A 72,089-nucleotide genomic window follows, 5' to 3' on the forward strand; every position below is an offset into this window, starting at 1 on the left:
ACAGGGTGCCGTTGAGCCTATAGCGAGGCATCTGACTGATGCAGAGATGCGCGGTAGCTTTGACAGGCTTTATGCTTTCCTCATTTTTGTCTATAATGGCACTCCAGCGCATCATTATGTGTATAATACTGGAGTCACGACAGACGTGTCATGCAAATGCTCCTTTTTACTCCCGACGGTAGATTTGTTACAAAGAGTTTTCCACATGTTTCCTGCTGTAATCGAATTTTCTATTCAGAGTCAAATTTCTACTTCATGCCCTTTTTCCTGCAGCGCGTAGATAAAAAAAATTGGGGAAAAAATAAAACATTTTGCATCTTAATCTTTCCCGAAAACTCACGAAGACCGAACAACATATTTTGTGTTAGTTCGTGTTTTATAAAGCATGAAAAACGGCTCAATACCACACTCAGGACACTGAAAGCGAAGACAGCTCCGGTGTACCGTCCTCTTTTTCTGTACACTGTTTGGTTTTGCGGCGAATTCTATCCAAGAACACTCCTTTTTCAGCTATCTTTTCTCCTAAAATTCCTCGGAAAAGGTTAACTTTCCCGAATGAAACGTCACTACATCTACACCTGTCCATGGAATGCTATAAGTGCGCCGTTGAACAACTATGCTTGTTGGGAGGAATCGCAGACAGTAAGGGTTTGCTCATACTTAATTTGTTTTTGTACGCGGCCCATGAAGATTATTTCCTTCCATTAGTTATGCAGGTTGTACGGAAACCTCTCCGTTTAGGAGCGCAGTTGACAGTTTGTTTTAACAAGGATTCAGTATACTACTTTTCCTCGTTATACGTTCGCTCTCGGTTCATGAAGACACGTGCTGCGATTCGGCGCAGAGGCCGAATCACAGCTGAAGCCGCGTATGAATTCAGCACATCCGTCAATCAGCCCCACCCCGCCCGCCATGGCGCCTGGTTTTCTTTGTTTGTTTATTGGCAAAATCCTGTAGTTCGGCGTTTTATGGCTTTGTTGTCGCTTGTCCGCCGGCAAAGATACGAAGGGATTTGGATTCGAAGTTGAAAGGCATTTCCCCGCCGCACTGATAAAAACTTGGGACTCTCTGATGAGGAAATTCCCGACAAGTGATGTAAACTGCTGGCCGCGAGCGGTGTAGCCTAGCGGCACCCGGCCGGACGTTGATGGCCTCCATCAGCCGTCGCTAGATTCTTCAGCGTCACTTAATTAACGTATGCATCAGAGTTACAAAGGACCCCGTTCCCGTTCCCGACAACAAGGCTCTCGCAAAGAACTGCGGCCTGCGCTTTAGAGACTTCGACTTCACACAGAGGGCAGTGCTCTTAAGGGCTGAGGCAGAACAGTCCGAGTGTTGAGGAGTCGGCAGGAAGCCAAGGTACTGTGCGTCAGTTTACACTGCCGAACCACCGTCACGACTGGTGAGTTCAGCCTGGTGCGTACGGACATATTTAAAGTCTGCAATATTAGTCCTCGTAGTTCTGCAATATTAGTCCTCGTAGAGTATTGGTACGCTGACGAAGCGAATATGCCGAGCGGTGCGTTTGCCAACGTGGAGGTCCATGCAACATTACCTAGCTACAGTTTTCCTCGTCGTAGGTGCGTGCTGCGGCGTGAACTTTGTCCGAGGAGCCCTTAAAGCGGCACTGGGAGCTCCTCTAGTTCTCCGCACTTGTAAATCGACGCGCTTCAACAAAGAAACCACGCAGGCACGCATAGCGCATCCACGGAGCACCAAAACATACCGAAACTCAGCTGGCCGCCTGTAGGGCCGACAATTCTAGGTTTTCTTTTCCTTCAGACGTTCAGGCTGTTTCTCTTCCCTCTTTCTCCTGTGATAAAAGTGCACTAGCGGTTTCAAAACAAAATTTAACTTCGGCATCCAAACGCGTATCCCATATCCACGTTGGTCAACCTCAGAGATCCCTTGCTTTTCAGCTATTCCGTCATCGCGCTTGTAGTACCTGCGTGATTAGCCTGTGGCGGCGATACCTGTATTTTAGTTCTTGCTCCTTTCTACCTTACAAGACATTTATTTGCAGTAAGGTTGGTGTTTTTGTGATCAGGAGCTGGTATTCTATCGGTACAGCTTAAATTTCTCCTGCGTTCCTTTAAAGATATCCAGTTTAATTTTTAGTTCACGGGATGTGATAAGATAAAACAGCTTTTGGCATTAAATTTAAAATATAATTAGCAATCTGAAAACACAATGTCTCACAGCTTCACGGTAAACAATGCAAGTGAATGCTCGTTACTTTGTGAATAAAACCTGCTGTACGAAATTGAGTAAAATTTTACCCAATAAATGTCCTATATATGCTGTACAGTGTACTTACATTATAAATGCGCAACAAAACACGAAACCCAAACACCTAAACCGATACAAGCAATTTGAGATGCCTCTTCGAAAGTGCACTAAAAAATCAGAATGCCCAGTGAACGCAATGAACGGTGCCCGCAAGGATCTTTTCAGAATGTTGTGCACACTACTGTGGTGTCCGCATTCTTCGTAATCCACGGGTGAGCCAGTACTTCATACAGGGAAATGCGGTCTACCGGACGTTTCTGGACCAGCTGCGACAATAAGAGAACATGTTGCAGCCCTTGGCATATTTAAAACTAAACATGTCCATCTCCCTACTCTATACACCTATTTTTTCTTAGCAATCCTTAGGCATCGCACCCTAGCCTAAATACCTTTTCGTGTATTATCCACCTTTACTTCCCCTTAACTTACTTAACGTACTTACCCTAATTAACCTGCCTACACTACCGCGCCCTGAACTATCCAACCCTATTTGTCCTAGGTACCTTAGCAAGCCTAACGTATCCTATACTGCCTACCTACCTTATCTTAACCTAACCTACCTACCTGCCAGTTTATCTAACATTGACTATCAAAAACTGAATATATTTATATAAAATAAGCGCATTTAATACAAAGAACGCTGCTTCTGAAGAAGAAAACCATATAAGCACAGGCCTCTCTAAGTGCAATATGCAAACTTTGCTATACAAAAAGTGAGGTACAAATATGAACAGAAAAGAACTGGGCTGTGGTGGCAGTGTATATCTGCAGTGCGGGCAGGCATATCAAATGCAACACGTACGCTTCACTGACAGGCATGGATGCAACCTCCAGCCACCAGCGGTACACTATTTCACGAAATGCGTGCTGCTAACCTTTCCGATGATGTCACGAGCATCGGCACCGACATGGTACGGGAACTCAATCTCGGCCACCCATATGCGCTCTCTGAATCCGACTCAAAGGGTAGAGTGCCCACCACCATCTCGTAGATAACGACGCCCAGACACCACTGGTCCACCTTCTCGTTGTATTCGGCGCCCGTGATCATTTCCGGCGCCATGTACTCCAATGTGCCGCAAACTGTGCGTCGCCTGCAGGCAACATTGCAAGATTAAACATGCGTATATTTCCAGCTTGCACTAAGAAGCAATCAACCGCTCGCTATTACTAGTCATGTGCGTACCACTTATCAACAAACATTTAGCTAGCTGCTGCTCTGAAGCGGTTTTGCAGCTGTTTTTGCAGTCACTGACTATCGCGCGACAGTAGTTCGAGTCACTTTTGTTCTCTTGTTTCAGCATGGTAAGTCGTGACGCGATAGCAGGTGTGTGTAAGGCCTGAATTAGTTGCACTGAGGCTAACCGAGGGCGAAGGGCGAAGCTGCACTTACTAGAAGCGGATTATTTATGATGATATGCCTATAATGAAAACATCCCCTATTCTCTTTGGTTTCACTGACTGTCGGCTTCGTCATTTATGTGATAACAAGCCCTTTTTTGCCTTCCCTCGTCTGCTCAATCGCTAACGACGGCCTCGACTTCCCTTACGCCCTCACCGTTCGATCACGTTCCTCCATGGCACTCGCGGGAATGCAGCACGTTCTACGTCCGCCGCTATGGACGAGGATGACACTGATGAGCACCCTGAAGGTTCGGTTACACTGCAAATTAATACCCACGAAAAAAGATGATTGGACAGCCGTCGCCTTCGTTTAGTCGATAGAGCAGCGGACGCGAAATTCAAAGGTCGTGGGTTTGGATAGCACTGGCTCTAAGTAGTTGTTTCTTCTGCTTTGTAGTCAACTTTATGTGAAATATACCATTTTAATCTCAAAATGAAGGATGCCACAAGTTAAAAAAAAAATACCTTATGCTTCCTGGTTTGAGTGGCTGTTTCCCGGCATGCATGTCATAACGGGCCCCTCTCTCCCCTTTCCTTTCCTGCACAGCTCCTATAATAGGACAATTTACAATTGCCGAACCCTTTGTTCACAAAACTTTCATACACTAAAAAAAGCAAACAGTATAGTTTTTGAATTTGGCCCTACACCTCAGTTTAATTCGTTCGTACAGAACAGCTGTATGCAGGGTGTTCTGCATTTATCTGTCCGGGTTGCAAAAATTTGTCCTGCGGAAACTACTGGCTTTTTTTCTCTTAGGCACATACCACAGGGCAGCTTATGACAGTCTGCGTTTTCCGATAAATGATTTAACATGGGAACTGACAGGAGTTGGCGAAGAACTGCAGTCCTCTGCGCATAGAATTTTCGTCGAGGCGAGCGGAATAGCCGATATGAGAGGCTGCGCCATCTGGCGAACTTCGAGAAAACCAATGACCTTGCTTTGAGGAGGGGCAGGTCTCACAGTACCCCAGATGGTGCCGCTGCTCAAACTTGCTATTCCACTCGCCTCGACGAAAATTCTCTGCAAAATACTGCAGTTTTTCGCCGATTCCAGTAAATCCAGGTAAGTTCTGATGTGACGTTGTTTATCGGAAAACGCAGACTATCGTAAGCTACCCTGTGGTCTGGTGCTGAGCCCAAATGGTCCACTAGTTTGTGCAGGATAATTTTTTACAACGCGGCCAGATAAATACGGCGCACCCTGTACAAGCATACAAGGCCGATATAAGGGAAAAAAGCACCACAGCACTCTAAACGTGTTCACCGTCTGCAGACAATCGAGCATGCCAAGTGGATGCCAGCCAGTGTGCCTACCTGAGAGAGGGTTAGTGCACGGACCAGCCGAAGTCGGCGATCTTGATCTCCCCATTGAAGCCAAGGAGCAAGTTCTCCGGCTTGATGTTCCGGTGTACCACCCTTTGGCTGTGGCAGGCCTTGAGGGCCTGGCACAGCTGGTAGGCGTGCTGTAGGGGAGAATGTGTGCGCGCTTTGTAACAAAAGCAACGACACCGACCAATCGTACAAGGGGTCGACAACATGCGACTGATGGACCAGTTAGGGAGTATATATGGTAGTCATGTAGAGCGATATTCTCATGAGTTGTATAAGTTGAGTACGAAGTAAGAGTGTATTCTAGTCAATTACAAGCTCACTTTCTCGGAGCTTCTATTAAGAAGTACATTATGATTGAATAAAGCTCCGTATTTAATTCTTAGCTTTTTCTTTTATCACGTAACTTTTAGACGGTGATGGCGCCCATCTTTTCAGGCAACTGATTCCTGCTTGAAATACAAGCGTAGCGAGTAGCACATGGAAAATTCCAGCCCTTTCGCCTTCACTAATCTCTACTGAAACAGAAATGATTAATGAAAAAATCAACAACGCAGGAAAAAATGCAGCAGATATCCAAATTACTCCAAGCTATAAGAGCCGAATATACGAATTCTTTGGTCCAAACCGGCTAATTTTATTTGCTACACAAAGCTAAAGCCCTCCGCCCCACAGTATGCTGCCGAGATCGGACAGCCCGATACTGAGGCTTGAGTGCAGCGATCCGGTCCATTCATGTGGCGGCGTTCATATTGCTCATTATCATCATCATCACCACCACCACCAACCTGACTGCACCCACTCAAAGGCCTGCCCTATGTCTCTACAACTAACTCTTCCTTTGCCTGTCGCGGCCCCCGTATCCCCGAAATCATGTCAGTCTTATCCACCCACCTAACTTTTTTCCGCCCCCCCCCCCCCCGCCACGGTTGCGTTTTCATGGACTGCACTCCGCTACCTTCAAGGACAAGCGGTTGTCTTGTTTTCGAATTACATGCCCTTGCCAAGCCCATTTCTGCCCTTTGATTCAGGCTATCATATCATAAAGTAGCGTTTTTTACTCACGCACTCTGGTCTCTTCGTGTATTTTAACGTTACACGTGTCATTTTTCTTTCCATAGCTCACTCCGTTGTCTTCACCTTACGCTGAACCGTCTTCGTTAGCTTCCACGGTTTTGCCCTATAGGTGACTACTGGCACGGCCGCTCAATGGAGGCGCACTTGGTGCGGCCCGTCGCGTCGCGCCTCAATGGCTGGGGGAGCGCGTATTGGGAGAAGTTCAAGTTTCCGCCGTCATTCGCCGTTGGGGCGCCACCACTCCGGGACAAGCCGCCGCCGACACGAACGGCCTGACGACGCGGAAAGAGCGCGCTGGCTGTGTTGGCACGTGCACGGCACGTTTTTCCGCTCTAACTGCTCTGCATGACCACGTGGTTCTGCTAGTTCCGCGTGCTTGTCATCGGTGCCTGTGTCGACAGCGTCCTAAGCGCATGCGACACCATGCCACGCAACTGCTGCGTGCCGCTGTGCACCACAAACGTAAGAAAAGATCCGAAGATCGGTTACCACGAGTTCCCGTGCGATCCACATCGTCGAGCAGCGTGGCTCAAAAACATATCTCGGGAAGGCTCGGGCGGAAAAGGAAGTAGGTGGGAGCCGAGTGACAAGTCACTGGTATGCTCCCTGCACTTTACAGATGACGACTACAGGAAGAACACAAAACTGAAGATTCTGCTTCCGTCAGCCATCCCCTCCGTGTTCCCGAACTACCCACGTTATATGCTACCAACAAGTTCGCAACGAAAGAAGAGACCTCAAGTTGACCGCTCTGCTGATGGCACAGTTAGAACAACTCCAGCTGAGTGCCACGGCTCGAGGGAAGACCCAAATGCGAGTGGATCTCGCGTTTCTGATGGCGACCATGATGTTGCTCCTGAAGTAAGCACGCAAATGAGCACCGAAAGTACCCTGTTGACGGAGGATGGAGGCCAGCCTTGGTTGGAAACCTGTAGCAAAAATGTTTTGCTGGTTGATGAGGCTTGTCAGACTGCGTTTGATCTCGCGAGCGTGATGGACGATGCAAAGAAGACCGAGAACAGGCTGAAATCGAAAATCGCTCGTCAAGGAAAAGCGCTGCAAAAACTGCAAGCCGAGCACGACAAAATGAAAGAGCGCTTGCAAGGTTATCAAGAAAACAAGGCGGTTCAGGATTTCATGAGGTTACTAAAATCAGCTGAAGCAGGTGACAAAACGGCTCTCTTCATCGAAAATCAAGTTGCCAACTGTTGCAAGCAAAAAACTGTGTACAGTGAACCTGTTCTGAGAGAGTGCGTACTTTGGAAAGCGTGCTCAAACAAAGGCTACGAGCACGTCCGATCAAGGGGTCTATTTAAGCTGCCGTGCCGAACCACCCTGCAGAAGTATGTAGGTCGGTCAACAGGAGAGATTGGAGTGACATCCCTCATCAAGGAACGTCTTCGTGTGGAGTATGAAAACCTGAGTGTGCCACAAGAGGCTTACTGTTCATTAATAATTGATGAAATGGCTATAGCGCAAAAAGTTATATATGACCGGCAAGTCGACAAAGTTTTCGGCCTCGTAGACATGGGCTCTGCAGAGCTCTCAACAACAATCCCTCAGGTGGCAAACCGTCTGTTGTGTTTTGTTTTGAGAGGCTTGTCAACGCCTTACATCATACCAGTAGGTTATTTTTTCACCCGCTGTCTCAAGAATGACAAGCTTCATTCAATGACCATGGAAGTCATGCAGTCAGTTGAAGAGGTTGGCTTTCGCGTCTCAAGAATTGTTACGGACAACCACCAAACCAATGTTGCCCTGTTCAAGAGCCTTTCAGAGGAAGGTGCACTTGTACACGCGGTGCCTCACCCTTTCAGGGAAAGTGACCCCCTTTTTTGGCGTTTGACCCAAACCACCTGATTAAAAATCTCCGCACGAACTTCCTCGAAAGAGAATTGGTAGATGAGGGGCAGGCCATTCGAGGTGGATTTTACTTGAAGAAGGTTTTTGAAATTCAATCCCAACTTCTAGTTAAACCTGTTAAATTCCTCACACGGGCTCATGTTGAGCCAAACAACCTGGAAAAAATGAAGGTGCGCAGGGCAACAGATATATTCTCCCCGCCTACGATAGCTACCCTTCAGTTCCTCCAGGACAACCCGCAGTGCCATCCTGAAGCTTGTGCATTTCAAGATAGTTCCGCCACGATCACTTTTATGAGAATGATATCAAAATGGTATGCCTTGCACAACATCGCATCAGTGAAGCCGTGGAGACACCAAGAGGAGCCATTCTATCTGTCAGACGACGAGCGACTTTCTTGGTTAGAGCTGGACTTTCTTTGCTATGTCGAAGACATTCAGGCCCAAGGAGACACGTCGAAGCAAAGGCTAACCAAGGAAACGTACGAAGCAACAATCTTGACAACCAGATCAACAGTGGCACTAATTGAGTACCTCCTTGATCACATCAAGTAAGTATCTTTACAGCGATGTCTTCTGTGTGTCTTACACTAGTGCATTGTATTTAATCGAATCTTTTGTTTTCAGCTTCCGATACGTCCTAACGCAGGCCCTCAACAGCGATCCTGTGGAATCGCTTTTCAGCACCCTAAGGCAATTCAATGGCGGGAACGACAGAGTTGACGCAAGGGCTGCAGTTTTCACATCAGAGAAAATATTGAAGGTACCATTTCCGAAAAAAATAAAATAAACGGAGACGATTCACATTTCCGCATGCTTTGTGCAGGTTGGCATCTTGCAAGCATCAAAGTCCGCAAATGCACCTATCAACTCTGAGGCAAAGGCAGCTGTAAAACTTGGCACTCATGGTTGCGAAAGTCGTACCTTGCCGGCTGTCATCACGTCTGCTGCGAGGGAGCTTTCTAATGAGCTAGGTTTCATTCATGTGTGGTGTGAACCAGCAGCTGACATAGAGTTAGCACCGATTGCATACTTGGCTGGTTACCTTGCACGTGCATGTGAAGAGAAGGTATGAATATTTTTACGAAATTGCATGAAATATTTTTTATTTTGGCTGTTGTTTTCAGTGCCTACGCTTATTTTCATTATTTTATATATAACCACAGTTTAAGTATATTCGAGTGCTTAATTTGCAGTGTCATTAATTTTATTTTGTGTCAGTCCCCGTCCCTTTCCTAACCGTTTGTTCTCGTTTTCAGGTGCCTTGTGATTCTTGCGAAACCCTGCTGCAGGAAACAAAGCCAACTGAAGCAATTTATGGATTTATCAAGAATCTTGACGATGGACGCCTGAAGTATCCGAAAATGGAAATAGTTGCCTTGTGCAAGCTAACATGCACCTTTGTTAGCAAAGTGATGAAGTGCGCAGAGGTCAGAAGAAGCAGCAAGCTATGCAACATGTTGGTTTCAGCCCTTCTTCCCTATTTTGAGCGATGCCCGCTGTTGATTTGCGAGAGGGAAGACCGCAGTCACACCAAGGACCTCTGCAAAGTATTTCTAAACAAGCTAATGCGACCACTGCTGACCAATTGGGCAGGAAACATTAATCTTACGGTGGAAAAAATCATACTAGCCCATAAACCTCTCTCGAGGAAAGTTCTTCGCTTTTAAAGTAGGCCTGAATTCCTTAGGTGCATCACGTGACTTCAAAATAAAACAAAAAGCATTGGCTAAGCCTGCTGGCGTCTAGTTAAACTGGCTTTCTTGTGTTCTTTCTTTTGCGACAGTTTGTGTCAGCATTATATTTACGTGGTGGTGCCCACTTGAAACTATTTCCAGCGAAAACGCAGCAACAGGCTGAACTATAATACTGAACGTTGCGACCACAAATGTAAGTTTACAAAAAGTGCACGTTGAATAAGTGGCCGAAACCTTGTCCCGAGTTGAAGATTGTAATATGCAATAAGTTATTACAGTGCTTGAAACGCCCGTAACCGAATGGATGACCGCTCGGCGAAGCGCACTTCTGCCTCGATTCTCGGTGTAAACGCACGTGCGATTTGAAAAGCGCAGTGATGGCAACATGCCGCTATCACGCTATCAATAGCAAACTGGCACGTGTCATCACCATAATGTGTGAAACGCAGCTCAGAAAGGCTAAAATTATAAAGCGCCTACCGCGCGGACGCCTAAACGAAAGCACTGCCTCGGCCGCTGCGCACAGCTCTCCGCCCGGACCCGTCCCGGAGCGGTGGCGCCGCAGCGGTGGCGGTGAGAACTAGGCGCAATACGGCTCTTTCGGGCGACGCGACGGGCCGCACCCAGTGCGCTCTCTCTATTGAGCGGCCGTGCTACTGGTGAGACACATCTGTTGTATTTGCCGATATTCCCCAATAGGAAAGTACCCAACAGATGTATTATATTGCTCATACCTGGCCAAGAAGACTGGAAAACGCGGCAGGGCACAGGCAGTTTTAGCAGACCGTGACTCGCTGCCCGATCTCGGAGGTTGTGGCTCATACAGCTTTCACCCCTCTCCTCGACTGAGATTCGGCGATAATTCAATCGCTTTCATCATCAACAGAGCACTAACTTTCTTATACCTATAACACGACCGCCACAGATGCAACAATTCTCTTTTACGTATAACATGGCGGTCATAGAGTTATTACACTGATTTCGTGCTGCGTCCTCCTTTTTGAGATCAACCTTGTGTCTCTTGGCAGCTGCAGCTGAAACTCCATAGTGTGTAGCGCTGTTTCGCAGCACCGCCGCTATAGCTGTTAGCTGTTTCACACTGTTATTGGTTTTGTAAGGATGTTGACATCAGCCTAGAGAATATTAGTAATAATTATCTTTCGATTCGAATTTGGTTCGGGCGTGAGAAAACACCAGCCGCACACCCCTATAATCATTACTTTCTCTGAAGATCAGCTTCACTCTAGAACATGGGTGTCGAAGAATTAGCTGCATAAACCGGAAGCTATATGTTGTCAGCTTTGCTCCTCAGCCTCATCGTTTAATTCAGCCCATTACATCTCCGCCTTAATATGCCTTTAAACCTTTTATACGCGTTAACATTGATGCTCCCCAACAACCACACTGTTCAATACCCCTTCCTTCACCTGTTCCTCAACGTAAAACTAATTTCTTCAGAAGAACCACCCGTCATAAGTTACCAGCCCTGGAGATCAGACTACTGGCTTGTGCGCAGAGGCACAGCACTTTTGTCACAGCATCAGAGGATGACCTCTGGCATCACTGAAAGCTGTGGTGACGGAAGTCAGGGGAGTGAAGCATGGGTGAGAAGAGGAGGGAGCACTCACGGTGGCTGCTCGTTGGTCGGTGAATCGCCCAGCGGCACGAAGGCGGGGGTACAGGGCCCCCGAAGGTGCATACTCCAGAATAAGGTAGACACGGGTACTGTCATGGAACCAGTTGTAGAGGCACAGGATGTTCGGGTGCCTGCAAGGGAAGGACCAAAGTGGCCGTTGGGCAAGTGAACTAGTCTGGCACCGGTGGTCACTCGCAAAGCAAACGCTGTGTTAACGTCCATTGAAAGATAAAGTAACGCAAGGCAAGGGAAGAAAATCGAGGTGTTCTGAACATAATCTTCAGCAACCCCGTAGGCATTCTACACTGCTATCAAGCTATTCGACAATTCCGAGAAATGTTGAAGTGCGTCGGGAGTTAAATATCATTCACACAAGCACTGATAACAGAGCAGACAGACAAAACGACAGAACAGATGGACGCTTAAAAATCATTACACAGTGTAAAAGCCTTGAGAAATTTCAACACTGTTTTACGCGTGCATTTCCTGTACTTTCACGCGAAAAACACTGGCACTGGTTTAGCTCTCGTTACGCCTGGAGGATTGCGAAAGCAACGAGAAGAGAGAGGCGATGGAGAGCGCGCGGGAGCGGCGGCGGCTCCGGCACGCTAGCTATGCGCCGCTACTGCGCATGCGCAACTGGCGAGCGCGGTGGCAGCACCTCTGAGTCACACGCGCAGCGACGGCGGCGGCGCGCCAGCAGTGCGCCGTGTGATGTCACGGCTCCTCGCGCATGCGCAGTATGGCCATTCGTCAGCTCCGAGAAATGGCTCGGACACTCGCGTAGTGTTGCTTTCGGAACATAAGAACACTAATTCACTTATTTTGCCCGCCTAATATCCTCACCACAAGAGCACACTTCACAGCATTTAAGGTAACCACCTTTTTTTTTAATTGTGGGTACCTTAACCGAGGTTAACAATTAGCCTTATTCTTCCGTGCGCAAAACAGCACCATGCTTAGCGAAAAACGTGGTTACTTTAACCGAGGTTACGCACGCCGGTGCGTCACCGTGGCTGCTTTGAATGATGAGTCAGAATACAAAAATAAGCAAAGAATTGAAGTTGACAAGAATGACGGCATTGTATTCTGGAACAACAGCTTTTCCACGAAAACTGCTGTACTTTGTGTAGAGAAATGCGCTTCATTATGAAATACCTCAAGCCATGGAAGTTATGTGTGAAATTTACATAAGCAAGGTTTCTGGTACCCTACTTATTCTAATCATGTACCACTGCAATTTTTTTTAAATTGTTGGCGGAGCGTATCTGGTGTAAAATTTCAAGCATTTCGTCAGACTTTTCGCTTTTCCACGTCGAAAATAACAAAGTAACCGCGGCAATCACCTGTACAAAATCACGTGTGATATCTTCTGAGAGCCACCATGCTACATCCAGAGCGCATCAATTTTTGTTCCATAAGGAGGTTTGGAAGGGATCGGAAGTGTACGTGGGGTCATTGGAACGCGGCTAGGGGCGCTCAAAGCGGAGCGTCTCCTTTATTGGAACGCGACCGCTCGCGAACGCGCCAAGAAGTACGGGTGTCCACCCCGCCCCGCGGTACCGATTCGCGCACGTGCTGGCACGAATGTCTATTTGTGTTTGTTTTTATTTTGTGTTGGAGAGAGTGCTCTACCTTACGGAAGCTGGAGGGCTGGCCATGCCCTGGATGAACCAATGATGTTAAGACCGCAACATGATTGGAAGCTACGGAATGTGGACCGGACCTTTAGTGCTTTAAAACTGGGCCCCGGAGCCGGAAGCGAGGTTCTGCGCTAAGGTGAGATGCTACGCATCTTCGGCAACGCCGAGTAAGGGCCTCCGATAGTGTTAGCCAGTTCCACCTTTTTGTAGTTTTGTATCTTTGCGCCGTTTAATTTGTCTCGAGTACCTTCAACTTGTTTATGCTGTAAATATTTGTACATAAACTTCAAGTGCTCGCATTAAGCCTGCATCTCTACTCATTGAGAGACCGTCTCTGACGGGGCACCCCTGGTGCGAAGAAATAAGCTTCAGTCTTCGAGTTATACCAACCGTCTCTGGCGGGCCACCTCTGGTGCAGAGAAGAAGAAGAAGAACCTGTGAAACTTTACTGGCGCAGTCGACAGGATCCTGCGGCCATCGGAAGACGGCGCAGGAAGAAGGTTGAACGCAGGGAGAAAGGCGACGGTCAGGCAACAGCAGCGTTCGAGAAAGGACCTGCGGAGAGACGGCGGCAAGGACGTAAGGACCACGGCAGTAGTCCAGCGACGCGGGGCTGCATCCGGTCAAGGAAAGCAGCGCGTCGAGAACTCGACGGTCACCGGCGGGTCGCAGCAAGTCGCGACAGCGGGCACAGGACCAGCGGCGTGCGACGGCTCATCGCAGCGTCCAGTGAAAGTGGCGGCGGACTGCGAAACCAAGGAGCTGGCAATGCGGATCGAAGCATCGAAACTGTGAGTTTCCTTCGTCGCATTGTTAGCGTCCCTGTGCATGTGTTCGAGCCGGTAGGACAGTTGAGGGATACAGACGGCGGTATGGAGAGTTATCCATGCCGGCCCTCACTCGATGTGAGGTACCGAGTAGAATTGGCAAAGGCGCGCTTAGCCTATTATCAGGCAGAGCTTGCAAAAGTGAATGGAGGAAAGGCGCCGCTATGCGAGGAAAAACCTCCGGATTTGCAGGCGTTAGAAGCAAGGCGCCAGCAGCTAGAGCTCGAGCTGGCTAAGCTCAAAGAGTCCAGGAGAGCTAGTCAACTAGCCAGGGAGAAATGCTCCGAGTCCCGAGCGGAGAGGCTGCCAGTGCTGGAAGGCAAAGGAAGGCAATACCTGTCAAGCGCAGGTCATGAAAACAGCCAGGCAGCAGTAAAAATTGAGCCAGATTTCTGCGAAGCTGGAAGCGCAGTTGAAGGAAGTATCGTGACGGCACGCAGCGTCGCGGTATTAGAGGCGGTGAACGCGCACTCCGACGATCCAGCTGCACAGGTTAGCTCTACCCCAAATGACGCCAGGGACGCGGACGCGAGTTCGGGATTGTTGGAAGTCACTCTGACAATTCCGAAAACGCAGTCCCAAGCAAGCTGTGAAAAAGAGCATTTCGTGCAGCAGGAAACGGTCATTGAAGACAGACGCCAGATCGGCGAGCGAGTGAAAGGAGGAAGTCTAGCGTTGCCGCAGCGTCACACCGTGTCGGGCATAGGGCATAAAGTGTCCCGTAGCGCTATTGATGCCAGGAACCTTCCATCCGAGGCAAAGAACGAAGGTTGGCCTGATGGGCCGACGGGACCGAGCGCCGCGCAGTTGAAAGCACCCGGCGGGTGTCCCACCAGGTCCTTCGAGGACAAGGAGATGCGTGGCGACTTGCCACAAGGCAAATTAGGGTCAAGCGACTGCCAGGGAGCTCATGCAGCCTCAGACTATACCACGAAGCCGGCAAGCGCCGATCAAGCACGGAGCGGCAATTTGAAGGTTTGCCCGTGCAGTAAAGGTACAAATGGCTCCAAGCGAGGCAGAGTAGCTGGAGGCAGGTGCGTGGCCTTAACGTTGAAAGTCGGCGCGTGGAGCAGTACGTTCCGTACTGCAGTACGCCAAATCCCGTGTGGCAAAAGCGTCCGCACTGATATGATTACACTGGACAGGGGCTATGCTCCTTACGCAGTACGCGTCTCGTATTGGTGCGCCGAAAAGAGCGTGCCCTCAAGGGCGTCGCGTGATCAGGGATTTGGACTCATCGAATACCACAACGTTTTCGTTCCTGGAGGGCAGCAACTTTTTAGTTATCGCTCCGTTGTGGCACCAGCCTAACGAGTGAGTGACCGTCAGGCGTTAATCGGGTTGATTAACACGTAGTGGCTCGAAACGCACACAGGGACGCTCGGTGCGACTAAGGAGGCTCACGTGGCCACTTACGGACGTCGTGCGAGTGCTACTGAACGCTCCAGTTGCGAGTGTTGGTGTGTGTGTGTGCTCGCTCGCGAGCAGGACGCGGGCGTGCATGCAAATGAACTGGTTACATGGACGCCGTGTTACGGCGCACGGCAGGCATGCCACCGTGTGTATTTGTGCCATTTGCTTATGTTGTGTTGGTGCCTGTGTGCATTTTGCTTTTGCTTTTGTTGGTGCCATTGCTCTTGTAGCTGCGGTATGTCACCCACAGGATGGTTTTGTGACCCGTACCGATCCCTTCTGTTATAATTCTAAAACTGGCATTTGAGCCCTTTGTAGAATCATGGGAAGGGCGTGTGAGGGATCGGAAGTGTACGTGGGGTCATTGGAACGCGGCTAGGGGCGCTCAAAGTGGAGCGTCTCCTTTATTGGAACGCCACCGCTCGCGAACGCGCCAAGAAGTACGGGTGTCCACCCCGCCCCGCGCTACCGATTCGCGCACGTGCTGGCACGAATGTCTATTTGTGTTTGTTTTTATTTTGTGGTGGAGAGAGTGCTCTACCTTACGGAAGTTGGAGGGCTGGCCATGCCCTGGATGAACCAATGATGTTAAGACCGCAACATGATTGGAAGCTACGGAATGTGGGCCGGACCTTTAGGGCTTTAAAACTGGGCCCCGGAACCGGAAGCGAGGTTCTGGGCTAAGGTGAGATGCTATGCATCTTCGGCTACGCCGAGTAGGGGCCTCCCCTAGTGTTAGCCAGTTCCACCTTTTTGTAGTTTTGTATCTTTGCGCCGTTTAATTTGTCTCGAGTACCTTCAACTTGTTTATGCTGTAAATATTTGTACATAAACTTCAAGTGCTCGCCTTAAGCCTGCATCTCTACTCATTGAGAGACCGTCTCTGACGGGGCACCCCTGGTGCGAAGGAACGCTTCAGTCTTCGAGTTAAACCAGCCGTCTCTGGCGGGGCACCTCTGGTGCAAAGAAGAAGAAGAACCTGATCTTTACTAGGTTGAGAAACCAACATAACAGCAGCATTAGTAGCTCGAACAATAACAATCTAAGTGAAGCGTCCTCAAAAGAGGCCGTGTGCTGGAGATGAACTTTGAAGCGCCTTTCTCTGTAGAACGTGTTGACTTCACTTGCGTGCTGTCATCAGTTTTTCACTTCCTGGCTGGCTGCATTCCGACCTGGTAGTGGCACATATGCACTTAGTCACCCAAACTTCGCGCACTTTTAAGCGGGAAGTTCCCAGACACCCTTAGAGCATGTGGGGGTAGCGGTCTCGGACTCAAAGGAGATGCCCTTGACTAAGCGTGGCAAGCTCTGCGGAGACCAGCTACCAAGTGACAAGGGGTTTTTGGTCGTTTCGTGCCCAGCTTTCACCTGTGGCGAGCCAGAGAATGGGTCGGAGCCAAGGGTTCACAAACAAAACAGAGTTTATGCAGCAATGAGACAATACAGAGTATTACACAATCATTCGTCAAAACACATACAAAGTGACTAAGAAAACAAAGCAACTCGTGCAAAGTTAAACTCCAGATAGATTACAATACAAGAGGCATATTACATCTAAAGTTCACTAGCACAAGAGAGAGGCAAACAAACAAAACACAACTTGTTCACTGGGCACTGCGACAGTCCGACGAAAAGAGGTCCACGACGATACCGTCCCGCAGACTGGCGCACGTTGTCTCGTTGGTCGGTGGCTGGGCGAGTGGTGTTGTCCCGGGAGTCGAACGGGCGCGCTTCTCTGTATCAAACGACGGCTTAGACTAAACTGACAGCGGTCAACGTCCTTCCTTTATAGGCACCGACCACGTCTGTTTGTTCTACGCGCCAAAGTAGTAGGCGCGCACATGTACGCAGTGTCGGCCGTGCAGTCACCCTTTCGTTCTCGCGCCGGCCGCGCGTCTTCATTGGTCAAAAGCCGGGAGTCGCTTCGTGGAGCTTCTTGTAATTTCTGGCGTGGCGCCGCCGCCGACGGGCCAAGGGGACATGGCTTAGCGCACACAAGGTTACGCCCTTTCCGCCAACACCACGCAGAAACAACTCCGACGTTCTAGAGAAATCGACGTCGTGGCTGACTCATTGCCTCCGGCGAGCGTTGGTGGAGGGGGCAGCCACACACACACACACACACACACACACACACACACACACACACACACACACACACACACACACACACACACACACACACACACACACACACACACACACACACACACACACACACACACACACACACACACACACACACACACACACACACACACACACACACACACACACACACACACACACACACACACACACACACACACACACACACACACACACACACACACACACACACACACACACACACACACACACACACACACACACACACACACACACACACACACACACACACACACACACACACACACACACACACACACACACACACACACACACACACACACACACACACACACACACACACACACACACACACACACACACACACACACACACACACACACACACACACACACACACACACACACACACACACACACACACACACACACACACACACACACACACACACACACACACACACACACACACACACACACACACACACACACACACACACACACACACACACACACACACACACACACACACACACACACACACACACACACACACACACACACACACACACACACACACACACACACACACACACACACACACACACACACACACACACACACACACACACACACACACACACACACACACACACACACACACACACACACACACACACACACACACACACACACACACACACACACACACACACACACACACACACACACACACACACACACACACACACACACACACACACACACACACACACACACACACACACACACACACACACACACACACACACACACACACACACACACACACACACACACACACACACACACACACACACACACACACACACACACACACACACACACACACACACACACACACACACACACACACACACACACACACACACACACACACACACACACACACAAGGCTACAGTCGCTCTCCATGGGTTTCTTTCTTCCCCATTTTACGACCTCGCTGGCGAGATGCGTCCGCGCGGCGCTGATTTTGTTTCTTTGTTTCTAAACGGCGCCGAATTTTGTGACACTGCCCCTTCCTTTAAGAATATTGTGCAACAATATTCACAAAACACAAAATCCGCGCGCACATGCATGCGCTCACAAACTCAATGCCAAAATAGACACATCAATACAATGATATTTCCAAATCCATAACACAATACAATGTTCCCAATGCACTTTAAGCACGCTGGAATTCGGAAGTACATTAACACAACATTGCAGACATGGAGCAAACGAGTAGAAGTGATACTTTCGCCTACACAGAGGGTTCCGAACAGGACTGTTTCGCTCAAGCTTGCAGTGGCACTTTTAATTCTCTTTTTTACTGCAATAGCTGAAAACCAAAAATTCTCATCCGGAGCAGGTATACATGAAGATTACAACCAGCCTCTCACACTGCAAGAATTAAATAAGGTATTATCTTCTGGAAAAAAGACAGCCTCAGGACCAGACAACGTGCATTACGCTATGCTTGCACATCTCTCCGAGGCTGCTGTAGAGGCACTGTTAAAATTCTTTAATAAAATCTGGATAACTGGAAATATACCTGGCGAGTGGAAAAAGCAGTCATAATACCTTTTCTCAAACCCGGAAAACCACCAACAAGGCCTAGCAGTTACATACCAATAGCCCTCACCAGCTGCATTGCTAAATCTTTTGAAAGTGTAATAAACATTAGACTGACCTTGTACTTGAATCTCGGCAACTATGAGATACACACCAAAGTAGGTTTAAAAAAGCATGCTCGACCACAGATCACCTTGTTCGTCTAGAAAACACCATCCGGGAGGCGTTCATCCACAAGCAGCACTGTATTGGGGTCTTCTTCGACTTGGAGAAGTCCTACCATATTACGTGGAAGTTCGGCATCCTCTGTGACCTAGCAGAGCTAGGCAACCGCGGCAGGATGTTGAACTGCTTGAACGACTTCCTGGCTAACCGCACATTCCGAGTCTGCCTAGGAGCAACTCTCTCCGTGACTTTCACCCAAGAGAACGGCGTACCCCAGGGGTGTATTCTAAGCACGACACTGTTCATAATAAAAATGAATTCCTTAGCTAAAGCAATACCCAAGTCCATAATGTATTCAGTTTATGTAGATGACCTACAAATAGCATGCACGTCCTCCAGCATATCAACCTTTGAGAGACAAATACGAATCACACTAAATAAACTAGGTTCTTGAGCAGACAGAAATGGATTTAAATTTTTCCCTCAAAAAACAGTAGCTGTTCTTTTTTCATTGTGATGAGGCCTGCAGGTCGATCCCAATCTGTACCTGAATCACACTCCGCTACCAATTAAACAAGAACACAAATTTTTAGGCGTAACTTTCGACAAGAATCTCAAATTTCTACAACACATTAACAACCTTAAAAAGAAAGCTTCTCAAACCCTCAATATCTTAAAAGTGCTCTCACGGAAGCGGTGGGGGTCCGATAGAGCAAGCCTTTTACAAATATATCGCTCTCTTGTGCGCTCCAAGCTGGACTATGGGTGCATAGTATATGGTTCGGCAAGAGCATCCTACTTGAAAAGATTAGACCCCATTCATAATCTTGGTTTGCGCCTATCATCTGGAGCATACAGAACATCACCAGTAGTTAGCCTTTACGTTGAAACTAATGAAGCCGCTCTTGAGGTTCGAATAATCGCCCTTACATGCTCATACGTCTTAAAAATCCGTTCTCTTCCGAAACATCTCTGCCATCCAATTGTCACCAAGTGTCCATCTAAAAGATTATTCATCAACAAACCACATTCTATCAGGCCAATACTACTGCGCTTTGAAGATAAATGCGAAGAGCTAACAGTACTAGATGCCCTACCGAATATTGCACAAAGGAATGAATATTTACCACCATGGTACAGCCTGCCTTCAGTATGCCACCTCACAATGACACATTTGGATAACAAGGAAACGCCAAATGAGTACATATTACAGGAATTCTTTGCACTACAAGAAAAGTATGACACCTACATTGAATTTTATACCGATGGCTCAAAAACAGAAAGTCACGTTGGAAGCGCAGTAAACCAAGAAAATACTAAACAGATAATGCGACTACCAGAATGCGCATCAGTTTTTACTGCTGAGTGTTATGCCATCTTTGTAGCTGTAGAAAAAATAGTAAGAGAGAACATCAAAAATAGCATCATTTACACCGACTCCCTGAGTATGCTTAAAGCACTGCACTCCAGAAATGCGGCTGAACTCATAATAGGAAACATCATACTGTCACGTTGTTGTGACGGCAATCCAGCGGTCAGGAAGACACCAACCAGTCTTGGAAACGAAGCTCTTTATTTGGGCTGACTTGCGCCCGCAAAAGAACGGAATCACTCGGCGGCGGCGTAAGCAACAGATGTTCTTGTCGGTGGTCGAACTACGAATGCCCGCCGCTCGCGGCATCGCTCAATTTAAAGCCGGCAAGGAAACTTCCAGATAACAAGACAAGATCATCTATAGAAGTCTGGAAAAACCTAGATGCAGCCTTTCATGGCTGCTATCAATCGAGATTAGTGTGGTCGCTTCTCGCGTCACGAACAAAAGTGATAACAACCCTTTCCTGCAGCCTTGAGCGTGAACGAACAAACACTACAATGATACGTGGCATTACCCCCCTTTCAAAGAAGCATCGTCTCGATGCTTTAAAATGAAATTAAACACGGAGAATGCTTCGAGAACTCAGAGTCCTTTAGCGTTCCTAATAAGGTGTAAGGGCAGCGGTAAAAGCTTCAAGTCTGGCCGTGTCGTCGTCGCTGTTGTCGTCGGTGTTGTCGTCGTATTTCTCGTCGTATATGTCGTTGGTGTTGTCGTCGTATATGTCGTCGTATTTGTCGTCGTCGTCGTAGGGATCGTCGTCGTCGTAGGGGTCGTCGTCGTCGTAGGGGTCGTCGTCGTCGTAGGGGTCGTCGTTGTCGTAGGGGTCGTCGTTGTCGTAGGGTTCGTCGTTGTCGTAGGGTTCGTCGTTGTCGTAGGGTTCGTCGTTGTCGTAGGGTTCGTCGTTGTTGTAGGGTTCGACGTTGTCGTAGGGTTCGTCGTCGTCGTAGGGGACACGGTCTTCTGTTTTCGTCGATGGAGGATCTTAGTTCTTGCGCTCAGAAGCAACCTCACCTCCAGAGGCTGCTTTATTCAGTTTAACCTTCGGCGGCTGGGGAAGCGTCCACGCACTGCGTAGCATCGGCTAGGAGATACTTAGCGCGGTGACGATGGCAACGGAGAACGCGATAGGCGGCTCGGCGATGAGTATCCTTCCCGACGCAAAAAATCCTCGATTTCGGCTGGTCGCTGGCCGGGTCGAGGTCGTGGGGCGTCGTAATGGAACCCTCGGATGCCCATTCTCCTGTATGGGCAGTACCGGAGAATGTGACCGGCTTCTCCGCATTGGAAGCATTGTGAGCGGCGCTGGTCGGCAGTTCTCCACTCGACGCATTTCCTCGGTCGTGTACGACGCTCGTAGGACGGGCGAGATGGGGCGAGAGGGCGGCGCTCCAGCGCAACTGGCTAAGGGCGATAGGGGCTTGGGTCCCGTCGTCGAGGTACAGCACGGCGCACTGCTGCGGCATAAGTCATGGCTGGAGGCTCCAGAGCCTACGTGGTAGACTGGAGTCAGGTCCTCCTGTGAATGACTCAGAGGGCTGGCGTCACGAGGCTACCCAGCACCTCCACCAGATGTCACGTTGTTGTGACGGCAATCCAGCGGTCAGGAAGACACCAACCAGTCTTGGAAACGAAGCTCTTTATTTGGGCTCACTTGCGCCCGCAAAAGAACTGAATCACTCGGCGGCGGCGTAGAAAGAGAAGTTTATTTTTTTCTAATGTCAACAAAAATACAAAGCAGAACTGCTGAACTCAATGCTCTGATCAGTCACGCACATGCGCAGTGACGCAGCACTGAGCACGTCAATAAGGCAGTAAGAAAGCCGACACTCGACCGCCGCGCAGGACGATGCAATATGTCGACCATTTGGGCAAGAACTCAGCCTCACTCATTGACAGTGCGTCCACGCATGCTTGCTCAAAGAGGCGCGTGCGTAGGCGCTGCAACATTGGAAACATTGCTCTTTGCGGACGCCCATTTAAGGAAGCCGCTCCACGCTGCCGCCACAAAACGAACATGCCGACACACAAGAGCATATTTGTGAACAGTTCGCGTGAACTAGTGCGCGGTTCGAGGCGGGTTAAAAACATGCGTGACACCAGTATCCAAAAGGTGCGCGCAACTACACACTCAAACTTAGCGTGCCGCAATGTTTCTAAGAGACCGCATTGCGGGCATCGGGCGGGGGGCGCCACGCCCCAAGCCGCAAGGCGGTCTCTTGAGGGCAGGACCCGCCAGCCTCGCAACCAGCCGAAGTCCCTGATGTCTGCAGGAAGTGCAGGTGAGGTCAGTTAAACCAGCGCTCCCGTCTCGTTTTCTGGAGTTGTTCGCGAGTGAGCTCTGCTACCATTAGTGCCTCACACACCGTGGAGGGCGGGGTTTCATCAACATCCAGATCGGGCACGCTGGCACACAACGACGCCAGTGTGCGACGCGCATTAACGAAGAATTCCGGCGGTTGCTCGGCTGTAGGGCCAACCACGTGTTGTGAAAAAAACACGTTACGCGCTGTACCCAGAAAGTATGCGATGAGTGTTCTCCCGGGATAGTAAGCGTTCTCCCGGGATAGTTCTCCCGGCGTAGAAAGAGAAGTTTATTTTTTCTAATGTCAACAAAAGTACAAAACAAAACGACTGAACTCAAAGGTCTGATGTCACATGCACATGCGCAGTGCCGCTGCACTCCGCACGTCAGTAGGGCAATAAGAAAGCCGATACTCTACCGCCGCGCAGGACGATGAAGTATGTCGACCACTTGCGCAAAAACTCCGCTTCGCTCATTGACAGTACGTCCACGCATGCTTGCTCAAAGAGGCGCGTGCGGAGGCGCTGCAACATCGGAAACATTGCTGTTTGCGGACGCCCATTTAAGGAAGCCGCTCCACGCTGCCGACACATAACGAACATGCCGACACACAAGAGCATATTTGTCAACAGTTCGCGTGAACTAGTGCGCGCTTCGAGGCGGGTTAAAAACATGCGTGACACCAGTATCCAAAAGGTGCGCGCAACTACACACTCAAACTTAGCGTGCCGCAATGTTTCTAAGAGACCGCATTGCGGGCATCGGGCGGGGGGCGCCACGCCCCAAGCCGCAAGGCGGTCTCTTGTGGGCAGGACCCGCCAGCCTCGCAACCAGCCGAAGTCCCTGATGTCTGCAGGAAGTGCAGGTGAGGTGAGTTAAACCAGCGCTCCCGTCTCGTTTTCTGGAGTTGTTCGCGAGTGAGCTCTGCTACCATTAGTGCCTCACACACCGTGGAGGGCGGGGTTTCATCAACATCCAGATCGGGCACGCTGGCAGACAACGACGCCAGTGTGCGACGCACATTAACGAAGAATGCCGGCGGCTGCTCGGCTGTAGGGCCAACCACGTGCTGTGTAAAAAACACATTACGCGCTGTACCCAGAAAGTATGCGATGAGTGTTCTCCCGGGATAGTCTGGGTTGCTCACAAGATCGCGTACTCCTCGCAAGGCGAGCACATTACACATGGTGCGGATGCAAGGTATACTAAACCCACCCATGTACGATGGAAGGCGCATGAACATTCGTGACTTGTACAAGTTTGGTTTTGCCCGCCCAAACGAAAGAGCCACAGGCCGAGGTTAGCCTGCGAGCAAACGTGCGCGGTGGGTTTGCGACGCGGGCGACAAAAAAACATGCGGCTAGATTGTGGACTTAACTATATAGCAGCGCTCTGCCATTGAAAGGCGGAAAGTTGACGCCACCGAGAGGCGTTTCTCAGCGTTCGTGCGGAGGCTAGTCCAGGTTTCGCGGGCTACTTCTCCGCTGGCGAGAAATACTACTCCCAGGACTTTCACTCCCTGCACCCACTCCACCTCGCCCGCAAGGTTCGGTGTGAAGGTGCCAAACCTTAGTGCCTTGCTTTTAACCCTGTTCAATAGGGCCCCCGATATCTCGCTGTACTCGAGAAACAGCCGCGAAAAAGCAGCGTAGCTATCCTCGTCCTTGAGGAAAAGCGACACGTCATCGGCGTAGGCCGATACCTTGGATTTGGCCCTGGCCAGGCAGAGGGAAGCCGCGTATGGATGGGCTGTCGTTAATGCGCCGGATGAGTGGATCCAGGCATAACACGAAGAATGTTGGGGAGAGAGAGCATCCTTGCCTTATGCCCCGGGTGACTGAGAAGGGAGCGCTCTGGTGGCCGTTTACGGAGAGACGAGCATTCGGGTCTGCGTAAAGTAAGCGCAGCCTGCTGACAATTTGCGGAGGGAATCCGAAGGCTTCAAGGACTCCGAACAGATACGAGTGTTCCACCCGATCGAATGCTTTCGCCTGGTCAAGCGAAACAAAGCACCCGCTGAAGCCCGTCCTGCTGTCAAATGTGAACAGGTCTCTAGTGAGTGCCAATGCATCAAACACAGAGCGGTCAGGCACGCTGCTGGTTTGAGCACGGTGGATTAGGTGAGGTAGGATCGTCCGCATTCTTGTGTTCAGTAAAGATGTGACTATTTTGTAGTCTGCGTTTAAGAGGCTTATGGGCCGCCATGCTTGCGGGTAGGAGGGGTCACCGCCCGCTTTCGGAATGAGTATGATGCGACATTCGCGGAAAGAGTTTGGACGTAACCCATCCGCGAGGAAGCCGTTAACCATCTTCAGGAGCGCTCCTTGGATCTCGTAAAAAAACTGAATAAAAACTTGTTGGAATGCCGTCTGGACCGGGGGCAGAGGCTGCATTCATACTCTGCAGGATGGCGTGCAGCTCTTGGCTTGTGGCTGGTGCGCAAAGGTTTTCATGCAACTCTTCAGCTACTCGTGGCAAGTTTCCAAAAAAACTTTGTAGAAGCCCGTCATAACCATCTTGAAGATGCAGCCAACTGTCCGTAGAGAACAGGTTCGGAAAGTGGCTTGCGAAGATCGTGCAGATATCTGCCGTGGTTTTGCTTTGGGTGCCGTCTGGGAGTGTCACGAAAGGCACAGTAGCGGGAGCGAATTCCTCTGCCGTGCCTGCGCGTACGTGTCGTCAGAGCCGGGTCTGATATCGGCCGCCCGAGCTGGTGTGCACGACTAGCTGCCCGTGATGACTGGCAGAGCAACACGTGGTAACGTGCTTTAAGTAGACTCAGGTAATCGCTCATGGCAAAGGTTAAGGGTGCTCCCCTTTGCACTATACGGATGCGCTTGAGAGTGTCATTCAGTGCATGAGTTACCCGGCGTCTGCGGCCTTGACCGGCCGCCACCAGAGTTGCCTGCCAACGAGCCTTGAGTGTGTCCCAAGAATCAGTCGCAAGGAAGCTCTTGCACGATGCTGCCAACGTCGTACGCAGTGACGCCACGCTTTCCGGGTCCGCCAGTAGGCTCGTGTCCATGCGCCACGTAACAGTACGTGGGGTGTCCTCACCAAAGTCGAGACTCATTGACAAGCGGTGGTGATCGGAAATCACCGGCGTGCCTGCAGGGAACGCGAGAACTTCGCAGCTAACGACAAAAGAAGCGAGCTCTGGTGGAAAATAGAATTTGTCTATCCGACTCGCTGACTGTGCTCTCTCCCACGTCGCTCCAAAGGCATCCCCGTGAAGCTGCACCCACGCGTCAGACAAGCGGAACTGAGTCACGAGATCGCGGAGCGCGGGGGCACCGCAATAACTGCGACCGTGACCCTGTCCGCGGACGTCACGGTCGATGTTAAGTACACAATTGAAGTCACCGACGATGAAAGTGGGGTAGGGATCAAGGAGGAATGAGTCGAGGCGCTCAAAAAAATCAGAACTACTAGTCTGCCGTGCTGGCGCATGTACAACCAACGCACGTACCCGCCGCTGGTTTAGTGTAAAGTCGACCGCAAGAGTGCGGCCGTCCAGCCCGAAAGTGCAATGAGCACCCGCGCGCAGGCAGGGGTTTACAAAAACGACACCAACACCGCACATATGAAAATCAGTCAACGAAAAATAAGCAAAAACAGAAAACCGGGTGGTGAAATTCAGCACATCAAGTGAAGTACGGAAGTTGCATTCCTGTAAAAACAGGATGTCGACGCCCCTTGCCCTGGCAAAGTGCATCACCTCTCTCTGTCTGTCTACGGATTGAAATCCCCGAACATTCAGGGAGAGGAGATGCACAACCGCCATGACTGCCAAGAGCACCGACGGCATAACATACAACCTAAAGAGCGCTGCCATGGGCGGCGCTTGACGCGCGCGGCACTTTTTTACTACAACGTTCGTTAACGGTCCCTTCAGATTCCGATGATTGGGGGTGGGCACGTTTGAAGTCTGGTCGGGAAAAGTCCATGTTTTCGGGGTCGTCGGCGCTTGTGGCCTCGCTCACCGGTTGCTCCGTGGTCTTGGCGACGCTCGCAGCTGAAGCCGATGCCGACGCCAGGGTCGCCGATGGGAGGGTGTGGCTGGCTGGTGACGGGAAGCGCGCGTCGTCCACACCTCCAGGAGTCGTCGGTCCTGACACCTGGCTGCACGTCAAGTTGCCTGTCAGGCGAAGCGGCGTGACTTTGTCCGGTACGTCCACCAGGTCGCCCGACGCCACGCTCGACTCATCGCCGCTGCTGCTTTCGGTGTTGAAGGAAGCTGAGCGGGGTAGCGGCGGCAAGGGTTCCGCGAAAACAGCACCGAACGGCTCCACCTCGTTTGAAGGCGTCCCCTCGAGCTGCTCCTTCACGGGCACCTCCGTCGCGGGGGTGGGCTCGGGCTCCCTCGGGCTGCTGGTCGTAGGGTCCGCGTCGGCAACAGGCGTCCGGACGGTTGGTGTGCTCCGCGTTTCTGCGACCACGTTGTCCTTGCTCGGTTCCTTTCTCGAGGCGGCGGCCGCCGCATAGGACCGTGGTCGCAGGCAGTCCGCTGTGGCGTGGCTTCCGCCGCAGCGCCTGCAAGCCGCTCCGCATCCGGCCGTGTCGTGGCCGAACACCTCGCACCGATGTGGCCGTCCTGCCCGCAGCGGGAACACACCTTCCGGACGCCTCGGTAGTCAAACATGACGCGGTGGCCCTGGACTGTCAAGAAGTTCGGCACCGCCTGCTTCATCTCGATCCGGACCACGCGCGTCCCGTTGCCGACGTGACGACGGCCCTTGAGGACGGGATTGGTGATGTCAAGCAACTTGCCGTAGGAGCTCAGTGCCGCTGCCAGCGCCGCGTCTCCCACGAACAGCGGCACACGAAAAGCCGTCACGTGAACCACGGCAGGACCCACGCAGGCTACTGGGACGGAAGTGCCGTTCACGTTGAAGGCGCCTTCCACGAGCATCTTCTCCGCCGCCGCAGCCGAGGCCATGGCGACGCAGAACTTCATGCCTCCATGGTGCTGGAGGCTCTCTAGCTCTTTCCGGCCGACAACCAACTCGATGCCGTCGACGATGTCGTCAGCTGTCGCATCGGAAGTAACTGTGAACGAAAAACAATGCGCCTTTGGGGGCGGCGCACGGAACGCCGGAGGGGCAGCAGTACCCGGGCCTCCCATGACGTCACGGGTGTTCGGCTGCGCTGCTGCTTGCACGACCTTCACGCAGTTTGCCCGAGCACCGGCATAGGCACGGCGCCTGGGCAGGGAGGCTGGTTGCGGTACCTCCGGGTCGCAGTGGATCCGGGGCCCGCCTGCACTTATCGTTGAAACTTCTCAGGAAGCCAGCACCGAAAAAACTTCGCTGGTTCTGGACGAGCTCGGGCATAGAAAGGGAAGTTTATTTTTTTCGAAAGGAACAAAAATACGAAACAAAACAGTTGAACTGAAGTCTGATCTTTCAAGCACATGCGCAGTGACGCAGCACTGAGCACGTCAGTATGGCAGTATGAAAGCCGACACTCGACCGCCTCGCTGGACGATAAAGTATGTCGACCATTTGCGCAAGAACCCAGCCTCGCTCATTGTCAGTGCGTCCACGCATGCTTGCTCAAAGAGGCGCGTGCGGAGGCGCTGCAACATTGGAAACATTGCTCTTTGCGGACGCCCATTTAAGGAAGCCCCTCCAAGCTGCCGCCACAAAACGAACATGCCGACACACAAGAGCATATTTGTAAACAGTTCGCGTGAACTAGTGCGCGCTTCGAGGCGGGTTACGAACATTCGTGACACTAGTACCCAAAAGGAGCGCGCCACTACACAGTCGAACATTGCGTGCCGCAATGTTTCAAAGAGACTGCACTGCGGGCATCGGGCGGAGGGCGCCACGCCCCACGCCGCAAGGCGGTCTCTTGTGGGCAGGACCCGCGAGCCTCGCAGCCAGCCGAAGTTCCTGACATCTGCAGGAAGCGCAGCTGAGGTCAGTTGGCGCCAGCGTGCCCGTCTCGTTTTCTGGAGTTGTTCGCGTCTCAGCTCAGCTACCGTTAGTGCTTCACACATCCTGGAGGGCGGGGTTTCATCAACATCCAGATCGGGCACGCTGGCAGACAACGACGCCAGTGTGCGACGCACGTTAACGAAAAATGCCGGCGGCCGCTCGGCTGTAGGGCCAACCACGCGTTGTGTAAAAAACACGTTACGCGCTGTACCCAGAATGTATGTGAGGAGTGTTTTCCCGGATAGTCTGGGTTGTGTACAAGATCTCGTACTCCTCGCAAGGCGAGCACATTGCACATGGTGCGGATACAAGGTATACCAAACCCACCCATGTACGATGGAAGGCGCATGAACATTCGTGACACAAGTTCGGTTTTGCCCGCCCAAACGAAAGAGCCACAGGCCGAGGTTAGTCTGCGAGCAAACGTGCGCGGTGGGTTTGCGACGCGGGCGACAAAAAAACATGCGGCTAGGATTGTGGACTTAACTATATAGCAGCGCTCTGCCATTGAAAGGCGGAACGTTGACGCCACCGAGAGGCGTTTCTCAGCGTTCGTGCGGAGGTTAGTCCAGGTTTTGCGGGCTACTTCTCTGCTGGCGAGGAATACTACTCCCAGGACATTCACTCCCTGCACCCACTCCACCTCGCCCGCAAGGTTCGGTGTGAAGGTGCCAAACCTTAGTGCCACCCTGTTCAATAGGGCCCCTGATATCTCGCTGTACTCGAGAAACAGCCGCGAAAAAGCGGCGTAGCTATCCTCGTCCTTGAGGAAAAGCGACACGTCGTCGGCGTAGGCCGAAACTGATTTGGCCCTGGCCAGGCAGAGGGAAGCCGCGTATGGATGGACTGTCGTTAATGCGCCGGATGAGTGGATCCAGGCATAACACGAAGAATGTTGGGGAGAGAGGGCATCCTTGCCTTATGCCCCGGGTGACTGAGAAGGGAGCGCTCTGGTGGCCGTTTACGGAGAGATGAGCGTTCAGGTCTGCGTAAAGTAGGCGCAGCCTGCTGACAATTTGCGGCGGGAATCCGAAGGCTTCGAGGACTCCGAACAAATACGAGTGTTCCACCCGATCGAATGCTTTCGCCTGATCGAGTGAAACAAAACACCCGGTGAAGCCCGTCCTGCTGGCAAATGTGAACAGGTCTCTTGTGAGTGCCAATGCAGAAAACACAGAGCGGTCAGGCACGCTGCTGGTTTGAGCACGGTGGATTAGGTGAGGCAGGATCGTCCGCATTCTTCTGTTTAGTAAAGATGAGACTATTTTGTAGTCTGTGTTTGAGAGGCTTATGGGCCGCCATGCTTGCGGGTCGGAGGGGTCACCGCCCACTTTCGGAATGAGTATTATGCGACATTCGCGGAAAGTGTTCAGACGTAACCCATCCGCGAGAAAGCCGTTGACCATTTTCAGCAGTGCTCCTTGGATCTGGTAAACAAACGTTGAATAAAAACTTGTTGGAATGCCGCCTGGACCGGGGGCAGAGGCTGCATTCATACTCTGCAGGATGGCGTGCAGCTCTTGGCTTGTGGCTGGTGCGCAAAGGTTTTCATGCAGTTCTTCAGCTACTCGTGGCAAGTTTCCAAAAAAGCTTTGTAGAAGCCCGTCATAACGATCTTGAAGATGTAGCGAACTTTCCGTGCTCGGCGGTCGTCGAACTACGAATGTCCGCCGCTCGCGGCATCGCTCAATTTAAAGCCGGCAAGGAAACTTCCAGATAACAAGACAAGATCATCTACAGAAGTCTGGAAAAACCTAGATGCGGCCTTTCATGGCTGCGATCAATCGAGATTAGTGTGGTCGCTTCTCGCGTCACGAACAAAAGTGATAACAACCCTTTCCTGCAGCCTTGAGCGTGAACGAACAAACACTACAATGATACGTGGCAATACATAACATAGTTAAAATCACAAAACAAAAGCATAGCATTAAATTATGCTGGGTTCCTAGCCATGTTGGAATTATGGGCAATGAGAAAGCAGATGTATGCGCTGCACAAGCCCGGAAAGGCCAAATAAAGCAAGTGAACATACCGTACCGGGATTGTTTAAAGTTTATCTACAGTAAACTCAGAAATAAGCGGCAGGCGCATGGCAAGAGCACGTAAACAACAAACTACATTCTGTGATGCCAATTTTAGGGGAATGGCAATCATGTAGGCATCAAGAACGTTTTACCGAAGTTATTTTATGTCGGCTCCGCATTGGACACACCCACCTCACGCACAGCTTTCTACTAACCAAGCAGAACAAACCTCTCTGTGACATGTGTGGTGCTGAACTCACGGTGAACCACATTTTAATTTCATGTATCAAACTAGAAGAACTAAGAAAGAAATATTTTACAATATTTTACAGGCAAAGCATCCCATTACACCCCATGTTACTATTAGGTGATCGAGCACTGGTTTACATCTCTTGTATTTTTAGGTTTCTCAAGTAAGCCAGCGTTTTAAACAAACTCTAAGCATAAAAAGCTTCACTTTTAACAAAAACTCCAACCTTGTGTTTGGCGCATCATAGCCTCAGTTGCTTTTGCGCCATTAAAATCAATATAACTAACTAACTATCTTTTTTACTCTACTCTGTGTTTTCATCCTGTCACGTGTTCTAGTCTTCTTCCGCCTAGATCTGAGGCTTCTCTTCCGAACGCTGCTCTGGCCCAACTTCCTATTCCTACGGCTCTCTGTGTTAGTGCTCAAACATCGAGCCCTTCCTCTTTTCTTGCGGCTGGCGCGTCTGTTGCCAACAAATTTAACGCCAGCTCGCTCATGACGGCTTCGCTTCTCGTGCCTGTCTTTTTTTTGGCATACGCTCATCTATTTGCACTTTCGTCTCCAGACCGAGTCCTTACTGAGTACTGGGCTCGTTCGTCTTAACTTCTTTCTTACATTGCTGCTATATTCGTGCAGCTCACTTCCATTCGATTCAGCTGTCTTCAACTTAGTTCTGTTTCATTCCATTCTCTTCCTGAATTTTCTACAGCGTTTCTCCAGTTCGATTCCACCTGTATGGGCAGTGCTTAATTCGCTTCTCTTTCTCTTTACTTTCGTCCGACTTTAATTCGCGGTGAGCCCGAATTGTTTTCACATGCATAATCCGAGGTGGGTTCTGGCGATGACGCCACTATTTCAGTCATTTTTTCTTCTTGATGGACAGAACTTTGTCTCCGGTCCGATGTTTTCTTCCTTTTCTTCTTTCTGACTCTTGCTCGAGTGCAATGCTCGGAGCACGGCTCTGGACTAACTGAAGAATCAATCGCATCAGTTGAGATCAATACTCCTTCCTCAATTACATCCGTCCGTTAGTTACTTTGAGTCGAGTCGTGTACAGACCTTTCCTCAGTCTGCTCCTTCCCTTCCACTGCATATTCTCCTTGAGAGGCAAAAATTTCCTCGCCTTCCTCATAGGACCAAATTTCCCCGGCATCCTCATCGGAAACGACCTCCTCGCTCCTCGAGGGTTCGCACGGAACGGTTTCCAGGTTTTCTCTGAGTGCGCTGTCCTCAGTTATTACTGCGTCGGAGCTTTCGTACTGTTACATTTGACCGCTCTTCCTCACGGTCCTTGCTGCAACTCTGAGGTGTGCAGCACAGTGATTTGTCGCTGGGGCTCCAACTCCTTTCGATGTCGCCGGGCGACTGCCCTGAGCTGCCGTCTGACGGAAGCGTCAGCTTGGTCTTCTCCTCAGTGCCTACTACCTCAGCAGTAGCTACACTTTCAATTTCCTGAAGAAGCGGAACTCCTGTCTGTTCTTCGCTCTCTGTAATCACAGTTGTAGGAACCGCCTGTTCCACAACCTCACTTTAACTGGTGGAGCTAGTGGAGCAGTTGTTTAACTGGTGGAGCTAGTTAGAACCTCTCCCGTGGTTGTCAAGGAATTAATTTCCTCTCTTCCACCCGGTCTATCCGGGGGTAAGCTCCGCTGGCTCCCTGGAGTTCCTCAAACGCCGAATTTCAGCAAGCTTCCTCTGAAAGATTGCGATCTCTCTTTCAAAAGCCCTTTCGACTTCTGCACGTTTCCTTTGCCACTCTCTCCCTTCTCGAGCCCTCTCTCTTTCCTGGTCCACAGATTTTCGCAGTTCGGCTCCGGTTATCTCCATCAGGAGGCCGGCCTTTATTAGCTCCTTTAGCTCCTGAAAGCTCATATTTCGATACCGAATTCTCCATTCAAGGCAATGAATACCTCTACATGGTGAACCTCACTAACCGCTTCACCGCGGCACCTTACAATATCGCTCTGCTGCTAACACTCGTTTACGACCTCTTCGTAAACTCCTCCCGACTCTTTCTCTGTTCACCGCGCTTACAAACACCAAACGTCCTCTCGCGGACGGCAGAATATATGTCACCCAACTTCCCGCACTTTTAAGCGTGAAGTTCCCGACACCCTTAGAGCGTGTGGGGATAGCGGTCTCGAACTCAAAAGAGATGCCCCCGACTCAGCGTGAAAAGCTCTGCGGAGACCAGCTACCAAGAGACAAGTGGTTTTCGGTCGTTTGGCACCCAGCTTTCGCCGCTCGCAAGGAACAGAGTGGGTCGGAGCCAAAGGTTCAGAAACCAAACAGAGTTTATACAGCAATCAGACGATACAGATGATCACACAATCACTACTACAAACACATACAAAGTGATTAAGAAAACAATGCAACTCGTGCAAAGTTAAACTCGAGATAGATTACAATACAAAAGGCATATCGCATCTAAAGTTCACTAACAAAAGAGAGGCAAACAAACAAAACGTAATTTGTTCACTGGGCACTGCGACAGTCCGACGAACAGAGGTCCATGTCGATGCCTTCCCGCAGACAGGCGCACGTTGCCTCGTTGGTCCGTGGCTGGGCGAGTGGTGTTCTCCTGGGAGTCGAACGGGCGCGCTTAGCTTAAAAGACGGCTCAGACTAAACTGACAGGGGTCAAAGTCCTTCCTTTATAGGCATGGACCGCGTCTGTTTGTTCTACGCGCCAAAGTAGTAGGCGCGCACATGCACGCAGTGTAGGCCGTGCAGTCTCCCTTTCTCGTGCCGGGCGCGCGTCTTCATCGATCAAAAGCCTGGAGTCGCTTCGTGGAGCTTCTCGCAATTTCTGGCGCGGCGCCGCCGCCGATGGGCGAAGGGGGCCTCTCTTAGCGAACGCAAGGCTACGCCCTTTCCGCAAAAACACAAAAACACCACGGAGAAACAACCTTGATGTTCTAGAGAAATCGACGTCGTGGCGTGCTCATTCCCTCCAGCGAGCGGTTGTGGAGGGGGCAGTCACACACACACACAAAGCTGTAGGCGCTCTCCAGGGGTTTCCTTCTTCCCCCTTTTACGACCGCGCTGGCGAGATGCGTCCGCGCGGCGCTGATTTTGTTTCTTGGTTTCTAAAGTGCGCCTAATTTTCTGACAACTTTCAATGAGAAAACAAAGGTGGTCACAAGACAGTGTCAGGAGAATATCCACCAGCTTCACAGCTGCACGGGATAGAAAGCAAGTGATATAATTGCAGAACAAAAATCTTTGAGATCGCAGCGTCGACCTGCATTGGAGCAATGCGAAAGCAAAATGTCGGCATACTATGTCGACGTTTATTGCTGTTCTGACGTCCGTGTACGATATCGGTGTCTAAATGTATTTTTGTGTGTTTTTTCGTGTTTGATTAATTAATAACACCTCATGAACCAAATTTTACCCACGGCAACATTTTATCACATACTATGCGTCACAATATGCGTCACAATAATACTATGCGTCACAATTTATCGTCAGAGAACGACGTAATCGTTCGGAGAAAACTGCGGACAACTTTTGTTGACGCGACAGAGCCATATAAAGCTCTCGCAAATAAAGAACTGCAGTTAATGAGCGTGCTCAGGCCATAACTAACCCTACGGAAAAAAAATTGCGGACGATTCCGTTAATTCCTAATCCGAAATTGGGGGCATCAGCTGTTTCAGCTTTTCGATAGACTGAGGCACAGAAGTCGAACAAGACATGTATGCAGAAATAGAGACAGCTTCTTATTTTTAACACATATTCCTTCTTGTGATCATCTGTATCGTCTGATTGCTGTATAAATTCTGTTTGGTTTCTGAACCTTTGGCTCCGACCCACTCTGTTCCTTGCGAGCGGTGAAAGCTGGGTGCCAAACGACCGAAAACCTCTTGTATCATCCTTCAAGAAACAGTTCATTAACAGTTCTTGATTGTCATGAAGGAAGCTTAGCGGCAGGAGAAATAGATGAATATCTGCTCGACTTGCTGCACCAATGCCTGGTTCTCAAAGACGAGGTCTATGCAAGTATTTCGCGAGTTCATCACAGCCCTGGCAGGCGTTACGAGTGATAGGAACGAAATATTCTCCGGCATAAGTGGTGTTCCTGTTTGCCTTTGTGTCTACATTAAAGTACACACCCACCCTGCCACCCTGGCAGGTGGCAGTTCCCTCAACGTTGTAAGGCCTAACGCATACAGCCCACATCTCTATCTAATGACCCCACGTTCCTATAAGCGTGATTAAGGCATCCACTGACCCAGTGAGCCAGTAATGCGCACTTCCTTCCCTTCAAATTATCAGAGTGTATTACGTTGTCAACGCCAATGCTAATGAACACAACGAACGCCGAAGGCCTATGGCTTCAGTGCCGCGTTTCTGGCACAACGTTGTCAATGCCAACGCATGCAGCGCACATCTGTCACTACCGCCACGTAGCTTAAAGCACGACTGAGGTGTCCACTGCTCCAAGAGGGCAGTTATGCGCCTTCCCTCTGCTTTCCAAGCTCCCGCTCGATTGGTAAGGTGTCCACTGCTAGTTATAACGAACAACAGTGACGGCGACGCCACGAAACCCAGAAATGATCGCCAAAGAGCTTCGCTCTAAAACAACACAAAGAGCGGGATAAGCTTCAAACAAGAATATAGCACAACACATGTGCTACAAGGTGTACTCATGAAAATGCAGATCTCAAAGCAAGCAATCTCACCTTAGCTGGGACTGGATCTCGATTTCCCTTTGCAACTGACGCTCCACATTACAGCGCTGCAGCTTAGACTTGAACAGGACCTGCACGCACAACGTTGACGATGAAGTTTGCCGGCAGCTTTTAAGGGAAGATTTGGACAAAAAACTCCATGGAAAACGCTATTTTCATCTGGACATAGTGGGGTCAAAGACCCATTTGCCAAGCATTTCATCCTATAGAAGTAGGACACCAGGCAAGGGGAAAGCTTGTACCAAGTGCAAACTAATGGTTACGCCTGGCCGCACTAGGGTCTGAATTCCGCACCTCTCCCTTACGAGGCCGATGCCCCAACCGCTAGGCCACTGCTGCTGTTTCACGCACAATGTTTACACAACAGTTCTTCGTGTGATTAGGGCGTGTCTTGCAAAGAACACTCTATCTCAAGGCCTTGCATTTTCAGCACAAGGCGGGAGAAAACATCAGAGCAGGAAAAATAATGCCAGAAGCCTCCAAACTTAGATGATGTGCAGTTCTGACTGTGACCAATAAATTTCAAGAATTTTGGTTGACAGTGTTACAGCCCTCGAGCGCTGCTCTCTTTCGTTGTGAACACAGAAACGTTAATGCGAAAGCCCTTAATCGCTCAACGTTGTCCGTCCGTCCATGAAAACTGTCACACTGTAGCTATCAGTCATCCTGATAACGTCACCAGTGGTGTAATGGGCCGTAACCAAAAATAATTGAACTCATCTTGAAATAAAATAACGTGAAATAACAAGAATCAATGTAAGAATAACAAAAGAATAAAAATAATAAAACAGCAAATCATAAAAATTAAAAATAAGAATTAAAATAACGACAAAGTAGATAAAAAGGGTAAAAGGGGTAATAAAAATAAATGTTAAATGAAACAAATAATTAAAAATTTAATATTAAAAAATAAAGTGTAAATTAAGAAAAACTTTTGGCGTCATCAATTACGTAGTATGTCGTAACCAGAAATGTACTGTGCATACGTGTGACGTCACGTATGACGTCCTGACCACAGTCTATATATGGAACGCCGACCGCTGCTAAGACTCCACCCTGGCCGCTGAGGGCACACGCGTGTGACGTCACCTATGACGTGATCACCACAGTATCAGCGGTAGCAACATAGGCGGAAGTGGCCTTCGCCTCATCGCACTTTAGTAAGAGCAAAGTGCCCCACTCCCCAGATGTTTTATTGTTGGCTGCCGTATGTAGAGTTACAAAGAATTTAGAAACAATATAGTACAACCATATGAAAATCATTCAGTCAGTTTCAGCTGTCAAAGTATGGTCAAGTATAGTATCGGCAGGCGGTCGACAAGGAAGAGTGGCAGAACTGCTGGAAACTTGAACTTTGTTCATTGGGTGACCCTGTGTCCGTAAGTCACCCCCTGTCCCGGTGTGTAATCACAATGTGCCCTAATTCAGTAAGAGTACATCCTGGTTGACGAAGAACAGGATCACCGTCGCCCTCACACAGCGCTCAGTTTCAAGAACTTTGAGATAAGGCGCGAAACACACCTACGACAACCTCCAACATCGTAGAAGCCATTGAGAGCGGCTACAATGTTTCCATAAATATCTGGTCACCTCTTGCGTCGCAGAGTGATAAGGCCACTTGCCGTTTCATTCGAGCATTCACAAAGTTTTGCGATAATGCAACATGTCCTGAAGCCTGTAGACGCTATAGTTCTGTGCACTCTGTCAGTTCTCACGTCAGGAAATTTCTCTATGCACTCAAAAAGAGTTTCTGGAGCTCTTAAACACAGCCTTCTTATGCAGTGAAAAGATATCCTACCAGAAAGCAGCAGCAGGACTCGGAGCAGACGCTAAGCTTTGTTCAGCTCTGATAAGCCATGGGCGTGGGTGCTTGAATGCAGTATGCACACAATGTTCTCGTTCTATGAAAATGGCTTCAGAATAGAGTAGGAGCCGCAAGGATGGACAGTTGTCAAAATCATGCACAGACGCCGTGGACTTAGGTTGGCAAAGAGCGCAACGAAAAGGAAATAAGAACAAAAGCAAGAAATCTCAACGCAAAATTAGGTTATGAAGTTTTCTATCATCGCAGAGATTTATTGTATGTTCTTCCCATTACCTTGTTTCAACACAAGACATTTTTCTACAAACGACCGAATTTTGCATCGTTAGTCCAGAAAAGTGCTACAGAACTACAGACTATAGAAAAGTACTACACAAAAAACCACAGTATTAAGGAAAAAAACAACAAAACAAGAGAGAAATCTGTCGTTACGACAACCCGGCAGAATGTTGTATTTCTGAGACTGTTCTGACGTTTTTATCGACTAGAATAAGCGCTAAGATCGGTAGGCTTTCATCAGCCAGATAAGATATCTGCCTGTGAAAGGTTTATATACCGGACAACGTGACTGGAACTGACTTACACACGTTGACGAAGCTTTGATAATGTGATACGCCTGCGCAATCTCACGCGTGCCCCGCAGCGGTGGCTAAAAAGAAAGCTTGTGAATTGAACTGCGCCATGCTAAGCATTTGCGCGCATAAGAGGACAGGCGGGTAGAACAGCCTCCCTTTCTTGCTTATCGGTCCACTATTAGGCGTGGGTTTTCAAAAAATCAACGCCTGGAAGTGTTATGCTGCAGTTACCGTTTAAATCCGCGCACGCTACAGAGCCCAAAAGCACAATAGTTTCGTCTTCTCATGATCAACATTTGGATCTTACCACAAGGTCCAAAGTATCTTCCATGGGGAGAAAATTGGGGCTGCGCGCGGCTGGATCTGCGGCTGTTCATTCCGGGAAGCCTCTAAGCAGTTTACAGAAAAAAATGACTAATTTTCGGAAGCCTAGAAGAGATGACTTTGGTCCTCACAAAATTCATCGCATCACAGACCAGAAGAAGCTGGAGGGAAGATACGTTGTTTTTCCAAACTCGGTAAACTTGCAGATGTGTACCTGGTGTTTCAGCGACTGGGGTAGGTAAGTAGCGTTTCTACGCGAGGTGTTTATTCTCTGAGAACTTCTACACAGTACTTGAGCCATGTTGACTATCGCTTAAGCACAGAAACCGTTTTCGTGAGGCAGAACACACATCGACCAGGCAGGCAGTTGCATGAACACACGCCTCAATGAGCATGAATATGCACACGTGTTTTCTCCACTGTGCGCAGGTTGCTGCATGTCGCAGCTCGTAAACACGAGTGGTCTTTCTAGCCAAACAATTGCGCACTAGTGAGGCCACGACACTACCAAGGCTTCACCAATGTGTGCAAGTGATCCCTCTCTCTGTTGGATAATAGGTCGTACTATGGTCATCTATACAAAAATTCGAAAGAAATTAGAAAAGCAGTCACCCTGCAACTGTGGCCCCAAAAAATGTCTAAGTCGCGCCAAAATACAAGTGCTTTCGAGACGCTCGCAGGCAAAGCGGCCCCTCAAGTAAACCTAATTCGTCCAACAGCCAAAATATGTTAGGCTACAGCGCTGAGAGCAACTTAGTTTTCGAAATTGGAATTTCTCATATAGATATTACCCAAGGCGATCTACACGCCCCTTGGCTAGGAGAGTAATAATTGTATTTAAAAAGGTTACTACTCGGTATAAGTCACCCAGCGGACTAGTTTAAACCTGTTAGGTGTATTCTGATGCGCTACACAATTGACAGTCTTACGTCCTCTAAGCCAAAAAGCCTATTTTTAAAAATAACAGAACAATTCAGGTGCATCGCCCTGTATATAAAGTAGGAAATCGAGCCCCCACTGATAACACATATTTATTTATTTATTTCGGAATACTGTCAATCCCATCTTGGGATTTTTACAGGAGAGGGCAAAACATACATATACAGGTTTAGTGCTATTTTTTTTTAAGAGTAGAAAATAAAGGCAAAACATGCAATACAAATGGCAATAATAAAACAATCATGTCATCAAACTGATGATGTCACTTGATTACAATAAATACACTGAGAAGAGTACTGCAATACAAGAATACGAGCAAGGTTATGATGTGAGGAATGAGAGTACAGAACTCTCAGCGAGGGTAATAAATTTGTCTATGGTGCGTTGGGCTGTGACTGACGGATGCAATTGTTCCAATCTCGAACAACTTGTGGAAAAAAAGAATATTGGAGAGTTTTACTGCGACAGAAATATTCTTCAAGGGTGAGTGCATGCTTGTGACGTGTTCCTCGTGTAGTGTTTATACGAACAAAGTCTTTGGGAGACATCTTTAATGCATTATTAAGAAGTAGATACAACAACTTTCAACTGCTACCGCACAGCAAAATGGAGGTAATGTGGCAACAATGACGTGCTGTAAGAAAAGAAATCTCACTTAATCAATGCAATCCTGCGACACCAACTGCACATTAAATGATCTCAATTCGCACTGTCTACCCACCTTGAGAGCAACGAGATAATGCGTCGTTTTTTCTCGGGCAAGGTAGACCATGCCGAACGTGCCCGTCCCCAGTGGCCGGCCGATGTCAAAGTCGCTGAGGGACCAGATTTTTACCCCTTTCTTCGGGGCTGCAATCCGGTACAAATTCTTATAACATGGATAGCGCAGCAGAACTAACAATTCCACCTACCAAACGAGTGAAAGTCCACAGAGTCTGAAGCACTACGGGAGCACGAGTGCTATATCTCCTCTATGGTAGAGAGAGGGTGCGGTAGATGGTCCTTGGCGATCACAAAATGAACAAGGGAGGGGAAAACCTCAGGTTGCTTGAGCCAACGTTTCGACAAGGGGACTTGTCTTCGTCTGGGCAAAGCGTTTATCATTGGCAGGGATTAAATAGGGCCTTCGCTTCGAGGAGGAAGGCCCCGGGGGTGGGGGAGGAAAGTGGTGTGGGAGGGGATGCGTGTCAGGAAGGGGAGGGAGGTGAATCTTGATTCGTTAAGCTGCAATAGTGGAAAAACTTATATCCGGGGTGTGTGTAATGAACAAAGGCTTTGAAGGGACTGCGACGGGGGAGAGGCGCTGGGTGAACCTGTAAAACTCAGATAAGAGGATTAGTCAGCGTGCTACAGGGAAATGAGAACAAGGCAAACAAAATGGGCTGGCACTGGAAGGAGGGGCATTTCCAAGGAAGGACAAGGCAGGGGGGGGGGGGGGAATGGCTCGAGTTCAGAGAAAGCCAAAAAGGGGGGGCGGAGGGGGTAGCAGGAGTGTCATGGTTTCCGAGAACTGGTAGTAGGAGATTAGGAGAAAAAGAAGAAAAAAATAGGGGAACAAAGGGAGAGGGTGACAAGGCCGGAAATGTGGTGGAAGATATGACGTGGGAAGGGTGCAAAGAGCGACAATATACTTATGTGAGGTTCTAGGAAATGGTCTGACCACGTGCAAGACATTTGTTAATTTAAAATTATGCTAACCCTGGAATGTACCTGAGAGATTCCAGGTTTCCTCTGGACATGTTAATCCCTGTTGGTTGCAGTGTTTTAAATTTGTGGATTAGGAATGCTTCTCTGTATGTTCTGTCCCTATTCGATTTGAAGCCTGACTGAAGAATGAACAATTTGAGTTCGTCGAATTTGTGATGGCGTTGATTAAAATGGGTCGACACTGCCTTCTCTTCATTCCGTGTTGTGTCAGCCCGGTGCCCGTTTAATCTGGCACTCATTGTTCGCCCGATTTCTCCGATATATTGTTTCTGGCAGAAGGAGCACTGGAGCAAGTAGATAATATTGGACGATGTGCAGTCAAAATTGGTCCTTCTATCGAAACTGAAATCGCTTGCCGTACTTTTAACCGTAGTGTCCCTTTGTAAATGTCTGCATCTCTTGCATCTAGGTCGAGAGCATGAAGTTACTGTCGGTGGTGGTTTCTTACCGAGCCTAGCATGCACCAGGAGGTCCCTCAGGTTTGTGTTGCGTCTGTATGTTACCCTTGGTGCGTCGGGAAATATTTTCTTGAGACGGTCGTTACCAGTTAAAATGGGGTGGTATTTCCGCAGGATATTGTTTATGTTTGGAAGCGCGTTTGAGTATTTCGTTATAAGTGCAGGAGGTCGTTGACTGTTAGCTTTTGTTCGTTTTTTAAGAACTACATCTCGTTTCAAAGTGGTTGCTCGTTTTAACGCATTATTAAGGGTTGTCTGTGCATGGTTTCTGGTGATTAGTGTGTTTTTTAGTGAGTGGAGGTGTTTCAGGTAGTCGTCGTCGTCGCTACATATTCATCTTAGTCTCGTTGCCTGTCCTACGAATATACCTTGTTTGCAGTGGCTTGGATGATGGCTAAGGTTTACTCAAAATGAAGCACATGGGTAGGAAAAAAATGGCACCATCCAGGCTCGTGGCACCTAGCATCTTAATGCACATGTGCCATTCTGAGCTGTATTTGAATAGCTTCCCCCTTGCCAGATAATAGGCGCCAAAATCATACGCTATGCTCCTAAAGTTGCAGTAATATGGACACATTTTTATACATCCGACTATACGGCTTCCAGGTAAATGTGTCCGTAACTCTGCGAAATTATGCCCATGCGGTAAGATTAGGCACTGATAAAAGGCGCGCTAGCGTACAAACGAGACCGGCATGGCACAAGAGCAACAGAAGTCAGCTGCCAGGGTGTGTGCAAGTGCAAGGGGGCAAGCATCAATATTCTCACTGCTTTTATTGCAGCCCGCGCAGCCTGTGGGCCTAGAGGCAGAGGGGATGAGAAGAGCAAAAGAGGCGAGGCAGTCAGCTGCCAGGGCTGGTTCTCCGCAACGCACGCGGGGATCCATAAAAATATGGCGACGTTTTAACCGGAGCACTTGTAACCTGAAAGCCTGGAGATTCGGGACCCGTAGAGCAGACGCGTAGAGGCAGCCAGCTGGCTGGGTGGGTTCTCTGAATGCATAAATGCACTTGAGAAAGCATAGAAAATGACACTGCTCGGAGCACGCCACGGAGGAAGAGAAAAATTTAGGAGAGGCTGTTGGGTCACATTATTTGAAGTTAGACGTGAGTTCTCCCCCTCGCTTGGTGGCGTCGTCTTTGCGTTTGCGCATGCACAGCAGATAATGCAACAGACCATGCCGCTGCCCCAACGTGACTATTGCTGCGCCGTCGGCCAAACCTCTCGGTTGTACTTGTGAAAACATGTGACTAACGGCGCATTTGTGGCGCGCACCTCGGACGGCGAAAGGACGGGGTGAAGTTTTCCATACCTCTCAGCCGACACGAATTACAGAGCCTAGTATCAGGCCATCATTCAGTTACGTTCATAGCAGTTGTCGGGTGAATAACGACGCATTAATCCCCATGTCAACAGATGAACGAAACACGCGAGAGCGGAGGGTGTTCGCATGGAATCTGCTTCACGCATGTACTGATCCAAAATTGGGCTTGCAACGGCAGCTGGGCTGGTGCATCATTGTCCGCCTGCTCTGCGCGAGGTCGCGAGACGCGCGTGAGTGGTTTCCGCACACCATTTCATTGCTCTTGTGGCATGTTAAAACTAGTTGCCCTGCTGGTCAACGATGGTAGCGGCAGCTCTGAGCCAGAGTAAGAAAGGTTGGTTTAAGGAGGTTTAACGTCCCAGAGCGACTCAGGCTATAAGGAACGCCGTAGTGAAGGCCTCCGGACACTACCTGAGGTTCTTTAAAGCTAGGTGGTCGAAATTTCTGAAGCCCTTCACTACAGCGTCTTTCATAGCCAGAGCCGCTTTGGGACGAGAAAACCAATAAACCAAACCTTCTCACATTCACTCAGCACAGCAGCTACGCTCGTTTACCAGCAGTGCAACCAATTCAAGAAGAACAGAGAACATATCTTCCATTCTTTTACTGACGAGCATACCCTTCCAGCTACTTTCAGTCTAAAAGGGATATATATTCCTAGGATGTAGCATTCCCTAAAATACAGATGTGTCGACGCACCAGAGGCGTTAGGTTTCCCTCAGACAGCGCAGCTCAAATTTGGAGTACATCATTTCGTGCATCATTCACGCAATACATGTGCGATTATTCCGTGCATAGTGTTCCAGCGATACATATGGATCATTCTGTGCACAGTTAGTGCACGCAATTTAATGCGTGCACGATCTACCTTAAAATCGTAGATAATTTCTAAAAATTGTTTAGTGTAAACATGCGAAAGCAAACCACTATCACGATAGCTTTCACTGTCTATCCTAATATATGTGATGCAAATTGAATTCTGTTAGCATGCAGTTGCACAAACAGCTGCCACGACGTGCCGACTCGAATCATAGCAGTGAATATATCATAGTTCATGATCCACGGCGCCGAAATGAGCAGTGGCTGCCGAGAAAGGGAGCGCAGATAGAGGTTCTCGTCAAATGCGTGCAAGTCTCGCTGCATTCTTCGCAATTTTGAAAGTCACGGGCCAAAAACCAAACACCGCCGTAGATGTCGCTGCGCAGACATGACTAACGCATGAGGGAACACGACATCAAAAATGTTTGTGACAGGCGCCACAAAAGCAGGCGACAGCGCCCGAGATAACACGACTGACGGAAATTCAAATAAAATTGAGAAAGAGAGATGTTTTCTAATTTCAGAAACTTCTTGCTGTTTGATATCCCTCTCCTTTTTTTTACAGATGGTAGCGCCAATACCGTAATCAGTCACGTTCACAGCGAATAGCGGACCAGTCACTGCTTGAGAGGAGGTGTTTCCAACTGGCCGGGAGGGAAGTTCCTTCCGATTTCCTCCCCCCGGCGAGGGCCTCTCCTAAGCTTTCCTTCCCCCACGAACCACGTGGGGCCTGAGGGCCTCGAGGATGGCGACGGCAGTGAAAATCGCTGAAGCAGTAGGTGGGCGCGCCGGTTTCGTCACAGCAGTCATGCATAAGAGGGATAAGCATTCTACAACGAGGACTCTGGGGAGGACTTAATTTGTTAGCTTGAGGGGAAAGTGCATGCGTTAGAAATTTATTTCCCGCTAAGGACAATGCATATGTGAAATAACCAACGAGGTTCTATTGCATATGTTTGAAAACGACATTTGTGATCTGCTTGAAACCATGCACGGTCTTCAACGCTCTATACCTGCCGCGGTGGTTCAATGATGGCTCAGTGTAACGTTAGTGCGCTCGACTAATGAGCCGGGTACGTCGGTTCGAACTCGACCGCGCCGGCAGCGTTCAGATGGAGGGGACACGCAAAAGGCGTCTGTGCGCTGTGCGATGTCAGTGCACGTCAAAGATACCCAGGTGGTTAAAATTAATCTGGAGTCCTCCACTACGGCACCTCATTCTTCCTTTCTTCTTTCACTCCCTCCTTTATCTCTTCCCTTACGGCGCGGTTCGGGTGTCCACCGACATATGTAAGACAGTTACAGCACCATTTGCTTTCCTCAAAAGCCGATTTCAATGTTCCTGCTATGATTTCAAAGGTTTTAGTCACCGTGGATTCAGTACATGTATGCACTAGGTACGGTGTCACAATCAGTAAAGGGCGAAAATGCTCATTTGAAGGAAAAGCGACACAGCTGTCTCATTCTCGATGAACACCTCATTTACGCCGTTGGGAAATGTATGCATAGAAGGATACAACTGTAAAAAACAGTAGTTGCTAACACTTTCCGTGGTCTACGGCGTCCTGTACTTCTCTGCTCGCTAATCGTAAAGGTAAATGCGATCAGCTTTCTAATGTTTTACTATATTAAACGAGCGACGTATCAAACCTCTAGAGGTTATTTTTTTTGTTCTGCTAAGCTTCTCGCATGCGTAACAAGAAAAGTGTCGACAACGGACTTCTTTTTCGTCGTGTAGGAAGCCAGTTGGGCGGTCGTAAATATGGGCGGAGCTTCACTGCAGACTTAAGTTGCATCCGACAGTAGTAAAAGCGGGAAGACAGAAGGAGGTGCCGTAGATCAGGACACCTCATTAACTTTGACAACCTAAAGATCGGTAACTTATATACAGTGACATTGTACACAGAACACGAAACTTTTGCACTCTGCCTCGATCAAAATGTGGCCGCCGCAATTGGCACTTCTACCAAAATGCGGCCGCATTTGGTCCCGCGTCGTCATGATCAGCAGCCGAGTTCAGTATACCAGTGAGCCACCGCAGCGGTCACATAGTATCAAAGGTCAATTTCAACAGTCGTTCATTCGAAAGCAGTATGCAGCCACGTTACGACCTGTAACCTGCATCCAATAGTACAAGCGCTGTACGGAGAGAAGTTCGTGGCCATCGTTATTAGGACAGAGGTGTTTTGTTTTGTTCTCGACAGAGGCACTCCAGGCAAAGGCACATGCTGTATAAACAGTTCTACGAAACGGGAACATACGGGAATGTACAGAGGTCTTAATACAGTGTTTGCTGGGAGTAAACATTATATCTAAAATATCAAGAGCGTCCCAGTGTTAAAAAGGCAGTAGGGCACACAACACCAAGGAAACGAAAACACCGGCTAAAAGTAGCCCCAGCGCTTACGATTCTTTGACGGATTCTTCTGACATGCTCGTGGAAGCCTCCTGGTCGTCCATGCCGCTGCGAGTCCCGCTCGAGAGTTCCTTCGTGCCAAGAGCGCTGCGAATTGTAGCGTTGAAGGACGAGGAAGAATAAAGACAAATATGAAAAATTGTAATGCATGAGCTATCGCAAAAAGCACCGAGGGTGGATTTAAGAAAGATAGCTGCAGTCGCCCCTTTCCAGCCTCAAGCAAGAAATTTAGTTCCGAAAAAACCCCGTTGGCCAACTGCGGGACTAAAGGGGGAGGAGGGCGCATCTCGCATTAAGGACTTTTCCGTGTGATATGTACGAAGATCATATTTTTCTTTGGCGAAGTCTACGAACTACACTGCGTCTTAATACGCTGTTTGCTGGGATGATCATCATTAATGCAAAAGCCTTCCATGGCTATGTCGACGACTTAGCGTCTGTAAAAGGTGTCGGCAGGAGTAGCAGGGAACTATAAAGAGTAATGCCAGGCAAAAAATTTGATGCCAATCGGATCAATAGTTAACTGATTAGAGCCAAAAAAACCAAAAGCGGGCGTGGTCGAAACGCGAGTAGCCCGAATTTTAATCGCAGGATGTGTCCTACCACCTGTCGCCCCACGTGACCTACCACGTGACTGGCCCACGTGACCGCATAGGTGGGCGGAGCCAACCCGCAGCCGGAAATTTGAATATCTGAAATAAATACCGAGGTGAAAGGATCGGGGCTTTGGAGTTAATCAAAATCTAATCAATAATGAGAAATTATTGAAACGCCAGTAGTAACTGAAGATGAATTAAGATGCATTACACTGAATTAAGGTGGATTAATGTGGGTATAAGGGCACTTGATAATACATTGGAATGCATTAATGGTGAATTAGAGTAAACAAATTGAAAATTAGTTGTGAATTAAGTGGCATTTAAATGAATCAAGTCTGAAAAAACTTAATTAATTGTGGATTATGTGAGAATTGTCAATCAAGTGTAATAGGTGTGAAATAAATCATTTATTTTTAATTAAATGCGAATTAATTACAGAGTAAGGTGCATTAACTGTGGTTTAAGGCGAATTATGTGATTCGATTGCCAGACGTGACGTCACCATCGACATAGATGCAAAGAGGAGCAAATAGAGGCGGCGAGGAGGCGTCAATGCTTTCGCTTTTACCCAACGCGATTTCCACAGTGCCCTCTAACGTTTTTTTTTTTTAAATATCAGGAGCGGCACAGAATTACAAAGGCAGTGGCGCACACAACACGAAGGTAACGGAAACACTGGCTGAAAGTAGCCCGAGCGCTTACGATTCTTTCAAAAATTCCTCCGAGCTGCTCGTGGAAGCCCGCTGCTCGGCCATGGTGTTGCGAGTCGCGCTCAGGGGTTCCTTCGTGCCAAGAGCGCTGCCAATCGTTACGCTGTAGAACGAGGAAAAAAGGAGCAAAATGGAAAGTTGTAATGCGCGCGTTGTCGCACAAGGCACCAAGGGTGGATTTAAGGAGGAGAACTGCAGTCGCCCCTTTGACTCCTCAAGCAATAAATTTAGTTTGGAAGAAACCCCTTGACCAACTGTCGGACTAAAGGGGGAGGGGTCGCCACTCTCAGCGAGGACTTTTCTGCATGATATTTATGACAAATCCTATTTTTCATCGGCGAAGTCTTTGAACTACACATCTTACTTAGCTGTTTGCTGGGAAGATCATCATTAAGGCGAAATCCTTTCTTGGCTATGTGGACGATTTCATGTCCGCAAAAGATCTCGGCAGCAGTAGCGAGTAGCTATAAAGAGAGATCTCCCCTAAAAAGTGGTCATAAACGAAGAGGGGTGGTGTGAGGATGCCGGACAAAAAAATTGGTGCCAATCGGAATAAGAGTTAACTAATTAGAGCCAAAAGTACGACTAAAAGTGGGCGTGGTTGGTTGCGAGTGGCGGGAATTTTTAAATCTCCGGAAGTGTGTACCTGGTGTCGCCCCCCCCCCCCCCCCGCCCAGCACTTACTATGTGATTGGCCCAAGTGTAAGGAAAGCTTGGCGAAGCCAACGCGCAACGCGAAATTTCAATGTCCCAAATTAATACCGACATGAAACGATGGGGGCTTTGGAGTTAATCGAAATCTAATCAATGACAAATTATAGAAACACCAGTAGTAAATGAGGATGAATTGAAGTGCACTAGAATGAATTAAGGTGAATTAATCCTAAATTAAGGTTGGTGCCGGTATAATGTGACTTATTGATACATTCGAATGAATTAAGGGACCCGTGCTGGGCACAGTCTTATTTAACATCACTCGGCGTTCTTTGGCATGGCAACTGGCTAATATTCCGGATATCTTTTATTTGATTATGCGAATGATGTAACCGTTTTGTCAGTACACACGGATGTTATTCACCAGGAAGGCCTTCAGCCCGTTCTGGACAAGACCTCTCAATAGTGCACCAAGATTGGTCTGGCGCTGTCGGTTGAAAAGAGAAACTCTATGTCTACCTCAAACCAGTGGGGTAGACGCCGCCTTTTGCTCACACCTACACAGCTGTCGTTGAAACCTTCAACGGCCAACTCTTTACTACAGCCTAGTCGATGCGGCTGCTAGGTGTCGACCAGGACAGCTCTGGTTCTGCAGCACGCTGGGTTCGATCTGCCCGACAGAGTGGCGCCAGTACGCTGCCCCTGTTCCGTCGAATTGCCCAGAAAACAGGTGGCGCATGCTTTAATATGGCTTGAACGTTAGTCCGCCCTCTTTTGCAGCCTCGGCTCGTTTATCGATCTCAGTTCCAACGCCTTTCCCCAAGAGATTGGGAGCGACTGGAAACAGTCAACAGAGAGCTCTCGCGAGTTATCACTGGCCTTCCTTCCTTTACCCCTGTTCACAAATTACAAGGGGAAGCTCAGCTGAATACGAATGATGATCTCGTGGAGCAGAGCCGTAATGCGCGCAGCTTGAAATTAACAGCAATCCCGGCGGCATCTGCTCTCGCAAGTTATTTTGACCCTACATATCCACTTCTTTACACGACGCCTTTGGAACTTCCTCGTTGTCAGCATACCCAGGTCACGGACAACCGACCCCTACGTGTCACCGGCACAGCTCATCGTTCAGTGAGAGAGCCGACGTGAACGCAAGCTCAGACGGTCACATATTGCACACCAGTCTCCTCTGTTCAGCTCTACCTAATTACGCCGGACATGTTCCTGCATCAAAGAGGCGCCGCTTCCCACAGTGATAGCAGAGCTCATTGCCATTCGTGACGGCTTTTCCGCTTTAAAGGACCTCCTATCTACTGCAGCGAACTGTCTTCTCCTCTATACGTACTCACCACAAGCAGTAGGGCTCTATGGCACGTATGCTATCCCCTGGGCATTGTTCTCGATGTGCGCACCATCGTGGAATCGTATCCATGCCCAGTCCGAGTTTTGTGGCCTCGACGCAATATGCAGGGAAGCGGACAGTGCGTCCCACCCACAGCAAGTGCTTTCCTCGCTTCCTCGGCTTAATGAATACTTTTGTGCTAATAACACATATTTTTCTTTCTTTCCCCGAGCAGTAAGGGAATGGAACGCCCTAAGTAAATCTATAACTGCGCAGCATTCCTTAGAAAAGTTCATGGAGCTTGCAGCCTCATCAGTTTTGTCATCAAGCCAGATTTGATGACCATCCACAGTCTGTATTGGTCTTATGGTTTTTTTCTGTTTTTTTTTGCTCACTCGATCATGTACCAAGTGTATGATTGTATTAAGAAATACTTTGAAACGTGTTTGAACATATGTTTTGAAGGCCAGAGTTGGCTATCTTCCGTCTTCTGTTTTTCACTCGGTGTGATTCCGCATATGAAATGCTGATTTCTTGTCTTTTAAACCTGATTGCTGGCTTTTGTATTATTGTGTTGTTAACTTGCATCTTTGTCGTTTATAAATCCACTCCTTTAACAGTCAAAAGAAGGGACTAAGAGTATGTTGAAATAAATAAAAATAAAATAAGCTATGCGCAGGAGACGACATCCTGCCTAACACGGAATTTCTCCGCCGCTCCCCGAGTGCATTAATACCACCGCGTGAATCCAACCTTCACGGCGATTTAACTCGTCGTGAGGAGGTGGCGCCGAGGGTGCGTGCTGCGCTGACGCCTGCTGTCAGGGCCAGCCGGACATCGCAGACCCCGCTTTTGAACTGCCCCTTCTGCCACGCTTCTGCTACAGACGCAACGTTAGACCACTTACTTTAACTTGCCCACGACTTCGGGAGGCACGCAAGTGACACCTCGGCATTCAGGGTTCCCACCCCAGCTGACCACGAGACACACTAATCTGGACTGATGGGCCGCCGACCGGCCCTTGGTGGCCGCCACCGGTTTGCATATGTATATCTAACTCTCTTATGCCACAGGGCATATTTGCGGAAGTAAGAAAAATAAAGGTGAATTTGTGCAAATTAATTGTGAATTAATTGTGATTTAAGCGGGATTTAATCTAATTAAGTGTGAATGAAATGGTTTAATTGTATATTGTGTCAAAATTGTGAGTTTAGTGACTTAGGTGTGAATCAAATGAAACATTTTTTAATTAACTGCGAATTAATTATAGAGTCAGGTGCATTAACTGTGGTTTAAGGTGAAATATGTGATTCTATTATCAGACGCGACGTAACAATCGATATACAGGCAAAGAGGAGCAGCTAGAGGTTGCAAGGAGGCGTCAATGCTTTCGCATTGCTCTAATGCGGTTTCCGCAGTGCCCCCTAACGTTTTTTTTTTTTGAATATCAGGAGCATCACAGAATAACAACGGCAGTGGCGCACACAACACGAAGGAAACGAAAACACGGGCTAAAAGTAACCCGAGCGCTTACGATTCTTTGGCGGATTCCTGCGACTTGCTCGTCGAAGCCTGCTGGTCGTCCATGACGTTGCGAGTCGCGCTCAGAGGTTCCCTCGTGCCAGGAGCGCTGGGAATTGTTACGCGGCAGGACGATAAATAAGGGGGAAAATATGAAACGTTCTAATGCACGTGCTGTCGCACAAGGCTCCAAGGGCGGATTTAAGGAGGAGAGCTCCAGTCGTTCCTTTAACCCCTTAAGCAAGAATTTTAGTTTGGAAAGAATCGCCTTTGCCCGCTGTCAGACTAAAGTGGGAATTGGCCGCATCTCTCTGCGATGACTTTTGTGTGTGATATTTATGACAAATCCTATTTTTCTTTGCCGAAACGAATCCGTCTGCGTGCCGATACAGCGCAGCAGTTGATACGCACGACATAAATATCCTTAAGGAAATGGCTACGTGGCCAGCAGCCGCCAGAATAGCCTGAAAAAGAGTACGCTGGCAGTGTCTTCTTATTGGGTCGCTGGTGACACGTGACGCATGGAGCAACGGTATGGAGCACGAACACAATGCTGCGTTCCAACTTATATCTGGCTTAGTTGATTAGCACTGCGTTTATGGACGCAAAAGACCGCAATTAAGAGCACCCATCGAGACGGACTTTTTTTATATACACTCCGAGATTCATTGGTTTAGGTTAGAGTGCCGAATAATGGAAGTATTCTTAGTAGGGCATTCTGCAAGCAGAAAGGGTGGAAAAAGAGAATGCCGGCAGCGCCGCTTCAATGGTTGTGTGCCGGGATGAGATTGAAATGGGGTCATACTATCGGCATAGTTCTCTGCAGGTTATTTGGTCGGCTGCCGGCACACTAAGTCTCGTCCTATGCTTAAAGCAGAGTGTCAGGAAGCTTGACGTCGATTAGGGCAGCTAAGAGCTAGCATCAAAGGAAAAAATTCACTGAAAAATTACGATGAAAGGTAATGCGAAATACAAGCTCAGGTGTCAACGTATTTGAAGGGTAGGCCATAGCATGACGAACATGCAATGTTGAATGGCGGCGGCGTTTGGCCTCGGAAAACATGTATTGCCAACCAGTTCAGAAGCGGGCAAACCTCGCCCTTAACCCTCCCCTTTACATGGCACAAGGCAACCCTGAGGGGACTGCCGTTACAGGGCGGAGGACAGCTTTTGGAGGGCTACCCGCTTCAGGGCGTCGGTAATTATCGGGCGCTGGTCAGCAGCAGCGGAGCTGGCCAGGAGAGTCTACCAGTATGACTCCGCCGGGGTCGGGGATTGAAGGCTTGGGAAGGTAGGGCTTCTGAGGAGGACGTGAAGTCACCCGATTTCCAGCAGAGCCTACAGGAGGAGACGAACTTATAGGGGTAGTGGATATGAAAGAGAATAGGTATGAGAGCAGTACTGGTTTGGAGTCGGCACCAGTGGGAGGCCTTTGTTAGGGTTAGGGAGGGAGCCGGCGGTGCGTACACGCTCCGAGTATCTCGGTATCTCTGAAGGTAAGCAGAGGCTCCAGGGATAGCACAGGGTGTCCAACTCCAACCCCGAAAGTGAGACCTCGGGTGAGGGAGTGGGCCAGCTCGTTACCTGGAAAGCCTGCGTGTGCATGCCTCAACAAGCGCTGTAGCCGTAACTCGATCTTCCTTCTCTTTCCTCCTCGCGCTGTCTTCTTTCCCGCCGTGCTTTCATCCGCTGCTGTGCTCTTCGTTCGCACTGCCGCTTACGCCAACGCAGCTCAACTCAGGAAGAAGTAGCGCTCTTAAATATTCCCAGATATCCTACGGGCTAACCTTGACCAGGTGACCTGATCTTATATTCCCCAGTGCCCTCAGCTCGTCTCCTGCCGTTCCGACTTGATGCAGCGCACTTCAGAGTGCAGAAAGCTCCTTGTAAAACGCGAAACCAAACTATGAGGAACAACGTCCTACGTGCAAACAGTAGACGCTTGCTCAGCAGTTGCAGGCAGCAGCTGCCAATGGTCTGGGTGTCAAACGCACCACAAAAGTGGCGAACGCGCGCCCGAAGCCTTAGCCTTACGGTCATTTGGGCCACGGGCTCCCGCTACTGCCAGCCATTGCAAACTGCCGCCGACTTACGTGCCAGTTCCAGATTGCTGCCACCAATGAGCCTGGACCGAGCCGTCGCGCTGTGTTTGGTTCACCGCGAGGACTGCGACGCCCGTTGAGGACGCGGGCGTGTGCACGAGGCGAAATCACGCGACAGCGGTATGTGACGAAGAAAAAGAAGCAAGCACAAGGCTAAAACAACACAAAATATGCCTTTTTTAGGTTTTCAAGTGCGCAACCGCGCAACCGAGCTCATATAAAATGGCAGCTTGATGTCTCGCTCCAGAGAAAGTGCTTTTTCTGGCGTCGCTTGTTCTGTTCTCTTGGTGGTGTGAAAACGTTTGGTTGGTTGGCCTGAAATAGAAAGGGCACATACCAACTACGTGGGAGTGGCCAAGACATAGGCGAATAATTGCTGAAAAGAAGAGCGTTTAACGGGGGAAATGAAGTACTAATAAGGTATATGCTGACAGACTGAGTGACGCAACGAGAGGGGACCTGTTACCTTGGAGATTGGAGACTAGACAATGGTTTTATGTGCAAATTCGAATACAACGCAAATAATGTTTCACGTTTGCACTGGCTGAGAGCGGGGAGGCTAACGAAAAAAAACCTTCAGAATGGGAGTCGCGGTATTTGTAGAAGAAAATTTTGGGCAGGAGAGCGCATCCTTGTGACGCTCCGCCAAAGCCAAGAAGCGACATTTAAAGAACAACCACAGTGGACGCAGGCAGACTCATCTCATGATAGGAAATTCGTAACAGGCGTCTCCTAGAAGAAGAGAAGCGGCTTCAGAACAACAGGTAGTGATCTACTGTCTCCGGTTCGGCACAATATGTGCACAGTGGGGGAAAACGCCAGACCAGATCTGTGAAGGTAGATATTTAGCAGTGAAATCCGGCAACGCAAACGCGTGGAAGAGACCTCCAGTCTGACGAGCGCTATTCTTTGCTGCTGCAAAGATGCAGAAGATGCTGACAACCGGGTGAATATGCAAGAGCCGAGGCAGCAAATTCCTGAAATATTATGTAGCTGCGAAACCTTACCGCAGCAGTAAACACACAGGCTGGCAGGACAGCAATAATTGGGCCTCAGAGAGACGCCCCTGATAATGAATTTGCATCCTCATTTAAGTGAAAACCCGTGTGCCCCGGTACTAAAAGCAACCATACCGAATTTAAATGGAAAGGGATCAGGAACTTAAATTGATGTAATACCCGAGCCCCGCCACGGTGCATGAGTGGTTATAGCGCTCGACTGCACGCCCAACAGACGTGGGTTCAATACAACGAACATAATGCCCGAGACTCAGAGAGAGAGAGAGTGAGTGTGCGTGTGCGTGTGCGTGTGTGTGTGTGTGTGTGTGTGTGTGTGTGTGTGTGTGTGTGTGTGTGTGTGTGTGTGTGTGTGTGTGTGTGTGTGTGTGTGTGTGTGTGTGTGTGTGTGTGTGTGTGTGTGTGTGTGTGTGTGTGTGTGTGTGTGTGTGTGTGTGTGTGTGTGTGTGTGTGTGTGTGTGTGTGTGTGTGTGTGTGTGTGTGTGTGTGTGTGTGTGTGTGTGTGTGTGTGTGTGTGTGTGTGTGTGTGTGTGTGTGTGTGTGTGTGTGTGTGTGTGTGTGTGTGTGTGTGTGTGTGTGTGTGTGTGTGTGTGTGTGTGTGTGTGTGTGTGTGTGTGTGTGTGTGTGTGTGTGTGTGTGTGTGTGTGTGTGTGTGTGTGTGTGTGTGTGTGTGTGTGTGTGTGTGTGTGTGTGTGTGTGTGTGTGTGTGTGTGTGTGTGTGTGTGTGTGTGTGTGTGTGTGTGTGTGTGTGTGTGTGTGTGTGTGTGTGTGTGTGTGTGTGTGTGTGTGTGTGTGTGTGTGTGTGTGTGTGTGTGTGTGTGTGTGTGTGTGTGTGTGTGTGTGTGTGTGTGTGTGTGTGTGTGTGTGTGTGTGTGTGTGTGTGTGTGTGTGTGTGTGTGTGTGTGTGTGTGTGTGTGTGTGTGTGTGTGTGTGTGTGTGTGTGTGTGTGTGTGTGTGTGTGTGTGTGTGTGTGTGTGTGTGTGTGTGTGTGTGTGTGTGTGTGTGTGTGTGTGTGTGTGTGTGTGTGTGTGTGTGTGTGTGTGTGTGTGTGTGTGTGTGTGTGTGTGTGTGTGTGTGTGTGTGTGTGTGTGTGTGTGTGTGTGTGTGTGTGTGTGTGTGTGTGTGTGTGTGTGTGTGTGTGTGTGTGTGTGTGTGTGTGTGTGTGTGTGTGTGTGTGTGTGTGTGTGTGTGTGTGTGTGTGTGTGTGTGTGTGTGTGTGTGTGTGTGTGTGTGTGTGTGTGTGTGTGTGTGTGTGTGTGTGTGTGTGTGTGTGTGTGTGTGTGTGTGTGTGTGTGTGTGTGTGTGTGTGTGTGTGTGTGTGTGTGTGTGTGTGTGTGTGTGTGTGTGTGTGTGTGTGTGTGTGTGTGTGTGTGTGTGTGTGTGTGTGTGTGTGTGTGTGTGTGTGTGTGTGTGTGTGTGTGTGTGTGTGTGTGTGTGTGTGTGTGTGTGTGTGTGTGTGTGTGTGTGTGTGTGTGTGTGTGTGTGTGTGTGTGTGTGTGTGTGTGTGTGTGTGTGTGTGTGTGTGTGTGTGTTCGCGTGCGTGTTCGCGTGCGTGTTCTCGTGCGTGCGTGCGCGTGCATATTGCCACGTATCATTGTAGAGGCAGTTCGTTCGTACTCAGTGCCGCAGGAACGAGGCGTTATCATTTTTGTTCGCGACGCAAAAAGCGACCGGACTAATCTCGACTGATCACAGCCATGAAGAATGCATCTACGTTTTTCCAGATTACTGTAGTCGATTTTGACCTGTTATCTCGATGTTTTCTTGCCGGCTTTAAATTAAGCGATGCAGCTAGCGGCGGGCATCCGTAGTTCGACGACCGCCGAGCACGCTTGTTGCTGTCGTCCGAGCTCGTCCAGACCCAGTGAAGTTCTTTTTCGGCACTGGCTTACTGAGAAGAGTCGAGAACAAGTGCAGGCGGGCCCCGGATCCATGCGACCCGGAGGTTCCGCAACCAGCCTCCCGACCCAGGCACCGTGCCTTTGCCGACGCACGGGCAAACTAGGTGTCTTTCGAGCTAGCAGCAGCCCAGTCGGCCGCCCGTGACGTCATCGGAGGCCCGGGACCTGCTGCCCCTCCGGTGTTCCGTGCGCCGCCCCCAAAGGCGTACTGTTTCCAGTTCACTGTGACTTCGGTTGTCGGTTGTCGGCCCGAAAGGGCCAGAGAGCCTCCCGCCCCATGGAGGCATGAAGTTCTGCGTCGCCATCGCCTCGGTTGCGGCGGCGGAGAAGATGGTCGTGGAAGGCACCTTCACCGTGATCGGCACTTGCGTCTCAGTAGCCTGCGTGGGTCCCGCCGTGGTCTACGTGACGGCTTTTCGTGTGCCGTTGTTCGTAAGAGACGCGGTGCTGGCGGCGGCACTGAGCTCCTATGGCAAGCTGCTGTACATTACCCATCCCATCCACAAGGGCCGTCGTCACATCGGCAACGGGACGCGCGTGGTCCGGATCGGAATGAAGCAAGCGGTGCCGAACTTCCTGACCGTCCAGGGCCACCGCGTCTTCAAAGGGTCAGGCTTGACAGAAGAAACACAAAAAAACACAAGGTGTGAAAAGCAGAGATGTGGAGGCAAGTGCGTTTGTTGCAAGACTGGCTAGACCTGGTGTGTTTTAGCGAAGACGTCCTCTGTGTATTCGTCCTAAAAGTTAGCGCTGATTAAATTTTAACGAAAGAAAATGCTTAACCAACTAGCCCCGCAACGTGTTTTACTAAGTTCAATTTTTCCTTTGCGGTCTCAGATTTTGTGGAATTAGCTTTTGTTGGTGCGTATGCGTTTAAATACTCAATGCGCAGCTGGGTGCGCAATGTGCGTCGACGTCGGATGGGGTGGGACAGACGTGGTTGCTGCGACGCGCGTCTGTTCTTTCATCTTTCCGGTGACATCTTTCGACTCTGCTTTGTCTCCGCCTGGCAACGATTGTTGCTCAGCTCGAGCCAGTGGGCAGGCCCGTGCACTTTCCTTTTCGTCCTTCAGTCGCAACACCACCAGGGTCGAGGTCGAACGCTCACAATGACACACTAATGCTCTCTCCCCGCGTTTGTTCTCTCACCCACTCTGCTCACTTCCGATGTCTTAATGTTACACCTACCATTTTTGTTTCCATAGCTCGCTGCGTTGTCCTTAGCTTAAGATGAATCGTTTTCGTTAGGCTCCATGTTTCTGCCCTATAGCTGAGTACCGGTAAAATACAGCTGTTTATACTTTTCTCTTGAGGCATATTGGTAAACTGATATTCTAGATCTGAGAGAACATGCCACAGGTGCTCCACGCCATTCTAATTCTTCAAGTTATTTCTGACTCATGATTCGGTTCAGCTCTGACTACCTACACTAAGTAGACGCATTCCCTTACCACTACCAGCGCTTCGCTATCAATCGTTATCTTTTGTTCGCTTTCTACGGCTGAACAACACAGTAGTTTTCTGCATGTTAATTTTTCTGGCGCCCATGCAGAAGGTCAGAAACCGAGTGAGAGGCTTGGATTGGTTTATGAAAGTTTACCGTTCCAAGTGACTCCGGCTATAAGGAGCGCCGTCGTGAAGGGGTCCGGAAATTTCGACCCCCTGGGGTTCCTTACCTTGCACTGACACCAAACTGTACACGGGCACCTAGAATTTCGCATCCATCGAAATTCCACCGCCGTGGCTGTGATCAAACCCGTGTCTTGTGGGTCAGCAGCCGAACGCGGTAACCACTGAGCCACCACGCCGGGCGGTGGAGAGGCTGCGGCCAGTCCAGCAGTGAAAGAATCTAGCAGTTATCCGCCATCAGTCAGGTGCTGTAGAATGCCCTGTATTTTCTTACAATGCATTTCATGCTTGCACAACCTGGTCATTTCTATGGATATAAAATGAGTTGTTTTCTGCCTATGTCGGCAATCCTTGCGACGTTTGCATCTTTAATCCTTCGCTATTCGTACGCGATTTGATTCAAATGTTTTAATATACTGAGGAAATGCATGATTTTCACCCGCCGCGGTGGCACAGTGGTTACGGCACTCGGCTGCTGGCCCGAAAGACGCGGGTTCGAATCCGGCTGCGGCGGCTGAATTTCGACGGAGGCGAAATTCTAGAGGCCCGTGTGCTGTGCGATGTCAGTGCACGTTAAAGAACCCCAGGTGGTCGAAATTTCCGGAGTCCTTCACTACGGCGTCCCTCATAGCCTCAGTCGCTTTGGGACGTTAAACCCCAATAAACCAAACCAAACCATGATTTTCACCTGTACACTGGTTCTCCGGTGTGATCTGCACCTGGCCCCATACATACCGTTGAGTCAGTGCGCACAGCGCGCAACCCGTAATTCTGTATAGATGGCTTGCACTGACATCATAGTAGGCGCCGTATTTGTAGACACAGAAGTCTGGGTGCTTATCTAAATAGCTGATCGCCACCTGCTCGGTATACAGTGAGTAAACTTATCTCATGTGCAAGCCATCTATACATGGCTTGCTCTTCTAACAGATTCACTATGCTAAAGCTCTCTAGTGTTTCCACAGCGCACATGTTTCGTTTTCTTTTAATTTTCAAAGCATTAATCAAGGCATGCATTCATCTCGTAAAACGTTTTCTGCGTCTATTTGTTCCTTAATTCTCCTCCTTCACGCGCACAAACAAATAAAGACGCTCTTCGCTCTCCTTTTCATCTTTTCTTCAATTACCTCGTATAGCACAGAGCAAGGAACTATTATTGAGGATCTAGTTGCCGCTGTGTGATGCACCGGGCGATAGCACACGGTGCCGCTGAACATATAGCGTGGCATCTGACTGATGCAGGGATGTGTGGTAGATGGGACATGCTTCATGCTTTCCTCATTTTTGTCGGTAGTAGCAAACGATCGCATGATTATGTGCATAATACAGCAGTCACGACAGACGTGTCATTCAAATGCTCCTTTTACCCCCGACGGCAGATTTGGTACAAACCGCTTTGCACATTCATGTTTCCTGCTGTAATCTAATTTTCTATTGAGACCGAAAATTTCCTACTTCATACCCTCTTTCCTGCAGTGCGTTGATAAAAAAAATTGCGGAAAAAACCTGATAATTTTCTATCTTAATGTTGCCTGAAAAGTCAAGAAGATTGAATAAAATATTTTGTGCCAGTTGGTCGTTCATAAATGATGGAAAACACCGGAAACAACTCATAGGACGCAGAAAGAAAAGACAGTTCCTGTGTATCTTCCTCTTTCTGTATAAACTGTTTGGTTGCACGGCAATTTCTATCCAAGAAGATTGTTTTTTCAGCTAATTTTACTCTTAACTTTCCACGTCAAATTTGCCGAATGAAACATCACTACCTCTACACCTATTCACGAAACGCTACAAGTGCACCCTTGAACAACGGTGCCTGTTTGGAAGAATCGCAGGCAGTAGTGGTTTGCTCAGACTTCATTTGTTTTTGTGCGCGATCCATGAAGAACCATTCCTGCAATTAGTTATGAAGGTTTTGGGAAAGCCCTTCCGTATAGGCCGCCGCGGTGGCTCAGCGGTTATGGTGCTCAGCTGCTGGCCCAAAAGACGCGGGTTCGATCCCGGCCGCGGCGGCTAGAATTTCTTTGGAGGAGAAATTCTAGAGGCCCGTGTACTGTGCGATGTCAGTGCACGTTAAAGAACCCCAGGTGGTCGAAATTTCCGAAGCCCTCCACTACGGCGCCTCTCATAGCCTGAGTCTCTTTGGGACGTTAAACCCCATAAACCAAACCAAAACCTTCCGTTTAGGAGCGCAGTTGATAGTAGTACCGTGCCTCCACCCACTTCGCCCGTCATGGCGCCAGATTTTTTTAAGGCGAAAGCCTTTTATGTCTCATACTCGCGGCCAAGGTCACGTCCGGTGTAACGCTGTCGTGCACTAATAACGCGGCAAGTAATCAGGACAGGACGAAACAAATGGCAGCATCGGATAAAGAAGACAAAATGTAAACCAGACGCCAATTTTTATTACTGCATAGTGCTTTGTTAATTAATACCAGTTAGAGCTAAACAAAACAAACAACGAAATGCGTCGAAAGCGCGGACGCCGACATAGCAACGGGAACGGTGTGATGTGAGATCCAGTGGAAGTCGTTACAGCATACTGAAAATGATCACAGAATAGTCGCAAAAACGCCGGATTTGGGCCAAATTAGATTGACAAATGCGTAATTAAGCGTAATTTGCACTAAAATCGCCGAAAGATGTATAATTTGGGTAAAAATTTCTCAAAAACGAATAAAACTGAATGATGACGTTTCATCCGACGAAAGGACGTCGAAGCAGTGTGATCCGCCACCAAGCAACAACCCCCGAAGCGCTGCGCATGCGGCGTGACGTCAGCGCTTCCTCTCGCAACGCTCTTCTCTATCGTGGAATGAATTCAAGCGCGGCAAATTCAAAGGAGTGCACTGAGTCGCAAACGGCTTTCGCCTTCCCGCTCTTGAGATATATCTTAAGTGCCTCCAGAGAATATTTTGTTTTTTGGCAAAATCCTCTAGTTCCGCATTTTATGGCTTTCTTGTCGCTTCTCCGCCGGCGAAGATACAAAGGGATTGGATTCGAAGTTGAAAGTCTTTTCCACACCGCACTGACAAAAATTCGCGTCTGTCTGATGACGAACGTCGCGAAAAGTGACGTAAACTGTGCCGCAGTTGACACTGCAGAGCCACCGTCACGACTGGTGAGTACAGCCTGGGGCGTATGGACATGTTTAAATAATGCAATAATAATCATCGTAGTACTGCTGGTTATGCAGCTCAGAGTCTTGGTATGTTGACGAAGCAAATATGCCGAGCGGTGCGTTTTCTAACGTGGAGCTTCATGCAATATTACCTAGCCACAGCTGTTTTCCTCGTCGTAAGTGCGTGCCGCGGCATAAACATCGTCCGAGGAGCACTTAAAGCGGCAATGGGAGCTCCTCTGCTTCTCCGCACTTGTAAATCGAGGCGCATCAACCACAAAACCACGCAGGCACGCATAGCGCATCCACGGAGCACCAAAACATACCGAAACTCAGCTGGCCGCCTGTGGCGCCGACAATTGTAGGTTTGCTTTGTCTACCAACATTAGGGCTGTCTCTTTTCCGTCTTTCTCGTGCGATAAAAGTGAGCTAGTGGTTTCAAGACAGCATTTTACTCCGATATCCAAACGGGTATCCTTCATGCACTCTGGTGAGCCTCAGAGATCCATTCCTTCTTTTTAGCTATTTCGTCATCGCGCTTCTACCTGCGAGACTGGCCTGTGGTGGCGATACCTGTATTTTAGTTCTTAATTTTTTCCACATGAAAAGAGCTTTATTTGCAGTAAGAGAGATCTTTTTGTGATCAGGAGCTGGTATTCTATAGGTACAATTTAAATTTCTCCTGCGTTCTAAGGATATCAGTTTAATTTCTAGTTCGCTTGATGTGATAAGATAAGAGTTGCAGCATTGAATTTGAAATATAATTAGCGTTCTCAAAACACAATGTCTCTAAGCTTCACGGCAAACAATGCAAGTGAATGCTCGTAACTTTTTGGACACAGATATTCTGCGTTTATATAACGAGTATTCAGAAAACGTGCTGTACGAAAGTGAGGAAAAATTTACCCATTAAGTGTCCTTTATGCACTGTACAAAGGTACTTGCATTATGAATGCGCAAAAAAGTACGAATTCCAAAAACCGATACTGATACAAGGAATTTGAGATGCTTCTTCGAAAGTGCACTGCAAAATCAGAATGCCCAGTGAACGCAATGAACGGCGCCCTCGAGGTTTTTTTCAGAATGTCGTGGACACTACTGTGGTGTCCGCATTCTTCGTGATCCACGGGTGGGACAGCACTTTGTCCAAGGAAGTGCGGTCTGCCGGACGTCTCTGGACAAGCTGCAAAAATAAGAGAATATATTGCAGTCGTTGCCATATTTAAAACTAAACAGCATGTCCATCTCCCTACCTACCACACCTATTTTCACGCACCAACCCTTACGCACCGCACCCTAACCCAAATACCCTTACCTATCTTTCCACCCTTACCTCGCCTTAACAACCCTACTTACCCTCATTAATTAACCTGCCTACACTACCGCACCCTGACCTGTCCAAACCTATCTTGCCCTACGTACCTCACCAACCCTAGTTAACCCTACACTGCCTACCTACCTTACCTTGAACTACCTGCCTGTCAGTTTATCTAACTTCGTCTATCAAAAACTGAATACATTTCTATAAAATAAGTGCATTTAAGACAAAGGAAACCTAATGCCAGATTCGATGCTTCTGAAGAAGAAAACCATATAGGCACAGGTCTCTTCCAGTGCCATATGCAAACTTTGCTAGACGAAATGTGTGGCAGCAATGTGAAGAGAACAGAACTGGGCTGTGTCGGCAGTGCGTACTCGTATCTGCAGTGCCAACAGGCACAACAAATGCAGCACGTATGCTTCACTGACAGACATGGATGCAACCTGTAGCCACCAGCGGCATACTGTTTCACGCAATGCGTGCTGCTAACCTTTCCGATGATGTTACGGGCATCTCCACCGACGTGGTGCGGGAACTCAACCTCGGCCGCCCTTATGCGCTCAACTGAATCCGACTCAAACGGTAGGCTGCCCACCACCACCTCGTAGATCAGGACGCCACTCACCAGAGGTCAACCTTTTCGTTGTATTCGGAGCCCGTGATAATTTCTGGCGGCATGACACTGTGCGTCACCTGGAGGCAACATTGCAAGTTTAAACTTGGGTATATTTCCAGCTTGCACGAAGAGGCAATCAACCGCTCGCTATTGCTAGTCATGTGCCTATCAGTTATCAACAAACAGTTAGCTAGGTGGTGCTCTGAAGCGGTTTTGCAGCTATTTTTACAGCCACTGACTATCGCTCGAAGGTAGTTCGAGTCACTTTTGTTCTCTTGTTTCAGCATCGTGAGTCGTGACGCGATAGCAGGTGTGTCTAAGCCGTGAATTAGTTGCACTGAGGCTAACCGAGGGGCGAAGGGCGAAGCTGCACTTACTGGAAGCGGATTATTTATGATGACAGGCCTATGATGAAAATATCCCCTACGCTCCTTGCTGTCAGTGACTGTCGGCTTCCGTCATTTATGTCATATCAAGCCCTCTTTCGCCTTTCCTCGTCTGCTCAATAGCTAACGAGAGCCTCGATTTCCCTTACACCCTCACCTTCCGATCACGTTCATACGTAGCCGCAGCGGTGGCTCAGTGGGTATGGTGCTCGGCTGCTGGCCCGAAAGACGCGGGTTCGATTCCGGCCGCGGCGGTTGCATTTCTTTGGAGGAGAAATTCGAGGCCCGTGTACTGTGCGATGTCAGTGCACGTTAAAGAACCCCAGGTGGTCGAAATTTCCGGAGCCCTCCACTACGGCGTCTCTCATAGCCTCAATCGCTTTGGGACGTTAAACCCCATAAACCATAAACCAACGTTCCTACGTGGCACTCGCGGTAATGCAGGAAGTTCTACGTCCGCCGCTATGGACGAGGACGGCGCTGATGAACACCCTGAAGGTTCGGCTACACTGCAAATTAATGCTCACGAAAAAAGAAGATTGGACAGCCGTCGCCTTCGTTTAGTCGATAGAGCACCGGACGCGAAATTAAAAGATCGTGGGTCCGGATAGAACTGGTAGTATGTAGTTTTTCTTTTGCTTTCTAAGCAATTATAATTTAAATATACCATATTAATCTCAAATCGCCGAATGCCACAGGTTAAAAAACATACCCTGCATTTCCTGGTTTCAGTGGCGTTTTCCGTCATGCATGTCATAACGGGCCCCACTTTCCTCTTTCCTTGTGTGCTCAACTCCTATAAAAGGAAAATTTACGTTTGCCGAACCCTTTTCTCAACAACTTTCAAACACCAAAAAAAGCAAACAGTATAGCTTTTCAATTTAGCCCTGAACCTCTGTTCTTTCATACAAAACAGCTGTATACAGGGCGTTCTGTATACTTATGTCCGCGATGCACATATTTCTCCAGCGGAAACTGCTGGCCTATTTGGTCTCAGGCACAGACCAATGGGCAGCTTATGATAGTCTGCGTTTTCCGATAAATAATTTAACATAGGAACTTAGCTGTATTGACAGGAGTTGGCGAGGAACTGCGGTCGTCTGCCAATAGAATTTTCGTCGAGGCGAGCGGACGGACGGACGGACGGATGGATGGATGGACGGATGGATGGATGGATGGATGGACGGATGGATGGATGGATGGATGGATGGATGGATGGATGGATGGATGGATGGATGGATGGATGGATGGATGGATGGATGGATCGAACGATTGATGGATGGACGGATGGATGAATCGATGGATGGATCAATAGATCGATGGATGGATCGATGGATCGATGGATGGATGGATGGACGGATGGATGGATGGATGGATGGACGGACGGACGGACGGACGGACGGACGGACGAACGGACGGACGGACGGATGGACGGATGGACGGATGGACGGATGGACGGATGGATGGATGGATGGATGGATGGATGGATCGATGGATCGATGGATCGATGGATGGATGGATGGATTAATGGATGGATGGATGGATGGGTCAATGGATCGTTGGATGGATCGATGGATCGATGGATCGATAGATGGATGGATGGATGGATGGATGTATGGATGGACGGATGGATGGATGGATGGATGGATGGATGGATGGACGGACGGACGGACGGACGGACGGACGGACGGATGGATGGATGGATGGATGGATGGATGGATCGATGGATCGATGGATGGATGGATCGATGGATCGATGGATGGATGGATGGATTAATGGATGGATGGATGGATGGATGGGTCAATGGATCGTTGGATGGATCGATGGATCGATGGATCGATGGACGGATGGATGGATGGATGGATGTATGGATGGACGGATGGATGGATGGATGGATGGACGGACGGACGGACGGACGGACGGACGGACGGACGGATGGATGAATGGATGGATGGATGGATGGATGGATGGATGGATGGATGGATGGATCGATGGATCGATGGATCGATGGATGGATGGATCGATGGATCGATGGATCGATGGATCGATGGATCGATGGATCGATGGATGGATGGATGGATGGATGGATGGATGGATGGATGGATGGATCGATGGATCGATGGATGGATGGATGAATGGATGGATGGATGGATGGATCGATGGATAGATGGATGGATGGATGGATGGATGGATGGATGGATGGATGGATGGATGGATGGATGGATGGATGGATCGATGGATGGATTGATCGGTCGTTGGATGGATTGATGGATAGATGGATCGATGGATGGATCGATGGATGGATGGATAGGAGCGCCCCCTTTGAAACGGGTTTGTGACAATTGCCACCACGCTCAGCTTTTCTTTCTTTATTATTTTTTGTTTACTGTGTTGGCAATTCTCATTAAGATTCGCCATCATCTTTACCTACGGTTTCCTACAATTCTAACCTTATGCCACATCTCTGCTTTTCAGCCACCAATCCTCCAATCGCTTTTTGCTCACTTCCACTGCAGATTTATTTACATGACCATTGATATCATTAAACTCTAGGGCCTCAGAAAGAGTGAGTGTGCCTGCATCGCCATTCGGATGGGTACCATCACATTTGATTATGAGGTGTTCAATTGTTTCCACAGATCTACCACACACTGCACATGTGTCATCTTCGTTAAATTTCTTTTTGTAGCTGCGCGTTCTAAGACACCCTGACCTATATTCAAAAAGTAGGGCACTGCATCTTGAGTTATCATAGAAAAAATCTTTCCTCATCTGCCTTTTCTAGTATCGATATAGTTCTTCAGAATGTTTCTTTTCCATTGAATTCATCCAATTTTTAACTTCCGCGTTTTTAACCTGTCGTTTAGTGCTCTTTCTTTCTCCGTCCTGATGACTGGCATACTTACTGGTTAGTTTTCTAGTTCTTTTCCGCCACTGTGAGTCAACGCTCTTTCTGTATAAACATTTAAATACCTTAGGTGCCCACCTGTTATCCTCAGGCGTTCTTCATATAGTATTTTACTCTTAGCTTCCCGTGCTTCGAACGATGCCCAGCCCATATCCCCTTGTACTGCTTCGTTTGTGCTTTTGCCGTGGGCACCTAGTGGTAATCTTCCAACAGCTCTCTGATTTGCGTCTAATCTCGACTGAACCTCTGCCTTTAAGCACAGAACCGCATTGCCGAAAGTAAGTCCCGGCACCATTATTGCTTTCCAAATACCTCTCAGTACTTCATATTTGTTGTACCCCATAATGCCCTATGTTTCATTATCCCGGCGTCTCTTCGTCCTTTTGCACTAAGAGCCTGTTCATGCTTTTCCGTGTATATCTGCCCTTCGTTTAGCCATATCCCGGGGTATTTTTATTCGGCCACTTTGAGTATTTCGTGGCCTTGTATTGTAAGCACTTGATCAGTTGTGTCGTTAAAAATCACCACACCTGATTTAGTCGCGGTAAAACTGAATCCTAGAGCGTCTCCTTCGTCTCCAAAGCAATTAGCCAAAGTTTGTAAATCTTCCTGGCTGTCTGCTAACAGTACAACATCGTCCGCATACATTAAACCTGGGATTCGCTGCTCAACTACATTTCCGCCTAATCTCTACGACAGATTATAACCTAGATTACTTTCTTCTAGCCTTCTTTTCATATTTATCACGTAAAGCATGAACAGCAGCGGTGATAGAGGACAACCTTGCCTTAATCATTAAGCGTAGAAAGTTGGGCTAGTTAGTTGGCAGTACTATTGTGAGACATTCCAGCGGCTAAAAAGACAGGGACGAAGGTAGACGAGACAGGACGAATGCCGGCGTTCGTCCTGTGTTGTATATCTTCGCCCTTGTCTATTTAGCCGCTGGAATGTCTCACAATAGTACTTGCCTTAATCCTTTGTGCACACCTAAAGTTGTGGTACTTTTTTTCCCTTCCCATGTAATTTCAACTTCATTATCTCGGTAGATTTCCTGTAGAAAATCAATTATACCTCATGACCGATACCTAAATCTTTCAATATGCTCCACAGGACTTCCCTGTTCACGTTATAGTATGCACCGCTTATGTCCAGAAAGGCTGAAAACAGAGGTTTGTTTTCCGCCCTAGCTATTTCTATGCATTGGGTAAACACGAAGAGGCTATCATCTAAGCGCCTACCCCTTCTGAACCCATTCTGAAGTTCTCCGAGTATCCGATTACCTTCTACCCATGACTGCATTTTTAATTTCACCGCCTGCATTGCCAGCCTGTACATAACAGATGTTATCATAATCGGACGGAAGGATTTTATGTTCATCTTATCTCCTTTCCGTTTATAAATCAAATTCATTTTACTCTGTCTCCAGCTGTGCGGAATTTGCTGATTTGTTATGACTGTCTCCAATGCTTTTATCAGCGCTCCTTGCTTCTTGGGCCAAGTTCATTAATCAGCTTAATTGGTATTTCGTCCATCCCTGCGGATGTGGTTTTAAGAATACTCGCTTCCGCCTTTTCCCAGTTAAGGCTAGTCAGTTCTAAGCTGTACGCTATTGTGCTGTCCTGTGTTACCGCCTCAGTTGGGGAGATTACCCCATTATCGTTGCTAAAAGACGCAGCTATAAATGAAGTAATGTAGTTCACAGCATCGACTCCCTCTAAACATTTTCCCTCAGCATCTATAATCTGTTCCTGCGTTCTTTTATTTGTTTTTCACAACCAGCTTATATGGTTCCAGAATTTTCTTCGCCCCCCTTTATTTGCCTCGCGAACTTCAGCCAGCCATTTATCAGAGGACTGCTGCATTTTATCCTGGACTAGGACCTGAACTTGCTGTTTCTTTTGTCGATAAGATTTCCATTTTTCGCCTATTTCCTCTTCAGATAACTGCGCCCTCCTTGCTTCTCTTTGTTTCCTTGAAGCCACCCGTCGTTGTTCGATGGCCTCCCTAATTTCCATATTCCACCAGCTTCGTGGCTTCCTCTTTCCTCTCCAGCGGTTTGCTCCTTTCACTTGTTCCGTTTATGTAGCGATGAGCAGTTCTAAGTGATTATAATCCCACTTTTCCCTGGGGCGTTTCTCGATTACATCTGTATCGGCTGATATTAGCGCTATTTGTTCATCGTTTAATTTTCCGTTCTCTTTTTGACTTCGCTGCATTTCGCTTTTGAGTAGGGCTCCCAATTGTAGACTAATACGTTTATGATCACTTCCTAGGCTGTACTTGCCCTCCTCGTCTATTTCCATTATTGCGAGCTTGCTATAGATGCCCTGAGACATTAGGCAGTAGTCAATGGTTGTTTGCCTGTTACGGGATTCCCACGTGATTTGTCCCTCACATTTATTTTCTCTATTGACAATAACTAGGTTGTGCCGCTCACACAAATCTAGCATTAACTTCCCGTTACAATCTGTGTATCCATCCAGATCCTCGATGTGGCCGTTCTTGTCTCCAAGCAAAATAATATCGACACCGTCTCCAATCGGCTTTATATCGTCATTGAGGCTCTTAACTAGATTCTTGTTTTCTTGCCTGCATTTGTCCCCGGTCCCTAAATAAACTACCCCTAGCCATGTCCTTTTGCCAGCAATTTTACCTGATACCCAGACATGTTCTTTGGAACTTGATTTTATTCTTTGCCAATTTGTTCCTTGATGTATCAGCATACCTACTCCTCCTCCCTTCTTCTCCGTTGTTGTTCTTTTGCACCCTTCCCAGACATAGCCATCGATTAAATGTGGATCCTCTCGATCCCTCAGATGTGTCTCGCATAGAGCGTACACACCTACTGCTTCGTCCTTTAACTGCTGTTCTATTTCTAGCCATTTCGCTCTCTTTCTACCCCCTTGCATGTTTATGTAACGGATCCTGGCGTTAAATTTCTTTTTTGTAGTTTTCTTTGTGGGCCTCCTAGTGGCCATATTTTTGAGCTCAGCTGCCATTGTTACATTTACTACAGCGGAATAGCCGAGGGCTGCGCCATCTGGCGAACTGCGAGAAAACCAACGTCCCCGCTTTGGCCTGCGGCAGGTCTCATAGCACCCCAGATGGTGCATCCGCTCAAATAAGCTATTCCACTCGCCTCGACGAAAATTGTCTATGCAAACTACTGCAGTTTTTCGCCGATTCCAGTAAATCCAGGTAAGTTCTGATGTGACATTATTTATCGAAAAACGCAGACTATCGTAAGCTACCCTGTGGTCTGAGTCTGAGCCGAAATGGTTCACTAGATTGTGCAGGGTAACTTTTTACAACGCGGCAGATTAAATAGGGATCACCCTGTACACAGCATATAGAGCAGATATAACGAAAAAAAGCACCACAGCACTGTCAACGTGTATAGTTTATTTATTTATTTATTTGTGACGCTGAGTGTGCCGCGCGGCATAAAACGTGCTGTTATTCACGAACGGTAGAATAAGTTACACAAATGCATGAAGGCCGGTTGCGTGTAAAAAGTCACATAAGCTTCGGGCGTAAATGTTTTTCGTTACAAAAAACGTTCAAACTAGAGTCATTGTTTGCAGACAGTCCTGCCTCTTGAAGAACTCGAGCGCGCACCAGTGAAGTTCCGGGACATGTCCACAGTAGGTGGTGGACATTGGTCTCGGAAGCGGGTGCCTCGCAGCGAGGGCATTTTTTGCGGCGCAGGAATCTTGTCACTTTTCCACTGGTTGCGAACTGCAGGCGTAAGGGCCACTCCGACACGCAGCCGCCTCAGAGAGACCTCCTCCACCCGTGATAGGTTGGGGGGAAGGGGGTAGGTACACTGGGGAATAAGATCACGTGTACGCTGCCTGAGGGAGGCTGAAGATGTTAGATGTGTCAGAAGTGGATCTGGTGTTCAAAGAAGCTGGTGGAGTTTGTGGAGTGTCAGTCTCACGAGATATGTCAGGTGCGATCCTGTGGACATCTGTGCGAGCTTGAACCCACTGAATGCGTATAGGCACCGGGTAAGATTTACAAGCAGCATGTATGGCCTGGGAAACCCGAAGGGTACCGCGGACTTTCTTTAGACGCTTCACGTCTTCTTGTGAATCGGTACATAGGTGCACCTGGTTATAAGGAGGGTCGTCAGGTAAAGCTGCTATGGCATTTAAAGGGGTGGAGACACCAAATTTATGGTTAGCGCGTTCTTTGTTTCAAACGTTTCTTATGGCTCCAGGAAGCATGATACACACTCAAAGATTCATATATTCACAGGAAATAATTTATTATCGTATTTTTAGTTGAACGATTTTCGGTTTCGGTTTCGGAACGCCGAGTTGTACAGTGACGTCACAGACGGGGAAGATCAACTACTTCGCCTGGTCACGTGGGCCCACAAAAGTTGTGACGTACCTACTGCTGCATCGTCTGCTTTCTCACACACGTGCTGACCAGCGCATGGATAACAACGGCATGGCTAGTCCCAGCAGCTCGGATTCCGACGGATCTGATTCCAATGAGGACATCAACTTTTTTTTTGATGGCAGCAGCGAGGACGACGATGAACGCGGCTCCGTTGAGAACCCTGATAATCATTTTAGATTTGATCCTCTTGCCAGCGACGACGACGAACAGAATGCCGCGCCGCAGGCCGTCAATGAAGTTCACCGGAGGGGCAACATCGACTGGTAAGTGGCGATTAACGTTCTCGAAAATAATGCTATGCCAACGCAGGCATCGTATTGATCATGACAGCTAGGGTTTCCACTGCAGTAATACATTGTAGTTTGTCCTTTCTCTCGTTGCGCTGTTAGCGCCTGACGTGCACTCTTCTGGGTAATTACTGCTATGCGCTTTTACGCTTATCTTGCACTTACGCAGCCAGAACTTATGACCAAAACATAAATTATTTTCGTCGGCCGCGAGCGATCAAAGCAACGCAACCTTTCGGCAATGTTTACTTCCGAGCGTGTACACAGGCGGGTGGTAGGGCGCATGCACGTGGGTTTTATTCCGAAGTTTTCTGGCTGTGTGACATGGTATACTACGAGGTACAGTGATATGTATATTTATTGCAGGTGCACCTGTGGTCGCTGTAGGCCTATGGAGACGGAACACGAGTCCATATGCTGTACAGAAGTCCCTAAGGTGGCCGCCCAAGTGCCTGAGGGGGCCAAGTGTATAACGAACCACCCCGGGTTTGAACCTATATGCCTCAACCTTCACGCTCTGGCGGTGGCTTACTATGCCTTGAGAGAAGACAGGCCTTCTCTTGTCGATGCCCCCGATATCCACACGTACGTATGAGGACTTATTTACGATCAGGGTGCCTGTGAAATGTGACGTGCGGCACGACTAATTAGCGAGTTTTAACACCGATAGAGAAGAAAGCCATTTCATGAAAAAACTGAAAATTTAGCCGGTGTCTAAAAACCTCTGGCACCGCCGTACGGTAGACACGGTAGCTGGCAACGGTTATGCGTTGCCGTGCGGCTGTCCCCGGCTGCGCTAAAGCTCTCCGTTATCACGGGCGCGTGCATATTTCCGCGCGCGCTCTAGAAACACAGTAGTAGTAGTAGTGAAACTCTACTGCATTAAAAATGCAGCAGTTAGCTTATATGAGTCTGCATTTACCTATTGTTTTGTGCAATCCAGAGCGCCATGCAGTGCCATTAGATTCCTGCATGTACACACGTGCTCTCTACATATAGACTAAATGCGCCATTCACGAGATAAGTGCGTCGAGTGGAATCATGTGCACATTCACCGTCCGAGATTTTGTGTGTATATCCGAGAGTATACATTTGGTATCAGCAACAATTATGCTATCAATTTTCTGTTACCTACTGTTCAGAAGAAATAGCAGCTGTTAGCATTTGTCATTGACATGAGGCACTTGTGAAGTGGTACCAGCCTAGTACCAAATTTTTGCTAATTCATTCTTTTTCATTCCTTTAGCAGGTACAGGTACACTGCGTACAGGCAGTTTGTACGCTGGATGTGGGTCTGGCTCGGCCGAAAAAATCGCAAAGTGCTCCCCAGCTGTGTCGTCAGCGAGATAAGGAACGCCTTTCCTGCCGCTCGCTATGCTGGGTTTAAGTACCCCGAGTAGTTGTGTAACACATGGAAGAAGAGAGCATGTTTGGGCATGTTGGTGGTTCACACTTCAAAAGGAAATAATAGTGCACTATTCAAAACAGGACGAACGAGAAGAAACG

At 48.8% G+C, this 72,089-nt stretch overlaps 1 protein-coding gene and 1 pseudogene across 1 annotated transcript; one reads left to right on the plus strand and one right to left on the minus strand.

Annotated features, from left to right (window-relative positions):
• Positions 1–2,450: 2,450 nt before the first annotated feature.
• LOC149356440 (aurora kinase C-like) lies at positions 2,451–41,967 on the minus strand (annotated as a pseudogene).
• Positions 41,968–70,344: 28,377 nt separating this feature from the next.
• On the plus strand, positions 70,345–72,008 carry LOC149356441 (P2X purinoceptor 7-like). Its single transcript, XM_089576344.1, has 3 exons — positions 70,345–70,559; positions 70,950–71,168; positions 71,830–72,008. Exons 1-3 carry the CDS (start codon positions 70,345–70,347, stop codon positions 71,981–71,983), a joined length of 588 nt encoding a protein of 195 aa, XP_089432470.1. The 3' UTR covers positions 71,984–72,008.
• Positions 72,009–72,089: the final 81 nt, after the last annotated feature.

The sequence above is a fragment of the Amblyomma mixtum genome, chromosome 3 (genome assembly GCF_055824585.1).
Source record: "Amblyomma mixtum isolate Tamu chromosome 3, ASM5582458v1, whole genome shotgun sequence".
Lineage (NCBI taxonomy): Eukaryota > Metazoa > Arthropoda > Arachnida > Ixodida > Ixodidae > Amblyomma > Amblyomma mixtum.

Excerpts from the sequence above, each read along its gene's own strand:
- LOC149356441 (XM_089576344.1), top strand. The coding sequence starts at position 70,345 with ATGGCTAGTCCCAGCAGCTCGGATTCCGACGGATCTGATTCCAATGAG. Across the intron at positions 70,560-70,949 it reads CGGAGGGGCAACATCGACTG|GTGCACCTGTGGTCGCTGTA; the intron begins GTAAGTGGCGAT and ends TATTTATTGCAG. Across the intron at positions 71,169-71,829 it reads GATGCCCCCGATATCCACAC|CAGGTACAGGTACACTGCGT; the intron begins GTACGTATGAGG and ends TCATTCCTTTAG.